Source organism: Coffea arabica, chromosome 4e (genome assembly GCF_036785885.1).
Source record: "Coffea arabica cultivar ET-39 chromosome 4e, Coffea Arabica ET-39 HiFi, whole genome shotgun sequence".
In the NCBI taxonomy this organism is placed as follows: Eukaryota; Viridiplantae; Streptophyta; class Magnoliopsida; order Gentianales; family Rubiaceae; genus Coffea; species Coffea arabica.
The window spans coordinates 44,760,258-44,832,194 of NC_092317.1; the positions used below are offsets into that span (position 1 = coordinate 44,760,258).

A 71,937-nucleotide genomic window follows, 5' to 3' on the forward strand; every position below is an offset into this window, starting at 1 on the left:
CTATTGAAACAATAAGAAGAGAAGGCCAGTAGAAGAATGTAAAATGTATTACAAGAGGAATTGCATTTTCAAGATTGATATAATACACACAAAACAGAAGAAAACAAATTGGTTAATGTATAATATTTTGAATTAATCTTGTATACGTTGACAATGTATACACTTTTACCCTTAGATGTATGCCACTTAATTCCAATTTGAGTATGAATATCATCTTCTTTTATATGTGGCATGTATTTAAGAATGATAGTGTATACACCGTCAATGCATATAAGATAAACTCTGATATTTTTCATAAATTAGTAAAAATGTGGATTGCAAGTATAAAGGTTTTGCCTTCACTTACCACAATCATGTCAACATAACTGCTTTGTCGTAATAGGAGTCGCTCATGCAGGCCTTCCAAATAGAACAAAGGTAACAACATGCGTTGAAGATGCATAGCTATATATAGAAAACTAACATGTTCACATGCCAAATAAGTGGGAGGAAAGGGTAGAATTAAAGATGAAAAGAGACAAGCAGAAGAAACTATGCAGCCCTCATCTACCAAACTCTATTATAGCTATCATCATCTCCAGTTTAATGCTTAGCAACTTGGTCTATGCACCATAGCAGAGTTCTATCATAGTTACTACATAGCAAAACATGAACTAATAGAAAAATGAATAAGAATAAAGTGTCAGCAGGATAACATAATGAATTTTACAACATATCAATGTGCCTATCAATATAGATGTAAATCCATTTGCAGGAGTAATAGCTTCGGCATTTGAAACCAAATAAAATAAAATAAATAAATAGAATCGGTAATATTGATAATTACACGTCAGTAAAATCTGTAATCACTGATACCACAAGCTGCTTCAAACAATGAGTATTATTTTTACTTTTACACTCCAATTTTTTCCAGTGTCTTGAAACTCAGACTGGTTTGCGACTCAGTGGAGTTCATGGGTCAGGAATCAATAGGTCTGATCAGCAAGCTCGGGGTTCAAACCGGATGACATCATAAATGTGTCATAAATATATACTAATATTATAATATTAATACATCACATAAAAGTTCCACTTAAATTGGTTGTTTATAACTTTAGATACATATTTTTTGAGTTTAGATTTAGTCCAAAAGGATTCCATTTAAAAAAAATTTAAAAGTTATAGGTAGAAATGTAACATGTTATTTTGCACTTTGTTAAAACATGAAAGGGTCAAAATAAAATTATTAAAAAGTTGTAGGGCATTCCAAGCTAATACATGTCAAATCTAGATCCATTTGCCTGTTAGTTTCTTATGCAGCCATCACCTCTCTTATACAGAGCCCAAGTTCCTTCTCCAATTTTCCTTTTTTCTTCTTCTTTCTCCATTCCAAGATTCTTTTCTTTCTTTTATCACACACATGTATACACATATGAAAACTCTCTCTTTTTATTGTTATTTTCTTTTCTTTTTCCCTTCTCTCTCTTCTCTTCCCTTCTTTGTTCTTTTCTTTTTTCTTTTTTTCCCTCCGTCAGATTTGAAATCTTTCAAGAACAAGCGGTATGGAATTGGGCTCAGAGAATTAGATAATGGAATTGCTTTTCTAATCTAAATATGTAAATTTGTTTCAGGCTATTCTCTTCCCTTCTTTGCTCCTTTTTTTTCCTCTTTCCTCCTGCTTGATTTGAGATCTTCAAGAACTAGCTGTATGGAATTGGGCTTAGAGAATTTAAATAATGGACTTGTTCTGCTAATTTCGATCTACAAATTCGTTTCTTTCTTTGTGCAAGTCGGAGATCGATGGAAGGAAAAAAAATCATCAAGATAGAAATTTAAAAAATCGAGTTCTAATTGATTTTATTGATTTCCAATCTAATTAGGTTTTTGATTGAATTTGATGGAGTTTTTTGTCAAGTGATTTTATAGGATAACTCAAATTGGATGGTTGGCTGGTTCTCGGTCTGACCAGTTGGACCAGAAGGTCCGGTCCAAGTTTGGAAACAACAGTTTTTTCTTGTGAATCTAAGTATGGAAGCAATTGTTTAAAAAATGTTATGTTCAATCGATCATGCACATCTAAAAGTTATGACGAAGTAGGCAAAAGTTTTTCCATCATATTTAGGACCAAAAAAGAAAATTTAAAAATTGGTTGTAGCATAAAAGCATATGTATTTATACAGCATACATACTCTTTAAACATTTCCTCATTCAACGCATATATAGATGTATGAATTAAACAAAAGAAAAAAAATACTCCAAAAAAATTAAGAAACGGGCTTAGAAGGCTATACCCTTTTCCACCTCTACAATAAATGTGCCAAATTCAAAAACTACAAAAAGTCGTTTAATAATTATTGAACTATCACTTACTAGCTCTTCCCTACCACAACATTCATGTTCCCCTCAAATGGCTTCTCTGCTCCTTTTCCCCTCCAGTTGCTTCTTTAAAAATTTCTACCATTTTTAATGCAACTTTTACTAATTGCTCTATATTATGTTGATGCAATCTTAATTTTAGCAAGCTTAAGGTCTTCAAATGGTTGTCAACTTGTATCTTGTAGAGTTTGAGTTGATTCAAGCTTTGACAAACAAAGCAATCCAACCCAAATTAGAAAAAAATGAAGTAAGTATCACTAATGATATTCATGCAGAAAACTATACATCTATACCAATGCAAACAATGCACTGATGAAGAAAACGTAATGACATATGGGAAGTTCAAGTCCAAAATTTCCAAGCTTGATCAGTAGCCCTACCACTTTAGTCCCGAACATCTATTGGGCAAACCGAAAAACTTAATTATTTTAAGCTAATTAGCCATGTAAAAAGGAGGCAATGCCATGGATGCTCCAAAACTCAGAAAATTCTACTTTGATTTTTCCTCCACTTGATAGAGAGATTTAATAAAACTGTATTGTCAATAGAAATTCTAATACCGATACTGACAAGTTGTCGAAACCTGTACAATAATAAAAATAAATCTAATTGCCAGTTAAAGTAACCAAAACCCGATTCCAAGTACTAGAGGAGGGACCCTAAGTGTGCAATGGGTTACTTGATTCACCCTGTTTCCGAAGAGTTTGCTTGATCTGATATACCTGAATGAGATGGCTTTTTTTTTCACAAATAATTATGAATTTATAGATAGGACAAGTAGGGTCGTATCCTCAGGGATTGGGGGTATTTGTTTCTTTTGAAATTCAAAGTAACACAGGGAGTGTTTTCCTATAAAGGATGATAATTAAAGCAATTCAACTAAAAATAAAATGGCCCATTAAAAATTAAATAACAATTCACTAAAATCAGAGTAATAATAATTAAAAGTCTAGCCAAGAAATAACTTCGGCAATGTTCCTAATTGATCACCGATGCAGACGCAATTCCAATTATTTATTAATAAATAAGTTATAATTGCCAAACAAGCGATGGCAGTCAACCCCTCCTTACTGTGTCGGTGATTAAGGTATGCCCGTTAATCACTGCTCTAATTGAGAAATAATCCTAGGTACGCCCATAAAATTTAATTTTCCAATTGCCTTACGTATTAGAGGAGCCCTATTATAACCAAATAAGGCACTGCCAGTGTTATTTCATATTAGCCCGCATATCCCCTGACACAAATCTAATTATGCCAGTTGTCTCTAATTCAAGGCAATTAAACAATTACGGATTAAATGCCCTAATTGACCATAGATTATCAAATTAACTAATTATCCGGATCCAAGACAATCAATTAATGAAATAATCATAAGTACTGCAATCAAGGAATATGCGAATACCAATAAATAAAAGAAAAAGATAAAATTAAATCGATCTCACAATTTTTAGGCTAACCAAAGCCTCCGTTGTTCCTTGACTAAAATGAGGGAATTAGTTCATGTTTGATGCGAAAAACCCATGCAAAACTAAAACAATAGCCGCGGCCATTGTCTGGGTTTGGGAAATTTCAATCCGTTCCAATCACAAAGAAAAACGAGCTATAGAGAGTTGCCAGTTGGATTTTTGATTGTCCCTAACATGCGAGGGAGGAAAACCACAAAAGGACGGAAAACAAAAGTCAAAAGGAAAGACTACAGAGCATGATTCAAGTCTTCAAGTGCTCTTGACATATGTGAGCTAAATCTACCCAAAAGCTAACAACGAAAAAGTCAACAAAAGCAATCCAAAGGTAGTGCTCATCCTCTGCTAGATCTAATTTTCCATCTAATGCCTAATCTATTCTAGTGCTTGGCTTCTGTGCGGCGGCTCCCCTTGCGGGGAAGAAGACTTCAGCTGTCCTCTCCTCTTCAGCCATTATTAAAATGGGCAAAAGTTTTTTTTTGCCAACAATGTCCCTGGGATAAGCTCTGTGACTTGGACTCCTTTCCTGTCAAATTGGCACTTGTTATCATATTTTCGTTCTACTCCCTGAAATAAATGCAAAATACTAAAAGTGAGTAGAATCCAATAATTAATCAACATCGGGTCAGGTAATAGGGGAAATTAATAATAAAATAAATGATAAAATTGTAACCTATCAATTCCCCCCACACCTAAACCATGCTTGTCCTCAAGCATAAGAACAGTAAACAAACACCAATATTTGACAATGACTATTGTTCTATCTACCATATTACCAAGATATTAAGAAAAATCATATATCAAGCATCAGTGATCAAAATCCGAGAAACATTACCCCGATTAGTTTCTAAACCACAAACTCCTTCAATTCCAGATTAACTAATCTAAGAAAAAGGAATGGCGAACAACATTTATCAGCAAATGGTCCAAATATTAACCAAAATCTCAACATTAATTTCATAAATTGGCAAGCTGACTTCTATTACACACTAACACAACATTCACTTTTTTTTCATTATTTATTTTTTTCTTCTTTTTTTTTTTAAAAAAATAGCACAAAAGACTTAGTCTCTAGCCATTGGAGCTTTTTGACGCGAACTCCGACATTTTTCAGATGAAGGAGTCCGGTTACTCAGCTCCTATCGCTATACGACCACGTACTCATAGAAATTACTATTTTTTGACGAGAGAAACGACACTTTAGGTGAAAATCCCCGGTTATTCAGTAGTAACAAATAGTGGAGTACAGTCAACCTTATTTACAGCCAAATAACTCAATAACGCAGAATAACACTGCTAAAAATAAAAATAGAAGCAGTTAGCCTCATTATTGCCAAACATGGAGAATTAAAGTCAATATTGGACCAATTCACATTCAAATGCCAACAGTCATTCCCTATGCCTAGAAAAGTTAACAACGAAATCACAAGAGTCAAGCAATTACTGATATTCACCGAAGAAATGTTGTTGGATTCAACCACATTAACTGGATACACTTTTATTATTAAAACTTGGCAAAAGTAGAATTAGAGTCAACAATCTAACATCAAACTCCGGCATTCACATGAGAGCTAATCATAAAAAGTAAGAAAGAGACTAAACGAAAATAAACAAATAACAAACTAAAAATAAAGGAAAAACATCTAAAAACTAAAAATTAGAAAAACTAATACCCCAACTGATCCTTCCCACACCTAAACGATACATTGCCCTCAATGTAGCAAATAAACATCAAAAGTAGGAGAAAGGGCAACAACACTTCCTTGAAGTCGGGTCAAAGTGGTGGGTGATAACCAAATTGAGGCGTAAGACCCACATGATACATGAGAGCTGCCAAATTCTGCGTCATGCTATGCACGTTAGCATCGATGTTAGTCATCCGAGCCTCCAGATTTTGAACTTGAGTCCGAAATTGATTCCAGTCAGCAGCCCCTGGGGGTGGAGGTAGATGGGCCGGCCTCATTGCCAGTAGGGGACAAACGAGCAAACAAGGAGCGCGGGGGAGCGCGAGGCAGCCCCAGGGGAGTGAACAGGTACGAACCATCGACGTACTCAAGAACTCCCATCCTCTCCAAGCACTCTGCATTCAGGAATTCCATTTCACATGTCAAATGAAGGTCGTGATCCTATAAATTAAGAACCCCCAGCTATACTGTCAACTGTGTAATGTAGGACCCGACGATCAGGGGTTTGTTCTTTTTTGGCAAGACGATCTTGAACTGTGCCGCCAACCAACATCCCAGGTTGACCTTGATATTATTTTTCATACTCCAGATGAAAAAGAACTCGGGTTGAGAGAGTATACCGGAGCTGTTCTTGCGACCCGAGTAGCTGTAGGCTAGGTGGCGCTGGACATATCGGGCACTAGGGTCCGAAAGAAAAGAGCTCCTAGATCGAGAAGGGTCATAGCGATGCCTGTCGATAGACATGCCCCTCCACACCTCGTGGTATGAGGATAGAAATGGCTCCACATAATCACAAGCACTCTCAGCGTTCTCCCTAGTCTCGGCATACTCCGGAGTAATGAACCCAAATGCCAGATTAAACTGAGTAATAGAGAAATTGAACTCCTGACCCATTAGACGGAAATGAATGACATTTGAGGTCTCCACGATATACCTTGTAGGAAATTCAAACTCAAAAGTGGAGTAAAACTCCCTAGTCTACTCGACAAAAGTGGGGCGGAAGATAGCAGGATAAGGTCGCCACCCAATGGCGGTAAACATGCGCTCAACTTCCTCCTGGATCCCCAAAACATCCATAATCAACTCGTCAGAGCATTTACACGGGATGATACGCCGCTCACAAATCTTAGCGTATCTCTACTGATCGGCAGGTCTAGTGAATTCAAATGCCCCCCAAAGTAAATGGGGGCATTCACATGAGCACCCCTACCCCTACCCAAGCGGGTTTGAACACTAGAAGAGGAGGGTTGGTTGGTAGGTGTGTTTACTAGAATGGAGGGTTGGGGTAAGGGTTGAGATTGAGAGGCTCTAGACCTAGAAGCTGATTTCGGTCTCACCATAGTCACCAATTGTCACTCCAAGCAACCAGAGACAAGAAGAACCAGCAAATGCCAATGTAGTCAACCAGAAAATATACAATTGGGTCACCCACAATTTATACCAATTGTCCAACAATGCAACAATAGCACTCAATAAGCACAGGATGCCCAACTATTATCATCAACCAGAAACGAGCAAAAGGAATTTAATAAGCACAGGGACCACCCAATGCAGTCAGTCAACAAACAAATGGTGTCCACCCACAAACTCAACAAAGGCACTCTAAAAATCCAACAAATGCCCCCACCAGTCAAACCGTAACAATTTCCCCAATAATATGCTAAATCCAGCAATATCAGATCAGAAATTTAGCTATAGCAACGTAGTTACAAGCCCTTGGCAATCAATCAAATATCCAAGCAAATAGAGTTAACAAATTCAAGGGAAAACACTCCAACCAGTACCACTGGTGAAAAATTGAGTGTACAACTTCACCAACCGAAATCGTAGTAAAAGTCCCAAGAAGACAACAATTCAAGCAATAACAATTCAGAAATCTGACAGTAGCAAAGCAATCCCAAACTCCCAACTTCCAATCAATCAGCCAATAAGATAGAACGAATCAATTGTAGTCAAAATACCCACCGAGTTGCTGAAACAACTTAAACGGCAGACCCACACTAATGAGAACCCCAAACGACACCAAACACTATTGAGGAATTGGGAAACAAGTTTCAAATACCTCCACTGTTCGATAGTTGAAGAAGGTGGGACTGGTGGTGGCTAACAAAGGGGAACAGAGGCGCAGCAAGAGAGAGAGAGAGGAATGACCGCGGCCTGTGGTGGCAGCGGCTGACTGTGGACGGTGGATGGCGTGGGTAGAGAGCGAGAGAGACGAGGCGCGCAGCTGCTGGGGTGGCGTTTGACAAAGCGGCGGCCGGCAGCGAGTGACGTGCGCGCGGGGTTGGAAGGCGGTGTGCGTGCGAGGTGAAAAAAAAGAAATGGGGGGCAAAGAGATCGTGGGAGGCGGCAACGAGAGAAAGCGACGAGGGGAGACGCGCGGCACCTAGGCTTCGAGAGCCGACGGCGGCGGCATGACGTAAGGAGGAGACGGCGGCGAGCAAGGGAAAAAGAGAGCTGCGAGGAGAGAGAGAGACAGAGAGCAGCGAACAGCGGAGGAGGTGAGGTGGGTGGCGGCCCGCGGTTCCTGTCCGCAGTGGTCTGGGCGACTGGTGGCGTGCGCGCGACAGTGGCGGACCAAAGGGTAGAGGAGAGAGCGCGCGCAAGGGAGAGAGAAGGCGGAGCTGGCGGCTTAAGCTGTGGGCGAAGTGAGCGGCGGCGGACAAGGGCTTCGATCGAACAAGAGAAGAAACAGGAGAGAAGAAAGAAAGAAAAAAAAGAAAAAGAAAGAAAGAAAAGAAAAAAGAGAAAAACTAAAATAAAATAGTTTTTTTTTCCATTTTTTCATTTTTAGATTTTTTTTTTGTACATTCTAATTTTGGAAACAACAGTTATAGCTAAACGGAAGACTTTTTTTTTTATAATTAATTAAATTTATTTATTTTTTTAACTTTTTTTAATTTAATTAATTTTAAATTATTATTATTATTATTATCATTTTTTTATATTATTATTATCACAAGACTTATTTTCAAAATTCAAAATTAGAGATTAACAGGAAATCGAAAACCGTTCTCGAGTTTTGAATACTTGCTTTTCTCGCGAACGTGACGTGGGCATGTCAAGAGGGTTGGAACCCTTCTGACCATGAGCTCTCCATACGACTTGACGCGGGCGCGTCAAAAAGGCAAGAATCCTTCTGACCATGAGCTCTTTATACGACTTGACACGGGCGCGTCAAAAAGGCAAGAATCCTTCTGACCATGAGCTCTCCATACGACTTGACGCGGGCGTGTCATATCAGAGAGACACCTACGAATCATCAAAAACGAAAATTGAAACCCGAAATCAGTCAAAATCAAGGAAAACATATTTAAACTATCAAACAGAACCGAACAAACAGCTAAAAGAAATTGGGTTACCTCCCAATGAGCGTTTTTCTTTAATGTCTTTGGTTAGACATGGCAAAGCGTCACTAATCGGGATACGGCGGTGCATCTAAACTTATCGTCTCCACTTCTCCACTTGGAAAGGCTTCGTAATAATGTTTGAGACAGTGTCCATTCACCACAAACTTATTGTCGGTCTTAGCACTCTGGATTTCAACTGCACCATAGGGAAAGACGTGAGTAACAATAAAAGGTCCAATCCAACGGGAGCGTAGCTTACCTGGGAAGAGCTTGAGCCTGGATTGGTACAGAAGAATCTTTTGACCAACTTCAAAGGTTTTCCTAGAGACTTGTTGGTCATGAAATGCTCGGCTCCTCTCTTTGTAAATTAGTGCATTCTCGTAGGTTTCATTCCGGATCTCCTCCAATTCTCGCAAATTCAACTTCCGCTGGGCACCGGTCTCTTCTAGGTTCATGTTACACTGTTTAATAGCCCAAAAAATCTTGTGCTCAAACTCCATCGGAAGGTGACACGGCTTTCCAAATACCAATCTGTACGGTGACATCCCTATGGGGATCTTGTACGCCGTCCGATAGACCCAAAGTGCATCTTCCAGCCTTTGACTTCAGTCCTTCCTATCGGGTGGCACCATTTTCTCCAAGATGAACTTAATTTCCCGATTCGATACCTCCGCTTGACCATTGGTTTGAGAATGGTACGACGTTGAGACCCTATGGAGTACACCGTATTTGCGAAACAGTGCAGCTATGGTTTTGTTGCAGAAGTGCGCCCCCCTGTTACTAACAATGGCTCTTGGCATCTCAAAACTCACAAAAATATTAGATCTGATAAAATCTGCAACCACTTTCGAATCATTAGTCCGGGTGGACTTAACCTCCACCCATTTAGACACATAATCGACTGTCAACAAAATATATATAAAACCAAATGAAGTAAGAAAAGGCCCCATAAAATCTATATCCCAAACATAAAAAATTTCTATAAAAATCAACGGGACTTGGGGCATATGATCTCTACGGGCTATATTACCTACCCTTTGACATCGATCACATGATTTACAAAACAAATATGCGTCTTTAAAAATCGAAGGCCAATAAAACCCACTTTCTAATACCTTATGAGCAGTTCTCTTGGGTCCAAAATGACTTCCACAGGCAAAAGTATGACAAAAACTTAAAATTGACTGAAATTCGGCTTCACTTACATATCGTCTTATCACTTGGTCAGCACATCTCTTTCACAAGTACGGGTCATCCCAAATGAAATACTTGGAATCGCTCTTCAATTTGTCTCTCTTCAATTTTGGCCAACCTGCAGGAAAATTAGCAGTTACCAAGTAGTTAACTAGATCTGCATACCAAGGCAATTGAGAATTCAAAGAAAATAAATGTTCTTCAGGGAATGCATCCTTCAATGGCTCGTTCTCCTCTCCGACTGGTATGCGACTCAAATGGTCGGCTACTAGATTCTCTGAGTCTCTTTTATCCTTTATCTCCAGGTCAAATTCCTGTAGGAGCAATATCCACCTTATGAGCCTCGATTTCGCCTCTTTCTTAGTCATTAGGTACCTTAACGCTGCATGATCAGAAAAAATAATAACTTTAACACCTAACAAATATGACCTAAACTTTTCTAAAGTAAAAATAACTGCAAGCAGCTCCTTCTCAGTGGTTGAGTAATTCAGTTGTGCCCCATTCAAGGCTCGGGATGCATAATAGATGATGTGAGCTCCCTTTCCTACTCTTTGCCCCAATACAGCCCCTACAGTATGATCACTGGTATCGCACATGATCTCAAATGGCAAACTCCAGTCAGGGGGTTGAATGATCGGTGGCGAGGTCAATAGCTCCTTCAACTTGTCGAAAGCTCTTTCACACTTGTCATCGAATTCAAAAGCCACATCTTTTTGTAAGAGGTGGAACAACGGGGCTCCAATTTTCGAGAAATCCTTGATGAACCTTCGATAAAAACCTGCATGGCCAAGAAAAGAGCGCACCTCCCGCACACTCGCGGGGTAAGATAAAACAGATATAATGTCTATTTTAGCCCTGTCAACCTCTATACCTTTAGTAGACACAACATGACCTAAGACTATCCCATATTCAACCATAAAATGACATTTTTTATCAATTAAACACAAGATTGATCTCTATACATCTCAATAGGATCAATTTCAGGTTATATAGACAAGTATCAAAACTATCACCATACATACTAAAATCGTCCATGAAAATTTCAATAATTTTCTCCACATATTCAGAAAAAATGCTTACCATACATCTCTGGAATGTTGCAGGCGCATTGCACAACCCAAATGGCATCCGTCTATATACAAAGATCCCGAAAGGGCACGTGAAGGTCGTCTTCTCTTGATCCTCTAGTGCTATTGTTATCTGGAAATACCTTAAAAATCCATCCAAAAAATAATAAAAAAACCCGACAAGCTAAATGTTCAACCATTTGGTCAATGAAAGGGAGAGAAAAATGGTCCTTTTTGGCGACAGCATTCAATCTGCGGTAGTCAATACACTACCTCCACTCGGTGGGTTTGCGCACTGGTACGAGTTCACCCGTTTGGTTGGCCTCCACTGTCATTCCTGCTTTCTTTGGAACTATCTAGACCGGGTTCACCCATGGGCTATCCGATATCGCAAAAATGATCCACATATCGAGCAACTTCAATATCTCTTTCTTCACTACTTCTATTATGAGGGAGTTGAGCCTCCTTTGAGCTTGCCGTACGGGTTTGGCATTCTCTTCCAACCTAATCCGGTGCATACAGATGGACGGGCTGATCCCCTTAATGTCGGTGATGGTCCACCCTATCAGCTCTTTATGCTCTCTAAGGATCCGGATTAGCTTCTTCTCCTGGGTTTTCGAGAGTGCAGCTTAGATAATCATCGGGAATGTTTCGTTGTCACCCAGATACGCATATTTCAAGTGCTTTGACAGATGTTTCAACTCTAACACAGGTGCCTGCACCACAGATGGTAATACCCTTTGGTGAGATTCGGAAATGAAAATAGGTGAAACTTCATACCTTTTCGTTGTGGTTGGCAACGAGTGTAATGCCCCTATTGTGCATTTCAAATCTTCACTCCACTCCACCTCAGAAGTTGTCTCCAACTCGAGGTGTTTGGTTAAAGCAACCTCCAACTCATCCCTGCCAACAGTTTCAAACACTTCCTGCATCGTAGGGTCAATGCACTCAAAGAAAAAATGAAACTAAAGTTAGAATTTGAGGGATATTTCATAGTATCAAATATATTAAAATGAACAATTTTTTCATCAAATTCCATGGACAACGTACCGTTATTAACATCAATTTTCATCTGTACTGTACTTAGAAAGGGTCTACCTAATAGCAAAGGTGAGGGATCGGGGGAATGATCATTATCCATGTCAAGCACATAAAAGTCAGTTGGGAGTACCAAATCATTAATTTTGATCAACACATCCTCAACCAACCCATCAGGGTATGCATTAGTTCGGTCAGTTAATTGAATGATTATCCCAGTTTCTTTTAATGGACCTAAGTTTAGAGAAGTATAGATGGATTTTGGCATTACATTTATCGATGTTCCTAGGTCCAGCATGACCTTCCTAATCAAGGTGTTACCTATTTTACAGGGGATAGTAAACATACCTTGGTTTCCGTACTTCGTGGGAGATTTCTTTGTAGAACTGCTGACACATTCTCCCCCACGATGACTTTTTCATCTCCCCTCAGCCTCCTTCGATTGATGCACAGGTCCCTCAAAAACTTTGCGTATTTCGGCACCTGTTTGGTTGTGTCTAACAGGGGGATATTGATCTCTACCTTGCAGAACACCTCCAGGATCTCCTTCTTCTTGTCCTGCTTCTTCGGTTTCTCCAGTTTGCTAGGAAAGGGAGGCGGGTTAGCCTTAACTGTAACGACTGGGTTCGGAAGTACCTTTGGATTTGTGCCATTGCTGTCTTGCTTCTCAGGCTCATTTTCGATCCTCTCCTCATCTTTGTCCTTTGGAACCATGATTTCAAACCCCTGAATTTCCTTCCCGCTCCTTAGGGTCATCGCACTTACGTTCTTCCGGTTTACTTCAGATTGAGATGGCAATTTACCTTGGACTTGGGATTCTAGACGGTTTATTGCTATCGCCATCTGACTCATTTGGCTCTGCATTGCTTGCATCTGTCTTAGTTGATTCCTCATATTTTGCAGGTCAGAATCCGTCTTTGTTGATTAGTAATCAATTGCTTCATCATCTCCTCCATGGACGAACTTGAGTTTGAAGGGGGTGGTGGCGAGCGCGGCTGATACTGCCGTTGATGCCCATGCTGTCTATTTGATGGTGAAATTGGGTTACCTATGTCCTCCATAGCTGAAGTTGGGGTAATCTCTCCAACCGGGATTATACGTATTCAAGTACGGGTCATAGGGGTTTCTTGGCGCGAGCGCGTGATCAGCCATGTTCACTTATTCCGCACTTCCCTCTTGAATCAATGGGCACATCTTCGTAGAATGACTCATACCAGTGCAAATCCCACACACCTTGGCTTGTGATGTATTCCCTACAGCCAGTTGCCTAATAAACGATGTTAACTCAGTCAACTGCTGCTGGATAGAAGATGTCTGTACCTCATTCACTTTGAGTATCGGGACATCCTCTCTCGTACCAAACTGTTGCGAATTCTCAGCCATTCCCTCAATTAGCTCCCATGCTTCCCGAGGAGTTTTGCTCACCAATGTCCCTCCACTTGCAGTATCAATTATGCTTCTGTCCCTAAAAAGTAGCCTCTCGTAAAAATATTGGATAAGCAGTTGCTCACTTATTTGGTGTTGGAGGCACTTGATGCACAACTTCTTGAATCGCTCCCAATAATCATAAAGTGACCCCCTGGGTACTGTTTGATACCACAAATCTCCTTTTTTAGACTTGCAGCTCGAGACGGGGAAAATACTTGCCTAAGAATTTTTTCTTCAATTGGTCCCATGTGGTGATACTATCCGGTGGTAGATAGTATTTTGCAGAGTCTTTCAAGGAGAAGGGGAATGCCCTCATTTTTATTTGCTATTCTGTGATTCCCGCGGGTTTCATACTGTTGCACACGACATCAAACTCTTGCAGGTGCTTGTAAGGCTCCTCATCTGGTAAATCATGGAATAATGGCAAAAGATGAATTAGCCCAGATTTTAATTCAAATGGAGTGTTATCACTCAAACTCGGGAAAGTAATGCATAAAGGCTGCTGATTTAAATCAGAAGCAGTCAACTCCTTTAGTGTTCGTGCATTCGCCATGGTGGCTTTCTCTTGGTCTGAGTCACTCGAAGTGTCACCAAACGAATCTGTTGGTTCAACTCTTGACTTAGGTTTATGAGATGCAGCACTGGAGTGCTCTTTTCTGAGTTGTCTGGTTTCTTTTCTTGTTCTACGCGCAGTTTTCTCTACCTCGGGGTCGAAAATTAATTCACCTGTACGAGAAGAACGAGGCATACACTCGAAAAGCAAAAGAAAATTAGAACAAAAATGAACTTAAAAAGAAACAAATAACTGACACCAGTCCCCGGCAACGGCGCCAAAATTGACAGGTTGTCAAAACCTGTACAATAATAAAAATAAACATAATTGCCAGTTAAAATAACCAAAACCCGATTCCAAGTACTGGAACAGGGACCCTAGATGTGCAATGGGTTACTTGATTCAACCTATTCCCGAAGAGTTTGCTTGATCCGATATACCTGAATGGGATGGTTTTTTTCACAAATAATTATGAATTTGTAGACAGGGCAAGTAGGGTCATATTCTCAGGGATTGGGAGTATTTGTCTCTTTTGAAATTCAAAGTAGCACGGGGGGTGTTTTCGTATAAAGGATGATAATTAAAGCAATTCAACTAAAAATAAAATGGCTAATTAAAAATTAAATGACAATTCACTAAAATCAGAGTAATAATAATTAAAGGTCTAACCAAGAAATAACTTCAACAATGGTTCACCTAAGTGATCACTGATGCACACGCAATTCCAATTATTTATTAATAAATAAGTTATAACTGCCAAACAAGCGATGACAGTCAACCCCTCTTTACGGTGTTTGTGATTAAGGTACGCCCGTTAATCACTGCTCTAATTGAGAAATAATTCTAGGTACGCCCATATGATTTAATTCCCCAATTGCCTTACGTATTAGAGGAGCCCTATTCTAACCAAATAACGTACTACCAGGGTTATTTCAGATTAGCCCGCGTATCCCCCTGACACAAATCTAATCATGCCAGTTGTCTCTAATTCAAAGCAATTAAACAATTACGGATTAAATGCCCTAATTGACAATAGATTATCAAGTTAACTAATTATCCGGATCCAAGACAATCAATTAATTAAATAATCATAAGTACTGCAATCAAGGAATATGTGAATACCAATAAATAAAAGAAAAAGATAAAATTAAATCGATCTCACAATTTTTAGGCTAACCAAAGCCTCCGTTGTTCCTTGACTAAAGTGAGGGAATTAGTTCATGTTTGATGCGAAAAACCCATGCAAAACTAAAGCAATAGCCGCGGCCATTGTCTGGGTTTGGGAAATTTCAATGCGTTCCAATCACAAAGAAAAGCGAGCTATAGAGAGTTGCCAGTTGGGTTTTTGATTGTCCCTAACATGCGAGGAAGGAAAACCACAAAAGGACGGAAAACAAAAGTCAAAAGGAAAGACTACAGAGCATGATTCAAGTCTTCAAGTGCTCTTGACATGCGTGAGCTAAATCTACCCAAAAGCTAACAACGGAAAAGTCAACAAAAGCAATCCAAAGGTAGTGCTCATCCTCTGCTATATCTAATTTTCTATCTAATGCCTAATCTATTCTAATGCTTGGCTCCTGTGCGGCGGCCCCCCTTGCGGAGAAGAAGACTTCAGCTGTCCTCTCCTCTTCAGCAATTACTAAAATGGGCAAAAGTTTTTCTTTGCCAACAATGCCCCTGGGATAAGTTTTGTGACTTGGACTCCTTTCTTGTCAAATTGTCACTTGTTATCATATTTTCGTTCTACTCCCTGAAATAAATGCAAAATACTAAAAGTGAGTAGAATCCAATAATTAATCCACATTGGGTCAGGTAATAGGGGAAATTAATAATAAAATAAATGATAAAATTGCAACCTATCAAATACCTAATATCATAATCTTTTTGCTTTTACATCCTTTTTTTCTTGTGATTGTATGTAGGGAAACCATTAAAAATGTCTTTTTTTCAATAAGTCATTCATATCTGAGGGCTAATAACAAAGTGGTAACTTTTTTATGTTATGGGGTAGACAAAAGTTTTTCCATCATATTCAGGACCAAGAAAAAAATAAATAATATAATTTGTAGTTTATACATACGATCAATTAGTTGTTCTTAGAAAAATATACTATATTGTCTATTCAAAATGATGTATTAATTTTCAGGGCTATAAAAGAACATAAAATGAAATTGTGATCACATGAGGGATGCTTTTGTTTTGTCTTGTGATTAAATATTTTTAATTAAAATTTTGAGTTGTCAAAGAGGAGAACGTGGAAATATAATTACGGACAATGCTACAGTGTCTATAATTATGGTAACAATATTAGGCAAACCTACTATTATAGGTTTCTATTACCTTTAGTGACAGATCAAATTTTTTAGTGACTTTTTAAATATTATATTACAATAATTAATATTAACTTTAGTAAGTTTTTTTATTAAAACTAGTAAGTATATGCCTAAGTTTTAGTCAGAAATAGAAATTTACACTTTGAGTAATTTAATTTACTTATTATTTGACAAAATTTACTTTTGTTTAAATTAAACTTACTAATACTAAAAGTAAAAAATTTACATATTTAAGTAAAAAAATCACCGGTTTCTGAAAACGGTTTTGGGTTATCATGTCTATCTAAAGTTGCTTGCCATCTTTTTATTTTCTTCTCACCTTATGATATGATGGAATAGAAATTTTTTTCTGGCAAAATTTTCCTGTTTAGTCCACACTTTCCCTCTCTCCCAGGTGATCGATCGATTTTGGATGCTAGCATATGCAGACCCAACAAATTGGTTGAGATTTTATTAGGGCTACAGTGGTGATATTCGGCAAGAGAGCAGATGAAAAATAGCAGCCAAGAGGTTAGACCATCATGTTTCTTGAAAATCGCCTGATTATATTGCTTTAATTTATTTATCTTTCATTTGATTTGATTGTCAATATTTTGTTGAAAAATATGTGGGAAAGGACTTAGACCTTGTATGTGAAACATAGTAGTATGTCGGCGTTTATGTGAAAAGTGGTTAATTTGGGAATGCATATAAGGTGTTTGGTGAAATGTCAAAAAGAAATTTGTATGATATGATTAATGCCTGTATGGGGTTAGAAAACACCAAACAACTTAATTAAAACCACAGTTGATGAATTTCAGTTACGCCGGCCAACTTGATCATCTTTGTTTTTTTTTTTTTTTTTGCAGGGAGGAGGGAAGGGGAGGTGTGGTGTGTAAAATATTAGTATACAATAAATTAGAGCTTGAACTATATTTGTGAACTTTGGAATTTCCCTGGTTTGAAAAACCAGCTAAACAATGTATTTCAATTGATCATAATTCCAAATCCATTCAACTGAATGATTTATTGAATTCAAATCCACCGACACAAATAGAGTAATTTATTTGTCAAATGCAACAAGCATTTTAACTTTGAACTATGTAGTGTTTTCATTAGGCATACAAAAGTTTAATTTTATGCATAATTTAAGAGGACAAGTTGACTGCACTAATTTGTTCGGTAATTTCTATTTCTTCAAGACTAAAAGAAAAAATCAGATGATAAAACTATTAAATAAATTATTGAAACCTGTGGATGCATCCTTCAATTATGAACCGAAAGAATAATAACATATTTCAAAGATGATATCCTTCAGATGATATTATGAAAACATAGTAATAAGTGACATCTCTAAATTCCATCACTAATACCACATATTTCAAAGAAAGAATAATAACATATTTTGGTAGATTGTATTACAAGTTTTTAGAATAATAAGTAATTTCATAATTCATATCTTTACATTACCTTGGCATTGTCATCTCTATTGTTTGCGATGTAGTCAACTTTAGTTTTTCGATGACGCTCTTTGTACATTGATTTCTTTGTAGGGGATAGTGAGTTCCACTTAACTCGTAGAACTTTAGCCTATATAAAAAATAATAATAATTATCAACATAGTTCCATATTAATCAATAGACACTACAAGAAATAAGATTTTCGGTGATACTATTGAGGCACTTATACATTATTCCATGTAAGAATATTATTGAGACACTTATACTATTCAGGCACTTTAGAAAAGAATCTTACCCCTGTTGATAAATAAGTGTGAATGTCGTGAATGGAATGAATATCCAAGTTACTAATATCTACACTTATGCATGCATATTGCAAAAAACGATTTATATGAATGATAACAAGTCACACTCATCGTGATTGATGAGTGATTTATAGTTAAACTATCCATCAACAATAATCAGAGGTTTGCCAAAATACATCACAAGAACACGCAGTCCAATAAATGGGATATGACAATTATTCATTTACAGATTACCATTGTCAAAAGATTCCATACTACAAATGAATAGTCACTCAAGGAAAAGTAATCACAATAATATTATCAGCAAATTAAGGAAACATGCGGATATGACAACAATTATTAAACTCTTTATGGGGTGCGTTACCATATTAAATTCTAAGCCAATCAATATTAAACTCTAGTTGCATAGCGTGTGCATTACCATGAATGACATCAATTATGCTACAAGTCTAACCTCGGTGTTCCATTAGAAAAAAAAATATTCTATCTTTAAAGGAGTTTGTTTGCTTCACCTTGCTTCCAAAAGAAATAGAACGAAAATAATTTTTAGCAAATCTAACAATAAATATTCACTAAATATGGTGAATATAAAAAAAATACCTATAATAGAGCATACCTATGAGAGGGAATAAAATATAAAAAGATCTTACAAGCATAAAATCCCACACCATAATTTACTTACATCATTCATTTGTCGCTCATCCATAATTCACAAATTGTCAACCTAAATAAGTAGTTATTAGTAAAATATAGCTTTACCAGGCGAAGAGATGTTTTCCGGGTATCAACTAGTGAGTTTCATGGATATTGAAAATCACATCAAAGATTAAACAAAAAGACTGAAGTTCATGTTTTGTTGTTGAGTAATAAGAGAAACGTAAGAAAACGTGAGAAAAAATGACGTGCCCTAGTTCATCGACCTTTTCCACTCAAACTAAAACTAATGACTAATAAAAGTCAACTTGTCACTTATCTCTGGAATTCTCAACCGTTTCAAATTTTAACAAAGAATTCTATCACAACCACAACACTTTTGAATTCAAAACTACAAAAAAGCCTATCCTTTTTTTTTAAAAAATTTTGGATTAAAATTAGCAAAAGTCCTACTTATTTGCACCTTTCCTGTAACATTATTTTTTGTTGTAATTTCCTATTTTAGTTATCTATTCGACACTAGTACGGGCATAGATACGGATTAAGCAACTAGTTTGAGGAATAATATTTTTTATTATAAAATTAATTTGAATTGAATTAACAATTTGATATTTTCATAAAAAAGTGTAATTTTTTTGTCATTTTTCAAAAAAATTAAAAAAAACTATATTTTAGCAATTGTTGTCATTGACACTTAATTGCCTAGACCAACTTTTATCAACATAAAATTAATGTCATTAAGAATAATTGAAGTTTTGATATCAATACTCTATTCAAATGTAAATATTCAACCTAAGTAACAAAATAAATGATAGCTAAACAAATGAAATATGAGCTCAATTGATCGTGTTCAAACTACATATTCTGTTAATAGTTAGTATATATGAAATTGTATTTTCCATTTGTAGAAAAATAATATGCATTTTATATCTACTAATGAATAAATTACCAATGTTTTGAACAAATCAAATCTAAACTCATGGTGTGATATGTATATAGTTGCTCACATTTATACTTATGCCATCGTCCTTTCTTCCCATTTGCTTTTTAATAGTGCAAATTTCTTTTGATTATATTGGTAAAAAAATAACATATTTTACAAATTATTCCAATTTATTTAGAAAATGTTACTAATTTCATTAGAAATTATGAAATGTAATCATGGTTTATTAATTTTTACTAAACATAAATACTGCATACAAAAGGAAAAGATATTTGATTAGAAAAATTTGTGGTAGTAATAACGAAATAGTGACAGAGGTGCAAATTTTAAATCAACAACCAATGTACTCTTAATTACGGTAATTTTTTAGTTGATCAGACTAATATATGCCATAAAGTAGTAAGATTTGATCATTTATAAATTGACAATTTTAGCAGTTTATATACCATTCACCTATAAAACTTATGATTATTATAAAATGACATTTTATAATAATTTACATACTATTTGCCAATTAAAAGTAAGTTTGATAAAAAATGTGCATATAAATCCATATTGGAAATGATACAAAATATATTTGAAACTCACGAAACTTAATATATGGGTAGATTTACTATAATTTTCAAAGATTATTAGCACAACTTTAACTTTTATACTTGTGACCTAGAAAATAAATTTATTAAAACACATAACATTATAAAATGATACATACATTTATTAAAATGCTTAAAACACATAACATTTATGAATGATACATACAATCATATATTATACATTTACGTTACCAACAATTACTAACTATAATATTAAGTTTCAATCATTAATAAAAAAATCTTAGCATTATTTTATATAAACTTCCTAATACTTGTTTCATATAAGTTTTTTTAAGTAAAATAGTAAATTTATGCCACAAACTAGTAAGTTTTGATGATTAACCAAATTTACTATTCTATCAGCAAGATTTACTATTAATCTATAAAAACTTACTATTTTTTAACTAAACTTACTCTCCAAAAAGTAAGTTTCGAATATAGAGTAGTAATTTATTTTTTTAAAAAAAGTAACTTTCATTTTTATTTCAATTTATTTTTTGAAACATAAAAGTTACTAATTTATGGGGATAACTTACTATTTTTAATGCGAAACTTACTACCCAAATTTTTAGGCATTATCTTGTTTAGATGACCGGTCCAATAGGTAATCAAATAGTTACTAAAAGTGTTTTTACCTGTTATATTAGGTAAAAATAGTTTTATTACCATAACTATCATTACTTCATACTTTTCCTATAATTACATTTCTCTTTAATCAAAATTTAGACTCTGTCTTGGCCTCTTGGGTAACAAACTAGGTGACTCTAAACCTAAGTGATTGGACAATGAGCTATTGAACATCAAAAGCTGGCCCATGTACAAAGAACTGGGCCTGGACCGGAAAAAAAAAGAAAAAGTCCACTATGAGAACACGTTCAAATCCGAAAACGTAATGCTGAGTCAGACTCGTTGAAATCTGAGTCTACTTTTTTCCGAAATCCCCAAATTCCCCATCCGTTCTTTTTTACTATTTTATTTCAATTTTTTTTTTTAGGTTTCTTAACTTCGTTTGTTTTTCAATCTGTTATACCCCTTTCTCTCTCTGATTTCGCTTGCAGAATTGGAGACCTAGTGGATTGCACCCGACTTTCTCTGGTAAACTGAATTCGATGTTACTGAATTTTTAATTATTCCATCAGTTGTTGGTTTAATTATTTGATTTAGTCCTTATTTTTGTCTGGAAATGGCGATTATTTTATGAAATGATGAATTTTCTTGATTAATCTGCTCTATGGTAATTAATGCCCATTTTATGAAGAGTAAGGGTAAAGTAATTAGTGTGTCAAATTTAGTGAATCTGTTCGTTAACTTTTACTTTTCCCTAGTGGAATGGGATCATGTGATTAACTTAGCTGATTGATTCAGTTTATCCAAATGCGTGATTGAATTGTTTTCGCATATATCACTAGCATGCATTGTAGAAATGGCTATATTCTATTTTAGTTCTTTTTTTGTTTGTTGAATAATTCTAGAATTCTTGTAAGTAGCAATATATAGTTTACAAATTTAGCAAGCTTGTGTGAAGATATATTCAGCTGAAAATTAATTATGTGATTCTTTCGCACTGTTATTCCATTTATGATCAGAAGAGTTAAAGAAAATTGAATTTTATTCGTTGTTGTACTGTTAAGCCTTTGTTTGAAGAAATTTGGTATGTGGGTTTTTGTGTAAAACGTCAATATTTTATGTACTTTGATTAATTATCCTGGTTTGGAGAAGGTCAAGGTTGAATTTTTTTTTTTTTTTTTTATTTCTGTGCAGACAGATGGATGGTCGAGGTGGTAATATGGCTGATGCGCTAGTAAGGAACTATAGGCTTGGGAAAACCCTTGGCCATGGTTCATTTGGGAAGGTCAAAATTGCTGAACATGTGCTTACTGGGTATAAAGTGGCTGTGAAAATTCTTAACCGTCGTAAAATGAAGACTCCCGACATGGAGGAAAAGGGTATTAAATACATGCTTGGATCAATCTTAGTGTTGCATGTTGTTGGTTTTGATTTTGGACTTTAGTTCGCGCATTTGTGTATTTCTGGGATATCTACAGTTTCTGCTGTGTTCTTGTGGCTATTTGAAATGTGGTTTGCGTGTTTTAAATGCATCTAATGTGCTGCAGTGAGAAGGGAAATTAAAATATGCAGACTATTTGTGCATCCACATATCATAAGACTTTATGAGGTGATAGAGACACCAGCGGATATTTATGTGGTGATGGAGTATGTGAAGTCCGGAGAGCTTTTTGACTATATTGTAGAGAAGGGCAGGTTACAGGAGGATGAAGCTCGTCATTTCTTTCAGCAGGTAGATTGCTTTTTCCCATCGCATGTAGTATTTTGGTTTTGCTGATTATTTGCCTGCTGGTTAACATCACTTTCGCTCTGGTTATTTCCTCCAAAATAGATTATTTCTGGTGTAGAGTATTGCCACAAAAACATGGTGGTCCACCGGGACCTTAAGCCTGAAAATCTACTGTTGGATTCTAGAGGAAATGTGAAAATAGCTGATTTTGGATTGAGCAATATAATGCGAGATGGACATTTTCTCAAGACAAGTTGCGGTAGCCCAAACTATGCTGCTCCAGAGGTTTACAATGATCATAATTCTTGAGCTAAGATTTAATATTTTTTTTTAAGGTTAGTTTCCTATCAGTGTCAGAGGTTGGAAACTCAATGCTGTCTGTTTATATACTTAACTGTAGGTTGTCTCTGGCAAACTTTATGCTGGTCCCGAGGTAGATGTTTGGAGTTGTGGTGTCATCTTGTATGCTCTTCTTTGTGGTACACTTCCTTTTGATGATGAAAATATTCCAAATCTTTTCAAGAAAATCAAGGTAAATACATTTAATTAGTTATGATCTTCATATTACATTTGATAATGTAAGTGGATAATTGACAATGCTGTCTTTTAGGGTGGGATATATACTCTTCCCAGTCATCTATCACCTGGAGCTAGGGATTTGATCCCAAGGATGCTGGTGGTTGACCCTATGAAGCGAATAACAATTCCTGAGATTCGTCAACACCACTGGTTCAAAGTTCATCTTCCTCGTTACTTAGCCGTTCCTTCACCTGATGCAAGGCAACATTTAAAAAAGGCATGCATGCTGCTCTATTTGTTAATTTAACTAGAGATGATATGAAGTAATTTTGCCCTGTTTGTGGAATGATAAAATTTTACCTTTATTTATGGTGTAAAGCTATTTGGAGTTTTCAGTCCTAAGATTTCTTTGAAGGAACGCCACCATCTTTATTGGTTTGTTAGAAAAGTTGAAGATTAACTTTTCATTGGTAAAGCAACAATATTGATGGGCTAGATAAATCTTTACTTATTTTTTAATAGTTTTGAACACATAGCATGCAATTGGATATGTTCAAGCTTTACCCTGTGAATAAGAAGTAGATATTACCAAGGGTTAGTTGTATCTGCCTTATTTTTACATCAGCTGGAGTTATATTGTTTCATCCATGGTATTATTTTTGACAAGATAAGATGATATGTACTATTAGCGATCACATATCTGGATTACATTCCCATGCAAATAGAAAGAAGGGGTGAATGTTCATAGGGTACTATGCCCAAGCTACAGTTTGTCGTGTATTGTAGCAGCGTGCAAATTTGATATGCCTACAACTTTTGCTTATATCCTTTTATTAGTTAGGTGTAAGATCCTAGTATCATTTACTTTCCTTTTGGATTTAATTTTTTTGGATAAAAAGGCTTTCTCCTTTAACTATATTTATATTAGGATTTAGACTGTTTAAACTCATAGCTTGAGCTTTCTATTATTTTTCTTATTAAATGATTATTGGCTGCCTCTGCTTTGATATCTTCTTATAGAATTTGTGCTCTCAAAACCTACATTTCAATAGTGATTTAGGTTTTGGCTAGACATTTCTGCATTTCTGCTGACATGAATTGGTAATAGGGCTGAAGAAGTGTGAACATGGTGGCTTTACAGGCAGTGGAACTGAATAGAGATTGAGCTTCGACTAACGTCAGGAGTTTGTGAACTTGGTGAATTTTGAATCAGCAATTCGATTATTAGAGATACAAGGAATCAACCTAAGGAGCAATATTATATTAGATGGTAGTCTTGAAGAAAGACACTTCTGATACAATTCTTGGTTGATTGATGGGAAAACACTGTGCTTGTGTGGGAGTCTCTTTTATTAACGTTTATCCAGGTGCAGATGTTTTTGTTGATGGGGTATCTTTAAAAGTTCATGGGAAAAGTAGTGCTCTCAAATTATTATGCAAAAGAGCAACATAATTGTTGAAATATGAATACTAAAGGCTAATGCTTTTTGTTGACCTTTTAATAAAACTTTCATCATGCTTAATGCAAGCCTACTTTTGATGCTTGACAATCGTCAGAGATTAATGTACCTAGAAATAGCAAAAAGCATTAGTTTTGGGTGGAAGAACTGATGCTTGCGGTTTTTGGGAGGAAGAAACTTAAGGATAACAGATTCCTGCTGTATATTATGAAGAAACAGATATTTATTTTGTTTGGCAAGTTAAGAGATATTCATAGTTTTGGAGATTATTCTGAAGCATCAGTTCTGTGTGTTTACTATTGGAAATAGCAAAAACAGATATGCATTGGAAGGCTTGTTAGGCTGAAGAACGAGTTCTCCTGCAACCAAGAGAGGACTTGGAACATCATGACCTCATAGGCTACTTTTAATGAGTTATTGTTCATCATCTAGCAATGGAAGTTGTGAGTTATTTTAGAATTCTTGTTTCCTTTTCTTAGCTGGGTATGCTCCTTGCTTTATTTGCTATCCTATTTGGTTTAATTTCTTGGACGAGAAGAGTGCTATCTCAGTTTACAAACCTATAGGTTTAGAATCTGTAATTTATGCCTTCGGCTTTCAAGTTCTTCATTTTGAATTACCAAATTGATATTGTTATTATTTTCACTTCCTTTTTTTTAATGAGCTCTTTGTGTCAAACTTCAGATATTTTGCTAATTTAGCCCCTGATCTAGGTTTTTTGTTGTTTCTGCATGAACCTAGATTTCAATGTTAGATCAAATCCAGTTCCACTATTTTTTTGTTCTCCCATCTCTGTCAGAACTCAAAACTGGATTTGATTTTTCAAGTTCCTACTAACTCATCTTTTGACAATATGGCTATATTTGTTACTTGCTCTCACTTTTTTCTTTGTTTAGTCTTATGTTTTAATCATTTACAGCTTGATGAGGATATCATCCAGCAAGTTCTGAGGATGGGATTTGACAGGAGCCAGCTGCTTGAATCTCTTCAGAAAAGAATACAGAATGATGTAAACCTAATTTTACATTCACCTGCTATGATTTAATTTGTACATTTTGCTTGGGTGTGTAACTTGCAGTGGTTTCTTTTAGGCTACTGTTGCTTACTACCTGCTTTTTGACAACCGTTCTCCTGCTTCAAGTGGCTATCTGGGAGCTGAATTTCAGGAGTCAATGGTATGCTAATCTTGTCAAGTCATATCAGCCTGTTTATTTCTATTAATACATTTATAGTAAGTTGGATTACATCTCAACAGTAGTTAATTGTCTACGATGGGTTTTCCCCAGGAACATAATTTTTTTCTCCTGAAAATTGATTTTGGATATATTTAGGCTTTTCCTTCCTAGCCTATATAGAGATGTAAAGATGTGCATTACTTGCAGAGGAGGTAGTAACATTATTTTTAAGGAAATACATATGATATTCGTTTATGTTCTTGACCTTAGAAGTATATATTCATTTCTTTTGTCAATTTAATTAGTGAGAATGATATTTCCTGGTATTTTATCAATGTTGTTGATCTGGTGTATCTGCTTTATGTTTGAATTTGCATCTTTTGCTTTTAAATTTAAAGCTCTCCCCATCATTGATTTCTTCTTGTACAAAACTCCAGGAGGCTTGTTCGCCAGGAATTTTTCCTGAGCTTGACTTGCATTTGTCCATTGGGCATGGCTTTCCTCATATGGGTAGAGAGAAAAATTGGCTTGTTGGGCTTCAGGTAAAGGCTCTGGTACTCTTGCTTAAGTGAGAAGTTAAATTAATAAATATTCTGTCCAGATTACTTATTCGTTGTTTTGCTTCATCATATTCTTTTTCCAGCAAAGTTTTGATTTCTGCCTGTCTAATGCTAACCATTTAAATAATAATGATGTTATCACTTTCATCTATGGCTGTCTGGATATTTGCATGTACAATTTATTAGTTTTGCTGATATCTGTACAGACTGCAGCACAACCAAGGGCTTTAATGACTCAGGTTCTTGGAGCTCTTCAAGAACTGAAGGTTAGATGGAAAAAAATTGGGCACTATAACATGAAGTGTCTCTGGAATCATGCTTTTTGGGACAATGAAAGTCTGGCTACCAATCACATCAATGACCACGTTTACCATGCTAATGAAGCCAATGCAAATACTTTACAGCCCCAAGCTATTCTGAAGTTTGAGATGCAGGCATTAGATCTCTCCCTATTAATTTCTTTCTGTTATTTATTTACTTGCCTGAAGAGCTCTCCTTATGCGTTACAAGTAACCAAGATGGAAGTTCTGTGTCCTTGATACTACATTCATTTAGTGATGGAAGATGAAGTGAACTTTGTGAATTACATATTCCACATGTTATCATGGTCAAATGATGCTCAAACTGCTTTTCTCTTCCAACTTGTGTTTCCTTTGCGGTGGGAAACCCCAGTAGAGGAAGAAGAATTTTCCAACATGTTATTTAGTTCCTATCATGCAATGAAATATCATACTCCTTCCTTAAGCCTCACCCCCCTAAAAAACTTCAAAAGTTTGAGGGTTAACCTCCATGGCCTACTGCTAATTTCAAAAGCCTGTACTCTTCCCTCTTGTTTTTATCTGAAAAAGTACTATGACCTTCCTTGCTATTTACATTTTTCTAAGTATGATTTGAGCTATCATTGAGAATTGAAATATTGAACTGTTGCTATTAATCATGAAATTAGAAAATGCCAAAAGAGTGAAAATTTTTCACCAAGAGATACCCCACAACAGCCAACTACTTTGCCAAAGAGTAAGGAATCAGTTTGTCCCCATCTCCTTTTATATGTGGCTTGTGGATTTATAACAGGAATTGGGTGGAACGTTTATGGAGGTAATATAATAGAAAGGTGTGGATTTGCAAGAATGAGATCTTGTTAGTGGGCTGTTATAAGGGAAGTTGTGTCAGCTGGTTGTTTTAGTGGAAAAAGTTGGTGGATAATGGGTACTGAAGAGGATTCTTGGTAGATGGGACAATGGGTTATGGCAAAGAAGCTTAGATGGGGTGATTAGTTGAAAGGATGGCAGGTGGTGCAAGAGGTTGATTGGAGGTTGTAGGCAATCGGTGGGGTAACAATGTTGGGTCTTTGTCATTTTTTGTGGTTACTTTTCTGGAAATGGTCTTGGGTTAAATTTCTGAAGGTTGACTGGAAACAAGTTTAATGAGCGTTAGGAAGGTATAGGGGAATCTATAGAGCTTCTGAAATCCAGGGAGGAGGTATTAGGCTGCTACAAACTGTGGAAGAGATCATGTATATTTGCCCAAAATGAATGAATAAAGTTCTCTTACAGATAGAGTTTGTGTAGGGCTAAACCTGTATCCTTTTTAAGCCTCTCACTCATCAAAAGAATGAATACTCTGGCACTTTCCTAAAAGCTCGCTTTATTAGAATGCCTATTTACCAAGTTTCATCTACTATTATGCTTTTTTGACTCTTTTATTTAGAACTATTTAAGATTTGTGATACAGTTTCAAATTTTCAAGAATAGTGGGCTGTTTTCTTTTGTTTCAATTTAACTATTCTACATTCACATAGACAGATTAAAGGGGGCAGTGTTAGTTTTCTGCTTTTCCTTTCTTCTTGGCCTGCAACTTTTGCTTTACAATTTTCGAATTTATTGTCACAACTGCAGTCCATATTTTGAGTAATTCTTTTTCATTCTTAATCATAATGCAAGCTTCAGTTTGAAATGCATGTTTTAAATATACCCGTTTGGGGCTCTTCATTTTGAAATAGAGTACCCGTGCCCATGGGACTCCTGTACCCGAGTCTAAGTAACATAGATATGGTCAAAATTATCTCTTGCAACATCTTGTTGGCATGACAATGTTTTCATCATGCTGATCAAGCATACAAGCTATGCTGAGCAGCCTCCTCAATATCCCACCTTTCACCTGCGCATTGAAAGTTGCTGGAGGACTTTTTATGGTTTTAGTTGTTTGCAGACGGTTCTTATTCCCATTCCCTGCCAATCCAAGGATTAATGCTTTCAATGCAACCTAGTTGCATCAAATTTTGCACTAATCTTGATTATTCCTAATATGTAGTGTAACGTAGAATATTTGGTTTTTTGTGGAAGACCATTATATTAGAAACAATTGGTGCTAGTTGTATTGCATTGAATTGGGTAAACTTTTGCATGTGACATCTGGTCCCCATTCTAAGTTGGAATGCTTTTGAGTTAAATTATAATGTCCAGCTAACTTCCCCTAGAATTAAAAGTACAAGATAGAAAGCTTTGCATAATATTTTCGTATCTTCAGTCTGCTGATCTGGACCTTCATGGAAATTTTGACAGCTTTATAAAGTTCGTGATGAGAAGTATCTACTTGATCTTCAGAGAGTGAGCGGGCCGCCGATACTCTTCTTGGAGTTTTGTGCCATTTTTGTTATGCTGCTCGAGGCCTCGTAGTATGTTTGAAGAAGAGACAGCGGCCTAAACTTTTTGCAGTATTTATGCCTTGGCTGTGTCTTCTAAATGTTCTGTACATTTGTAGTGTTCTCTTTTCATGCACATTGCTCATCTTTTGTTTATAGTTGGGCTTCTTTGGAGCTGCTTATGACCTTACTTGGACAAGAGAATTCACTGTAGTGGCTCCAAGTTGTAATTTAAGATAAGTTTCAGTTTTTTGTTGCATGTTTGTACTGGAAATGAACAATTTCTTTGTTCTTGGCTTTTATCATAACCACCTTGACTTTCTTTAAGAGCTATGATCTATGAGAAATGAAAGCATACGCTGACTTTCTGTGAGATGTGCCACTTTAGAAACTTCTCCTAGTAATTAAAATTGAGGGAGTTCACTGTAGTTGAATATAACAGTGTCAATAGGAGAAGGCCTGTGTATGGATCTTCTTCTTACAAGTGCAAAAAAATCGGGAGATAAAGTAATGCTTAATGAAAATATTGAGCTGTTAGCCTAACATAGCAGGTAGTTCTGGATGTATTCTTGATTTAATGATCTTGAAAAGGTTTGATAATAGGAAAATTATTTGTCATCTGATACACAGACTACAAATACGTCAAGCCAAAGCAAACAACAAACAAGGTTAGCCTTAGCCTGCGCGAAGTAAGCAACATAAATACATGAATATGCAAAAACTTTTTCTGTAAGAACTTGATCAAGCGAAAGAAGATTAGGTCTGCTGAAATAATACTCTGCAATCAACAGTCTACGTGACCAAGAAAATTGGCAAAACCATCAGTAAACAGCCTTTAGAAGAACTCAGAAAGCAGTACAAATAAAATGATGGCAGCGATCTCGCTTGCGATGGCCATCCCACCTCAATCGGTAAACTGTCAGATTCTTCAATTAGCTCCTTTTTACCTTGCTTGAAAATTTTCAACAAACATGGGAGAAGCAACCACTACTCCAGAATCTTCAGTCATGTCAATCAGCATGACCCCTTCATCGCTTGGCCCTTCCAAGCTAGTTGGTTCTGGATTTTTCTTTTCGGGATGATCAGGAATTGAAGATGCCTCCTGAAGTTGTAAAGCATACTCCAAGTTCCACAAGACATCCCCCATTGAAGGCCTGTCAACCCCATATTCTGACAAACATTTCTCTGCAGCTTCAACATATTTTCTTAGTGAGTCAAGACTTATTGTGCTGGCAATAGAAGGATCAATGATCTTCTCGAGCGAGCCCTTCCTATGCTGTTGCATTGCCCACTCGGCCAAATTGACCTGCTCCCTTGGCAATGCAGGATCAAGAGCAGGTCTTGCACATATTACCTCGAAGAGGACCACACCAAAGGAGTAGACATCCGATTTTTCAGTAAGCTGTTGCCTTCTGAAGTACTCAGGATCAAGATAGCCAAAACTGCCTTTGACTGCTGTGCTAACATGCGTTTGTTCCAATGAAGGTCCAGCTTTGGACAGGCCAAAATCAGAAACTTTCGCGACAAAATTTTCATCCAGTAGAATGTTTGTGGTTTTAACATCACGGTGAATTATCCCTTGTGTTGCACCTGTGTGAAGATAATGCAATCCGCGAGCTGCACCAATGCAGATCTCAACGCGTTGCCTCCATGATAATGGTGGCAAATTTGAGCCATAAATGTGGTCGCGAAGTGGACCATTGGCCATGTACTCATAAACCAGGATCATCTCTGATTGTTCATCACAGTATCCAATCAAGGACACAAGATGGCGATGTCTGAGCTTGGAAAGCATTTGAATTTCAGTTTGAAATTCATTTATGCCTTGAGACGAGGATGGATTGCCTCTTTTTATGGCGAGTTTGGTTCCATCTGCCAACACCCCAAGGTAGACTTTCCCAAAACCTCCAACTCCAATTACTGCTTTTTCATCAAAATTCTTTGTTGCTTCCCTTATCTCATTAAAATTAAAGCACCTTCCCAGACCGAGTCCTGGTGAGACAATACTTTTAGTCTTACTTGACAAGAAACTACAGTAACTTACATTGAGAGGGAGCCATGATGCGAAGGTATTTTGCTTTCTCCAACCCTTGGGTCTTCTTTGTAGCCTAATGATACTCATTACAAGCAACGCTAGAGCTATTATCCCCATTGCCAAACCAATCGCAGCAGCAATTTTCATTTTATTGCGTCCTGAACTTGGATTACCAGCTGAAGTAAACAACCCATCTAAGCTTCCAGCTATGTTGCTAAGCTTCATGATCTCCAAGCCATTGAGGATAGCATTAGGGGAGCTTGATTGAACATTTAAAGCAGGACCAACCTGAACGACTATGGTACCATTTGAAATTGCTGATGCATTGATTACAAAATCTTTGTAATATGGGACGGCAAGGTCTGAATTAATTGTTGAAAGATCAAGACTTGATACACCTATCATTCCATTCACATACACATTGAAGTAGAGCTCATTTAGAGCCTTGCTCACAATGTCACAAAAGTGCATTCTGATCAGGTAAGAAAAACTTGGATCAACATTCATCTCCCATGTCAGGTTGAAGTTTGAGTCAGGTACACCCGAATCTGCCATCTGATCAGCCGTTGCATAGACCCAATTTGGAGCAATCAAAGGGGTGGCACCACCGTCTGGATACTTTATCGTGTCAGGACTTACAGAAACACTTTTAGCACCTTGGGGGAATTCCATCAATAAGCTATCAGGCTGCCATGTCCTCCACAATGTGTCATTTTTGGGAGTCACAATTGGCCCCCCAACGTTCAGCCTATAAGACACTTCAAGTGCATACTGAGACAACCCGTTGAAATCGCCAACAGGAGAAATTGAGGAGGCTGAATCAGAAATGAGGTTGTCTGGTACTGAAACAAGCTCAATAGCATTGATGAATGCAACAGAATTCTTCATTGGTGAGAATCTGAGCGTGAATGCATCAGAGGAAACATTGATGAGATACTCTTTGAATACCAATTTATTACTGTCCTTAACGGAGAAGTCATGCAGGAGAACAGTACTGTCAGTGCTAACAGTAAATGTAGCACTACTTAGATTATAAGAAGGGTGTGGTTGAGGGTAAAAGTACAGACGTACCCAATGGCGGCCTGGACGAAAGATGATAAATCTGTACATCGATTCATGGTGGAAAATCCTTGCAGTAAGATACAAAGGAAGCGATGAAGAAGGTGAAAAGGAAGCAGCATTGTTGGGAAAAGACTTAACGGAAGCTAGAATATTTTCATCAGTGGATAAATACGAGGCAGACTGAGGATCAGACTTGAAAGTTCTGCCATCATCAAGTAAAGTGCTTGAAGGTGATCCACAATTGATGAGATAATTATCAGCAGGAGTAAATGTGGAAGAAGAGGAGATAGTGTCTGTCATTGCCAAATAGAAACTTCTGTTCAAGGCAAAAAGAAGACAAATGAAATTGGTAGCCGCCAAGGAGAGAGGGCCATAAGCTCTTGATTTTCCATAACTTGCTGCAAGTAGTCCTCCCATTGCTTTTGCCGCCGGAGGCAATGAGTGTGCCAAGCAGATGGTGGTGATTAAGGTGATAGTTTTTGGTGGATTAGGCTACGTATGGTGATGGAACAAAGATGCTTTTCAAATTTCCAGGAGAAAAAAGAAATGAGAAGAATTAAGTGTTTGTGAAAATGAGACTAAAGTAATTATCTTTTTGTGGGGTAGGACATGGAGAAGGCATTGGTACATAGGAGAATTGACCAAAAAGAAACATTAACAAGAAGTTGCTGGCTGGATACATGTAAGGGGAAGGACGTGCATTCATGTACATATTTTTTTAAGAGTGAGTTCATGACAAACAGATATGATGAAGACTGTTTCTCTGGGGAGAAATGAGACTATTTGTGTTGATGATTGAGGGCATCAAAGCAATCACTGAGCTGTGTTTTAGGCGTCAGTTTACACTTTCAATATTTTATTTCCCCTTTTAACAAATTTAGTGTAGTAACTAACTAATAGTCTAAACCGCGTATCCAGCTGGGAACTTGGATGGATGATTGATTTTGTGGTTGACTTTCACAGAGGATTTGCTTCATCCTAGAATTAGTTTGTGCAATTAGTGAGGCATTAAAAGTGATTGTTAAACAGCCAAGTTCCTAATGGCTAATTAGACAGAAGAATGGCCTTTATCAACCCCTAATGAAAATTTTGAATGCCAATTTAATATAATTCACTAAACTGACCATTTAATCATGCCAGACAGGGTTATCAGCTTATTAACTGCAACAAAGATTCTTATTTCTTGGAGTCTATTATTTTAATTAGGTCAGAAAGCAAAGAAAACAATTTGGAATGTTGCCGTGAACTGGTTAGGTTGTTGAAATTTGATATGCACACACAACAGCTTAATGCTGGCCGTAAAAGAAGACCAAAGATTCTACCGCACGAATTTGGTAACACAGCACAAAGAACGGCTGCTGGTGAACCCCAACAAAAAAATTTGACAAGAAAATGGAAAAGCTGTCTAGAAGAAAAATGGCAAAAACTAATATGCATACAAAGTCAGCTAAAATGCTAGTAGTGCTGTTAAGATAACTACCAAAAACAAATCACAAAAACATAGCTTACATTTCACTATAAGAATTAGAAAGCCTAACTACAATTCTCCTCTTTTCCTTTTCCATTTCTTAAATCCCATCCCTCATCTGCCGAATTAAAAATAAAAAAAAAACTAGGCAAAAGTACAATACAACTTATTAGAGCATCCACAATGGTTTACACTCTTTAGAGTGTAATTCACATGCCACGTCAGCATTCCACTTTCTCCTCTTTTATTACACTTCCACTCACAATGGATTATACTCTATAAGGTGTAAGAGCATCCACAATGCTATTACACTTTGTGGAGTGTAATCCACATGCCACGTCAGCATTCCACTTTCTCCTCTTTTATTACACTTTCACTCACAATGGATTACACTCCACAAGGTGTAATAGCATGGGTCCACAATTAATCAAATATTTATTTTAATAATGCATAACTCATATCCCATAAATAAATAAAGTAATTTTTAAAACTAATTTTGTTATTTTTAAAAAATAAAGTACTAACTTTCGTTAAATTTTGTACATTTTGAATTTTTTTATTTTCTAAAAATGATATTATTAATTTTTAAGTTTGAATAATATATCTTTTTCTATGTTTCAAAAATAATATATTGTTATTTTTTTAAAAATAATTATGTAGGAAATTAAACAAATATTTGATACTTCAAATGCGAAGATATCATAATAATCCATACTTAATTAATAATTCGGAATGTAATTAGTTGAATTCCATAACATAATATTACATAAGTTAAATCAAATAAAATACAAATAATAACAAAATGAATACTAGTTTTCATTGTCATTGCCTTCGAATCGTTCCCAAATATGCTCGACCAAGTCTGATCGAAGTTGATCGAAGTCTGATCCCAAATATGCTTTGTGCTGGAATTTTACCGTTGCCATAGGGCCCACATTCAATGGATTACACGCATCATACATGTGATGCGTGTAATCTCCATGACACGGCTCCAATGGGGAGCCGTGTCATGGAGCGGTGTAATGGCTCCCCATTACACCTCCATTGGAGATGCCTTAATAGCATGGGTCCATAATTAAATCAAACATTTATTTTAATAATGCATAATTCATATCCCATAAATAAATAAAGTAATTTTGTTATTTTTAAAAAATAAAGTATTAACTTTCATTAAATTTTTTACCTTTTGAATTTTTTATTTTCTAAAAATAATAATATTAATTTCTAGGTTTGAACAATATATCTTTTTCTATCTTTCAAAAATAATATATTGTTATTTTTTGAAAAATAATTATGCAGAACATTAAACAAATATGTGATACCTCAAATGCGAAGATATCATAATAATCCATACTTAATTAATAATTCTTTATCTAATTAGTTGAACTCCATAACATAATATTACATAATTTAAATCAAATAAAATACAAATAATAAAATTGAAACCTTCAAATAAAATACAAATAATAATATTGCAAAAAATGAACGTTGAAACCTTCAAGATTGCTAGGCAAAATTTTGTCAGGCTGCTAAATTTTGACCCTGGCTGGCCCACCCATTACACGCATCATCAGAATGATGCGTGTAATGGACTCATATTTTGTCAAGCATTGCACTCCTTATTATACTCCGTTGGAGATGCTCTTAGTTCGAGTTACATTTGATGACGCAGATACAATGACACTGCAATAATTTTGTGTGAGCCATGAAAATCTCCATCAAATAGCATTTGTCCCAGAAATAACTATGTATTAACAACTTGGCCGAACCCCGAAAACAAATGTGTTAGTAAGCTTCTCTCCCATGAACTGCACCGGAACGCTTGAAGCTCAGCTTGCAATATCTCTCCTCCCTCCACAAACATTGCTCAGCATCCCAATACCAATCACACGTTAGCTTGCAATCAGCTTGCTCCTTTTTTAATTTTTTTTGGGAAAAATACACTTTTCATCCCCAATATTTAAGGTGTTAACCAATTTCGTTCCTGAAGTTTCATTCCAAACATATTTCATCCTCATAATTTTATAATTTTGACCAATGTTGTCCCTAAAGTTTATGTAGAACACATTTCATCCCCATAGTTTCATAATTTCTACCAATTGAGGACAATTAAATGATTGTTAACTAATTTGGACATAATATCATCACATGTCCTATTAGTAATTGTATTATTAATACTAAATTTAGTTATTGATTAAATTACAGAAATAACAAGTGTTTTTGGATATGAGACTATCTCTTTGTTTTTTAAAATTATGATATGATGTATTTGAGATAAAATAAATAGATTGAAAGATAAATAGATGATTGAAAAACGTGTACATGATGCAACTGTTGGTGCAAAATACACAGCAACAAAACAAAATTTTGCAAATAAATGACAATCCAAACCATTCTTTCTTTCATATTAATATTTTTCTCCAATTAGTTGTAATGGAGTTGTTCGACATTTTTTTTCCAATTGGTTATAGTGGGGTTGTTTGTCTTCCACGACTTCATTTTGTTTGTTTGTTTGTTTGTTCGATTGTGATTAAGAAGAGAGTAATGGTGGTTAAAAATTTCTTAGGTTTTTTTTGTACTAAAATGAGAAAGTGAATTAAAAAAAGATTTTTAACCTTTTTGTTGATTCAATATATTTTTTTTAACTAATGGGCATCCTATGGTCAAGTGACAATATTCTATTCAAAATCATTGACAATCCATCAATTGTCCTCAATTAGCCAAATCTATTAAACTTTGAGGATGAAATGTGTTCGTGTGAAACTTTAAGGATAAAATTAGTTAAAATTATAAAATTACAAGGATGAAATATATTTTGCATGAAACTTTAGGGACGAAATTGGTTAACACCTTAAACATTAGGGATGAAAAGTGCATTTTACCTTTTTTTTTTTTAATGAATATAGCAAGTAGCAATTTTATACTCCAAGTCTTGATAATGGTCCTCTCTACTTTGAGAGCTTCTCTCTCTACGTTGAGAGCTTCCCTCCTAGAATAGGAGCTTTCAAAATTTCAAAAGGTTTCGGCAACCTCTAACAGAAGGAAAGATCTCTGAGTTTGGCTTTGTGACGCAGTGACCTTCCACATTCTGTTGTACTACAAACCCCCATTCTAGAAACCTTAACCTCTTTTGCGATTCAACGTCTGTGTTCTGGTGCGTTCGAGGTCATGATCCGAGGAACGCGAGATGGGGTCTGCCTGTCTAGATCGTGGTAGTGTGTACATAGTTAGAGGGTGATTTGGTTAGGTTTCTGTGTCTTTCAGCTTGTTTTAGGCGTCTTTTTTCTGCTCTCTGTTTCTCTACTCTGTTTTGCAGGTTTGAACAACGGGTTTTCTAAGGAAGGAAATAGTGCACAGTGGTGTCAAGCAACTGGTTTGTAGAGGATGGAAGAGGAGCTAACTCGTGCATTCAGCAAGTTTGAGCTCTCTTCAACGGAACTGGGGGGGGTGGATCTTTGCTCGGAGGATGTCAGCGAGGGAGTCAAAGATTGCAGAAGGAGCCTGGTAGGCAGGTTGATAGGAACAAAAGTGGCAAATTACACGGGGGTCAAAAATTTCACCAATCATGCGTGGGGTTATCCCAGGAATTTAGTGGTAACTGAACTTGGCCCTAACATTTTTCAATTCCAGTTTGATGTTGATGAGGAACGGGAAAAAGTGTTGATGGGAGGCCCGTGGGTTTTGGATAATCAGGTATTGGTGATTAAAAATTGGGAAATGGGTTGTGAAAGAAAGCCCCAGTTTTTTAGATATACATACTTATGGGTACAGGTATGGAATCTTCCTGTCCACTGGCTGTGTAGGACAGTGGGGATAAAGGTTGGTAAACTTTTTAAGTCAGTGAGGGAGGTTATAGTTCCGCCAGGGGGAGGAAAAGAGGGTAGACATATGAAGATTCTGGTAGAGGTGGATGTGCAAAAACCCCTCCTCAGGGGCACCTTGGTGAAACTTGAGGGAGTGAATACATGGGTGGATTTTAAATATGAGCGATGTCCGGATTTCTGTTATAACTGTGGGATAGTTGGTCACGGTGACAAATCTTGTAATGAAGGAGGGAAGGAAGGACAGTCAGGTAGGGAAAGTCAATATGGAGCGTGGATGAGGGCAGGGAATATCATGACCTCCCCTTTGAGAGCTTTCAGAGGGGTCGAGACTGAGGTGAAACAAAGAGGCATGGTAGTAGCTACGAGTAACGAAGACCCAGGGATCCATGTAGATTCTTTGAGGGAGATGGGGGTTAGGGGTATAACTGGGACGAGCATTAACCAATTTGAGAAGGAGATTAATATTAGAGAACAGAAAAAGGAAGCTATGGAGAAGAAGTGGAAGGAGTTTTTGAGTGATAATAAGGAGTTGGACAAGAGTGTGGAGCAAGTAGAGGGGAAAGGGGAAAATCCGGGAAAAAAAACAGAGCTGGTGGAGAAGGAAAAGATAGAAATCAGTAAGGTGGTTGTGGATTTGGGGAATAGGAAGTGCAGTACACCTGGTCTTGCTCCAGTGGATTTGATGATGGAGTTGGGGCCAGGGCAGGAGGTTTTGGACAGTTTGGAATATGGGGGCACATTTTGTCAAACAAATGAGAGTGGAAGTAAAGGTAGCAGACTACCAGTTAACCAGAGCATCCAAGGGAAGGGTAAATGGCGAAGAAGCTCACGGAATAAGAGAGCTCCATTACGGGACATCACTGGCAGAGAGCAAACTCGCTCGTCTGGAGAGAAAAGGAAAGGGATGCTGGATAATCAAGGTCTGGATATCATGGAAGAAGATGTGGAAGAAGGTTCGCGTTTGAAGCTGGCAAAAAGGGATGATAGCACTGATCAACAGGGAGGGGAAATGGAGGCTAGCCCCGCAATGCCTCCACCAGTGCAATGAAGATGGCGGTGTGGAATTGTCGAGGTGCAGGAGGCCCCTTGACAATTCCCCAACTGAAGGAGGTAATTCACCTCCACTCTCCTAGTATTTTATTCCTGTGTGAAACAAAAAACCAGGAGGTTTTCATGAAACAAATGCAAAAAAAAGTAAATTTTGATCATAGCTTTATAGTGAATTCTAAGGGCAGAGCTGGTGGTTTAGCTCTTTTCTGGAAGGAGGGAGTGGTGTTACTGGAAGTGCAGGGTTCGGATTGGTATATTGCTGCGAAAGTAGTGGATAATGAAACAAATGACAGCTGGTGGTTTGTAGGGGTGTATGCTAGTACGGAAGGTAGAGTTAGGAAACATCAGTGGGATTTCATTGAGGAGAAAAAAAGAGAATGGGGTGAGAAATGGGCTGTGATGGGAGATTTCAATGACATTTGTTCGAATGGAGAGAAATGGGGTGGGAATGAAAGATCTGAGGGAAGTCTTAGGGACTTTAAAGGTTTCATCTCTGAGAACGAGCTAGTAGATATTGGTTTTGTGGGGGTTCCATGGACTTGGTGCAATACATGGGAAGGGGAAGGGGAGGTTAAGGAGAGGTTGGATAGATGTTTAGGGAGTGTGGGTTGGGTGCAAGTCTATGAAAAGGTAACCTGTGAGCATATTGGAATGGAGGCTTCAGACCACTGCCTACTAATGGTGGACACAAAACCGCAACAAAGGATTGGGAGGAGACGTTTCTTTTTTGACCAAAGGTGGGCAAAGGACAAAGCAACTGTGCCTGTGATTCGCACAGCGTGGGGAAAGGAACAAGAGGGATCCAGGATGTATAAAGTTACAAGAAAAATTAGGGAGTGTAGAGTAGCCTTGATCGAGTGGAACAGAACAACAAAAGGTAACGCAAAGCTGAAAATCCAGGAAATTAAGGAACAATTGAAGGTTGCAAGAGAAGCAGGTGAGCTGTGTAACAAAGGAGTCATTGCAACTTTAAAACTTCAACTAAGTAAAGCTTACAAGGAAGAGGAGCTATATTGGAGTCAGAAGTCCAGAAACAGATGGCTCAAGGAGGGAGACAAAAATACGGCTTTTTTCCATCAAAGTGTTTTAGCTAAAAGGAAACGTAACAGAATCAGTGTGCTCCAAAAATCTGATGGGAATTGGTGTAGGAGCGACAAGGAAATTGAGGAGGAAATGTGTAACCACTACAATGAACTTTTCATGTCCACTAATCCCACAGAATTTGAGGAGGTTTTACAAGGCATACCGTGCACTATTTCCGATCTCATGAATGCTCAGTTGATCAAACCTGTGGACGAGGGGGAGATTAAAAAGGCCATTTTCTCTATGTTCCCCAACAAAGCTCCAGGTGTTGATGGTATGTCCCCGTGTTTTTTTCAATCTTACTGGAACATTATAAATGCTGACATTGTCCATGCCATTTCCACTTTCTTTCATACGGGTAATTTGCTTAAAACCATTAATGAGACCATCATTTCCTTAATTCCAAAGGTTGATAATCCTGTGATGCTTGCTAATTTCAGGCCTATTAGTCTTTGTAATGTCTTATATAAAATCATTTCCAAGATTTTGGCCGATAGACTGAAAAGGGTCCTTAAGCATTGTATCAGTCCTTCACAGTCTGCTTTCATTCCTGGCCGGCAAATCTTAGACAATGTTATTATTGCGCATGAACTTTTGCATTTCCTTAAAAGTAAGAGAGCTGGTAGGGTAGGTTTCATGACCCTTAAACTTGATATGTCTAAAGCCTATGATAGAGTGGAGTGGAAGTTTCTTGGTAGAATCATGATGCAAATGGGTTTCTGTCCCACTTTTGTTCGTTGGATCATGACCTGCATTTCCACGGTTGCTTACTCTTTTAATTTAAATGGGCAGAAAGTGGGTAGTGTGAAACCGTCTAGAGGGATTAGACAAGGAGATCCCTTATCTCCTTACTTATTTATCATTTGTACGGAAGGGCTTTCAAACCTGATCAAGAAAGCTGTGGATAACAAGCATCTAACTGGAATCAAAATTTGCAGGGATAGTCCTATGGTATCTCATTTGTTTTTTGCAGATGACTCCCTTTTGTGCTGCAAAGCAAGTAAAAAAGAAGCCCAAAAGCTTAAGGAGGTTCTCAGGATATATGGACAAGCATCCGGGCAGGTTGTTAATTTTGATAAATCTGCTATGTTCTTCAGTAGAAATTCTCCCAAGAGGATTAGAGGGGAAGTCAGTAAAGTGCTGGATAATATGAAGGAGGCGAATAGTGGTAAATATCTAGGCCTTCCGATGACAATTGGGAGAAATAAAAACCAGGTTTTTGGCTTCCTGATGAACAACATTACCAGTAAGCTCCAGAGTTGGAAACAGAAATTGCTCAGTCAAGGGGGTAAGGAAGTTTTGATCAAAGCAGTTATCATGGCTATGCCAACGTACATTATGTCCTGCTTCAAATTACCCAAGGGTCTGTGTAAGGCTGTTAGTGCTAAGATTGCGAGATTCTGGTGGGGTGGTGGGGAACAGGAAAATAAGGTGCATTGGGTTAGATGGAGTAAGTTGTCTGAGGTGAAAGGGAAAGGGGGTATGGGGTTTAGAGACCTGGAAGCTTCTAATTTGGCTATGCTTGCAAAACAAATTTGGAGAATTGTGATTAATCCAAATTTGTTAGTAAGCAAAGTCCTGAAGGCCAGGTACATGAAGGAGGAGGAGTGGTTAGGACAGCAACCCCCTAATAATGCTTCATGGTGCTGGGAAAGTATGCTTAAGGGGGGGGGGGAATTGCTTCAAAAGGGGTTATGGAAAAGGGTGGGGGATGGGAGGTCAGTGAGGATTTGGCAGGATAAGTGGATACCTGGGTTGGTGGATGGAAGAGTTCCCACGGCTAGACCAGTAGGTTGTCATCTAGAGTTTGTTAATGAGCTTATAGAGGGAGGGAAGTGGAACATTGGTCGTTTGCAGCTTTGGTTTAATGATGATGTAGTAAACCAGATTTCTAATATCCCTCTTAGTTTGTATAACAGGAAGGATAGATTATTCTGGAAACACAGCAAGTCTGGAATCTACACGGTGAAGACTGGATATGTGATTGCCAAGGAGGAAATGGAGGTAACAAATCAAAGGCCAGCACCTGATCCGGAAACCAGTTGGGAAATAAGAAAGCATACAGTTTGGAAAACCTTGTGGAGCCTAAACATTAAGCTGAAATTGAAACATTTCCTATGGAGATGTCTACAAAATGGCTTGGCCACTAAAGATGCTCTCTATAAAAGGTTTGGCATAGGGAACAAAGTTTGTCAATGTTGTGGGGAGGACATGGAAACTATCGAGCATATCTTCTTTACCTGCCCAACAGCGCAAGTAATATGGAAGATTGCACCTGTTCAGTGGGAAGGGCTAGCTAATCTTCAAGGCAACCTGTGGAGATGGTGGGAGGCGGTGTTGCAAGCAGCAAAAAAGTCTGAAGGTGTGGGCAGAATCCAACTTACAGCAAACATATTATGGCAAATCTGGAAAGCAAGAAACAAGATTACTTTCCAGCAGGAGATAACTGATGCAAAAAATATTGTTGAAAAGGCACAACAGGAATGGATCGAGTATGAGGCAGCAATGGAGTCAGACAGGGGTTCAAATCCTGATTTAGAAAAGGCAACACCAATCCAGCAGGTTTGGGAACCTCCAAAGGAAGGAACTATAAGGATCAATACGGACGCTGCCATCTCGGCTAAAATGGTCAGATCAGGTCTTGGAATCATTGCAAGGAACTGGCGCGGAGAAGTAGTGAGAGCAAAAGGAATTACTGCGAGGAGGAAAGGAATTGCAGCCACTGAAGAAGCTCTAGCAATCAGGGGGGCGCTTGAAATGGCTCAGATTGCAGGATGGACAACTATAGAAGTCCAATCTGACTGCAAGCATGTAGTGAGCCTCATTAACATGGACAATGGACAGGATTGTAGTCTCCAAACAATCCTGGATGACATTGACGTTCAGAAAGGAAACTTTGAAAGCTGCACGTTCACTTTTGTACCTAGAATGGTGAATCAATGTAGCCATGCATTAGCACAATTTGCAGCTAAGGCAACTAGAGATTTTGAATGGGAAGGTTCTTTCCCAGTTTGGCTCTCAAGTCTAGTTAGAAAAGATATGGGGGTAGTTACCCCTTTTTGTAATTAACTCTTGAATTTTCAAGGGGTGATAGATATATATATATATATATATGAAGTTATCGTTTGTCAAAAAAAAAAAAGAATATAGCAAGTAGCCCCCTCCTTACTTCAACTGTTGTCTTGAAGGCAGGAGATTTAACAGTTGAATAACAGAGTTCTGCGTATCAATTTAATGTCTATCCCTTCTCATTTTTCTTCTCTCATTTTATCTAGAGATGGAAAAATCAAATTCAAGAACCTTCTGTTTTAATTCTTTTTTTTTTTTTGGGGTTTGGTTAGGGAAGCGATTAGTATGTTGCCATCATTCTAAAAAAAGAAGAAACAAAAGGCAAGAAAAGGGAAAGTTAAAGAATTTTTTTAAAAAAAGGGGGGGGGGGGGGGGGTTTATTACAATGAACTATAAGTGGAGTTGACCTTTTTGAGGAGAAAAACTATAGGTCAACCAAAGAATAGACTATAGATTCCCGTTTTCCCTAATTCAGGGAGATCCATAATTTCTATACAAGGATCAAAGTCTTCCAAGCTGCCTCAAAACATATATAATCATGGCACTGTTATTACGCTCATTGAAGTCGACATCTCTCATCCTCTGACCTCATATAGATGAGTCCTCTTCGCAATCTCTGCAGCAAAATCAGGAAGATGATTAAATCAGCAAGTACCTTTGGAGCAGGTTGGTCTTTTGTCACAGGTCAATACTCGATTAAGTATGATAGTAGAGTCCAGCCCTACATATAAAATTACCCGTGGCTTCTTTAAGAGCAAGTGCCATTTAGCCATCCAAATATTTTGCTTAGTTTATTTACCGTAGAGGTAAAAAAACTACATCAATTTTGGTCTAACATTTGAAACTCGTTAGAATTTCCATACCCGACATCAAATCTTTGAGTAACAACCAAATCCTGTGCTAGCTCATTCCACACATAAAATGTCAATTTGAAGCACAAACCACTAAAATGCCATAAGGGTAATTTACTCACTGTACAACCAAAACTTCATTAACCAAGTGCAACTGTGAATGATAAACCACAAAAAAACAACCGTAATATCTTACTTGATGTTTTGCTCGTTCACATCAATCTTAGAATAAGTTGCCTTGCTAAACAATTAGATCATAGGGTAGATAATGTCTCATCTCTTGAAAAAACATCTTTACTCCCTATTTATTTCATACATTGGCTTTTGAAATGATATGAGAAAGTCTTGTTTAACCAATACTGCGAGAAGAATTATAAATAAACATAAAGTCAACAAACTCTAAGCCATCCAAACTGTTAGTATTCAACCATTCACAGATGCAGCAAAGGAATGAACAGAAACTATTTTTAGGGGGGATTATGGGATAGACCAATGTGCCAAATGAGAGCAACTAAGAAATGCAACAAAAGGGAACTTCTAATGGTTAATTAAGTAAAAGACAGATACCTCTTTTGTATCTCTCGTGCGCAGAAGCTCTAACCTTTCTAGTGGCCTCCGATTATTTAGTGTAGCAAGCTGCAGCGAAACCCAGAAATCAATTAACATAAAAGTGCATACAGTCTTTACCAACTAGATTCTGAGCTAATGGGCATACCCAAAAGCTGAAACGCTCTGGATCTCGTGTTGAGGGCATCATCCCTTCTGCTTTAAAAAGTTCTGCAAGCCGTATTCTATCTGCGTATGTACAATTATTGTCAGGATCAGCAAAAATAAAAGAATGAGCAGACTATTGAGCAACTAGGAGTACAAAAATATCCTTCAGTCCTCTCACTAGAAAGCAGAAAGGCTGAGCTGAATACTTTTGACAATTTTGAGAATCCTTTTCAAGGTTATGCAAATATGGTGAACAATCTTCATTTACATTTGCGGAAATGTTGCTTAAATATGACATGCAAATTTGTACTGTTTAGACATATAGCTGTATTCAACATCACTTCCAGAAGTCTGGCAATTGTAATCTAAACATCTTATAGCAATTCCACATCCAGGAACATGTTGATCCATTGATTAACCAATACGATGGAGAAAGTAAGGAGGCCAATTATGCAAAATCTCTTCATTGGCAACTTACCTCCTTGCGCAGCTTCTTGTGCTCTTCTTATCCATTGTCTAGCATGTGCTGCTGCTTTGTTTATCATTTCCTGTAACTGTAGCCTTGGAGAAATTAATCCTGATGTACCACAAATATTAAATACTAAGACATCCATTAAAAGCATACGCGTCATATAGAAAAATAGGTAGGCCATGTACATATATCCAGCGTTATTCTAATTATTTTGATACTTTTACATGCACATGGATGTGAGACCGACAGGGCAAACAAACATGAAGCATTATTGACATAGCAATACCCAATAAAAAGGAGGGCCAGTAGACAGCAGGATAGAGAGGGAGGACAGGATAGTTTCATCTTGGAACAATCCCATGGAAATAGTCAAAGCATTTAGTAAAGCAGTGCCAAAGGTTAAAGCATATTTATTCTTCAACAGCTTGAAAAAGATTCAGATATGGTGTAAAGGCAGACCCAGATGGCTCAATTTCACAGATAAGTGTTAATAGCATATGACACCTCTAATGTGTACCTGGTAACTATCTAAATCTTAGGCATCTAACTAATCGGTTCAGTTACTATGCCAATTAAAATCAATCTTCACAAGTAGTAATGGCATAATTAATTCACTTCACTTCAAGAAAAAGAACGAAAGTGGCACTCAATATGCCAGACCAATGTTACAAGGCAACAGTAGGCTTACATCATCCCTCTCAACTGTTCCTTCTGGTGGATATAGATCTTGAACCCATTCAACTTCTGCAACACGATACCTTCACAAATGAACAACAGAGTAAGGACAAAGCTAGTTAATAGACAAAATGAAGCAACAGAAAGCCAGAAATCTCAATTAACCATCATTCAGAATTGTTTCTTTTACTAAAACTAACCCATCCTGATCCCAGTTTTGAATGATGCGACATCTTCGGCGACTTTCAACCTACGTTAAGTTTCTACAGATTAGATGATTGGAGTACAAGTCTATAAAGAGAAAGTGCATTTGGAAAACAAAGTGGAAGATGAAGACAGATGTAAGCCTCACACGAAGATATACTATAGCAAACTACTAAAGTTAGGGAGCACTCAAGCAGTTTTTTTCTCGCTTTTCTATTAGGAGACCAGCTCAGCATTGTAATCACAATCATGTCTACAATTTACAGAGAAAAAAATTTAATGGATCATCATCAAATTTTTTCAAAATAACTAATTTCAAGGAAAAGATAAGAGCATATTATAGTTCAGAAAGAACATCTTTCTTAATAAATCTTAATCCTGGCTTTCCTAGAGCATTAGGAAGACAGCCATGATTGGAGACAATTCCAGTTTCAATTGGATAGGCATCAATTTTCTGAGGCATTTGTCCAGTCACCAGATAGAAGTAAAATTTAGAAACTTCTTCATTTTTCTCCACTTTCCTAGATCTTAAGCAACCTATTTCTGTGTGTTGAAGTTTTTCAGATTCTAGGAAGTACTCAGAATACCTACTTCAGGGCATCGACAGCACATGTTAAGATCCTAGCTCAAGGGCCTTGTCAAATAAACAGCCTAATCATTTTCAAGGAAAAACCACCTCTTATCAAGTGTAAATCAATTCCAAGTATCTCTAGTATCAGGATGTAAGCGTAGAAAACTGAGCATTTCAGGTTTAGCCTAGCAAAAAGGTATGAACAACTAAATAAGCATGGACAAAGAACTCAGATATGTTACAGAAACTTAAAACGGAAACTTAAAAGTGCTTCACCTCCAGGAAAAATCTTCCATCTGGAAGTGGCTCACAACTGCATCCACAAAAGCAGAGAGTTGGTAACTAAAACTAAAAATCTTAATAAATGTACAAAAGAAAATGTGATATATAAACATGAATAAATAACCTACTCTGTAATCTCCACTTCACAACCATAATCAGCTATGGAACCTGTTGTAGAATCAATGATCACCTACAATATTGATAAAGAAGCCAAAACAATACTTATGTGGGAGCTAGGACCCAACAAAAACAAAAGAAGTCAAAAAAGGGAGCGGTAACAAATCCTACCATTCCCATTCGGCGATTTCCTTCCATAATTCTCCTCACCTGTTTAAGACACAAGTAAAAGGGCATTTGAATATGTTCCATTAATATAGAGTTAGTTTTGACAAATAAATCCCACAAAATCCAGCTCACCATTAGTCTGTAACGAGGTTCAAATATATTCAGTTGAAACTTCTGACAAGGCAAAATAACATCCATGACAAAAAGAGGTAACAAATCTACACCAGGGTTTGTTAAACTCTCATGCTCAGACCTCCTTTCAGCATATTCTTCTGGAAAGTTCTTTTGAATAATATTGTTCAATGTCACACTGCAAACAAAAGTACATACACATTTGTTACCACTTTTCCTACAAATAGATCATATGCATCTGGAACTACTATAAAAGCAAGGGAGAAAGGAAAGCATTTTAATGAATTTATTAAACATAAAAGAAGAAGAAGAAGATTTTTTCTTTTTGGGTCAAAATGGGCAAACAGAAAACTAGCACAAAAATACAAGAACATCGAAGAAAGCTTGAGATCCATCCCTGCTCTCAACCAATAATTGAATTGGCGGTCCCCTCAAACCCATTACTCAATAGTAGTCAATTTAGCTCTGTTACAAGCAATGGGACACCCAGAAAGCCATGTTTCAGAACTTCCACGAAGCAAACAAGAATTTGAATCCGCAACATTATGATGTAACCCATTTTTTCTATGTTAACTGTCTATCCTTTTATCTTTACAGGATTCTCTCTGAGGGAAAAAAGAAAAATAATTGCACAGGACAATCTACATAAAAAATTTACTAAGGGGACAAATTATCTTTCCAACCAACTGCAGCAGAATGAAGAAAGATTTTGCCCGTAAATGCAAAGAAAGGTATACAAATCAGATTTCATCCTCACCTAGTAGCACAGGTTCTGGGACTAATGAACAGGACTGTTCTGCAGAGCGGACATCTGTTACCTAAAATTTCCATCAGCAATTAAAGAAACAAGTTGAAGGAAAATACTTGAGAAATGAGTAAATAAGCAGTAAATCAGACAGAATAGGGGAGATACAGGTTTGTGTTTATGACATGAAAACCTACTCCGGTCCATCGATTGGAACAGGCATGAGTGGCAAAAAGAATGTCCGCAAGGAGTTGTGACAGGTTCATATAACAACTTCAAACAAAGAGTGCAATCAAAGTCATCAGTTCGCAATGGTTTTCCAAGGTCTCTCCTCCCAGTTGTACTAGCTGTTGATCTCTCCAGGTTTAGAAGAGGATTGCTGCAATTTACAGGAATGAAATTTACAGTAGTTTAGTAAAATATTTAAACCCTAAAAAGGTGGATGGTTAACAAAGCTACCAAAAAAAAAAAAAAAACAAATCTATTTACTTGATTATTAGTTCACATTACCTTAAAGGATCTAGCTGAAGACCTGAATAGACAACATCCCGGGCAAGGTCATACTTTTCCAACTGCCAATTCATGTAAAGTACGAATTAGTTTTTCAACTTTCCTAACCACCAAAATAGACTGACAAACCAAATAAACAACACAAGGGCACATTGCAGGAGTTGATGCCACCACCTGCAAGTTCATCTCACAGGTGAAAATGAAAATTAGTTCTCAGTCATGCTAAAACATATCCAACTCAAATGCATACCAAAATGAGTGCGTTTGCCTTCAAAATGTATGATGTAACTGAATTAGCTCGCAGGCTCATCAACTTCTCAGCATCCTTCAGTGCAAGCTGCAGATCATGGTGAAACAAGAAAAAGAAGAATTAGCCATCAAAAGAGGGTGATTCCAACTAAACAGAGTGAACAACCTATACCCCAGCATGAGTTGTAGGATCCAACCCACTTAATGGTCTATATTCTGAAACTGATGGAGGTCTGTTTTTCAGGAATTCACTGAATCTGGTAAGAAAATTCAACAAAGAATTAGTGCAATGTAAGAGAGTAATAGTTGGGTCCACTACCAGGATAATAGTGACCAATTAAGAAGCCAACTCAAAGCAATTATTGGCAACAAAAAATTCAGAATATGCAAAACTTGCACAATGTTTTACTTGATGTAGGCAGCACATCTGTTGCTAAGAACAATAGGATCACCAGGTTTTATGTTGTTAGCCCTTGAATAATGATTGATTGCCTGTAAAAGGAAACTTATTCATCAAAAAAGATGACAACATAAACACAACACTAAGCTCTTTGTACAAATTATGTGTTTCAATTCGACAGAACTCAAGTAAGCTACTTCATGGTCAAACACTGCGGCCCAGCACTGGAAGAATTACACCTGTATAATGGATCTACTTTCTCATGCAAGAAGTGACAAAGAGAATTGGCAGCAGCAAATTTAATAATAAGAGGAAATATATGCATTGCATCCACATTTGTACAAGTATTTTGACATAAAGGCAACATAAATTTAGGCCTGCACGCAACCTAAATTTATGTTAAAGCAATTTTGCTAGAATTGAATGACTTTATTCAAACCTACTCTAGTCTATGGTGTTGGGTAAGTTGCCATTTTACAACAAAGCAGTATAAACATTCGGAACTCTACATTCACCAGATGTACAAATGATAGCTCATAGATGTATTATATTATAAGCAGCACTAATTCAGTAAATTTGGTCCTGAATGACCACAGTACAGATACCATGCATTGCTTGCAACTCCTAACCTCCAAAAGCCATAACATGCTGCTTGAACAAAAATGTCATCTTCAAATTAGTTAAGAAAAGGAAAAATCTGGATTTCCTGAAACTAGTCCAGACAGCACCAAAATTCTAAGTCACATCCCAGTACAAAGAATCACCATACCACCAAAATTTTATTCCAGTCGCAAGAAAACATACTGAAGTGGCCTTTTAAACACATCAACTTGTGGCCTGCTATTCACTATCATCATAAGACCTCTGTATTAACAGACATCATGACCAATACTATTGTTCCAAAGAATCTTTTCTCCTCTGAATGGATGGATACACAGCATAAGATTCTCACAGGTACAAAGTCAAAAAAGTAGGAACTCTAAGAAGAAGGGACATATCTTAAGTAGCTCCCACCATATATCCTTTAGTAAAGATGATACTCCTCCTTCCCGCAATATTGGTCTCTTTCAGGGACTAATACATTTTTTTCAAAGTGCACCTGAATGTATGAAGTTTACTTGGTTGACCAAGTTTACCTTGTTTCATAGTGGTTAACAGTACTATCTTCGTGGAAATTAGTAATGACAAGCAAACAAGGGCAGACATGCTTTGCTATGTTTCCAAAGGCCAACAAGAACACACGCATACCAACCATAAATGTTTTTGGAACTAATAAACAGTTGAAGAAGAATTATGCGGACAGCAAAGATGAAGTAAACTCACAATTGAATGCAAGATCAAAAGGAGGAATAGAAGGGGAAGATGTCTTTCCAAATTTACTATGTCACATATTTTCGGACAACTGGGACAGAAAATTACAAATAAGGCTCTCAACATAGAATATTTTCTAAGGATTTAAAAAATCATATTAGGGGACAAATGGACCAAACATCTTCTTGAGAAACAATGAGAAGAGAATGACAGACAATATGTCTGCAGATGATCCTAGCAATAGTCATGCAAATCTTGCCAATATCCCAAAAGACCTACTCATAGACAAGCTATCACCATCTATGATCCCAAAATTCCTAAAAGGACAGCCATTGACACATACCAGTATGCTGACAACAAAACTACTGCTGAGAAAGCAAAGGTAAGCAAATAGAGGCTACGAATCATCAAAAGCATTGCGTAATCTAGTTCATTAAACTACCTGAAAACAAATCCTTATACTTTTGAAAACATCCAAAGCCTAAATCTTCTCTACTACCAACTAATTCAGACCACTTACATAAACCACCTCCGTTTACAACAGTTCAAGGCTAATTTTGTCACATAAAAAGTCACTGATCTCAAGAGTCTAAATTCAATAAATTAAGCTCTTTCTGTTACCCTGCACCTTGCCTATGTTATCCTCCGCACAAATACATCCACCAAATAGACATCCATATATGCAAATTAGTATCACACGCAAAAGTATTACATTCAATTGCACAAACTGCTCACCAATAAAGAAAAAAGAGAACCAAGAAGCAGTATCACTCAAATTAAAAAGACGCACACTTGAATTGAAGATTTCTAATTCAGATTTCCCAAACGAATGTTTAAAGGGATGAAAATCCCGCAAAAAATTAAAAAATAAAACAAAATAATTCACCTCATCGAGTCGATTCTCTCGGAAGGCTTTGTTCCCCATCTGCACTAAATCATAGAGATGGCTATGCCTTCCCGACGACATCAACCTTTCTCCTTCATTATCCTACCAAAATACACGCATTCCACAAAATTCACTAAAAACTTTCACATTTTATCCAAAAACATTCACCTACATATCAAATTTCCACAGAAATAACTCCGAAATTCATCCGCATTATTCATAAACTCGATAACCAAAAAAAAAATCCTCACCCAGGGATAGTCTTCGACGTCATCGAGGCCTTCCAAACTCAATCCACAAGTTGAGGGAGCAGCATCCGCGGGAGATTCGCTCAACATTTCTAGTGAGAGAAGATTATAGAGAGAGAAGCTCTCTTTCTTATTTTGGGAAGGTTTTATCAACTTCTTCGGAGCTCTTCTTCTTCTGCTACTGCTCTATTGAAGTAGAGTTGATCGATAGGGAATGATGCTGGGAACGGCGTCGTATAGAATACAAAAACGGTGAATTGAATCGTGTTCTTCCCTGTGTCCTTCATTACATTCATGGACCGTATTCGTTTACGTGGTCTCCTCTTTTATCACGACTTTCTCTCTCTGCACCAACGGTTGTCTACGCTTTTTCCCTCTCTCTCTCAATAGAGAATGTATTTAGCGTTTTCTGATTGGCGCTTTCGGTATTTTCAGAGCTTTCGTTCTCAAAAGACTCCAGCATTTCTGCGAGTTTCGGGCTTTTATGGACCAGGAGTGATGTTCAGGTGAGGTAAAGTGTAGTTTTGGTATTGTGGAGTGTGCTATTGTGATGAGAACACGTGGGAGAGTCCCCCTTCTTAACCTTTTCTAACACATAGAAATTCGGCTTTTATAAACCTAGATCCCAGAAGAAACCTCAAAAGCCAGCAACTTTTGAGATCCTCCCAGGGACTTATAAATCCAAACCCAAACCCCCCCAGAACCGATGTGGGATGGCAACCCCACAAGGACAAGCCAGTAAGGCCGCTGTTGCTAAGAAGTAAAGACCCCTCACGACACTTAGTATGCTACCCCTGCAGGAATTTGCCTCTTAACCTTTTCTAACAGAAGTTAGAAATTCGACTTTTATAAATCTAGATCCCAGAAGAAACCTCAAAAGTCGGTAACTTTTGAGATCCTCCCAAGGACCGTGGGAGAGTCCCAAGGGATGGGTAAATCAATGCCCTTTACTTAGAGTTTTGTGAGTGGCTGTGTGATGCAACAGAAATCTACAGTTGTGACTAGTGACAATGGAGCAATGACAATATATGCAAGAAATCTACAGTTAATCATTTGATCATTTGATGATTTGACTGACTCCTTTGTAAAAAATAAATTTTCTTTTGTTTTACTTTTGTATCTCATTGCCTAAAAGAACAGGCTAAATTAATAATACTACATACGCATAGCCAAAACAAAAATGTATGTAAGCTTAATCTCATGAGATTTTGCAAGAGTTAGCTCATTTAGATTTGCCTAATCACAAGTATAAGAGTCAAAAGTAGTAACCTTTTAACATGATAAGGCTCACCCCACTTTAACGTGCAAGTTAGTCAACCATGGATAGCATCAAAAGATTAACGAAAGGGCTTGAACTTGTAACTAGTTGTACACGAGTTTACCCACAAAAAATGGTTAAAATCACAAGATTTCTAAGATAGACATAAGAGTTAGTATTATATACATGAACAATGTATACACTATCACGGTTTGATGCACCACACATATGCAAAATTTGAGTTTCAAATTCAAATTCGAATTATGTGTCATGCATCCGATAATAAAAGTGTATACACTATCAATGTATAAAAAATTAATTTTAGACATAAATATCAAATTTTTAAAATTAAAAAAGTAGGTCATCTTTTAATTTATTTCTGTCACTAAATCGTATCGTAGCTTAGTATAAAATTTTTTCTATATTTATCAAGTCAATAATGATTATGGTTAGCATCAAAGTCTCAATGAGTTATTAAGTCAACAATCTAAGCAAGTAACTAGAAAGGAAAGTTTTTAGACAAAACTTGTAGGGAAAAATATCAGGACAATCCTTTGAGGCTTCTATTAAAAGCTTGTGCAATATATTGGTTTAATGAACATGTCGGTATTTTTGTTACTATGAGCTCCAATACAGTTACATTTTGTGTAAAGGAAAACGCGTGTTCCGAACCTTTTACCAAGTAAACAGTTGTGTATTAATGCTGATGGACAATTCCTTTGTCAATGAAACTATCCTTGGGGTTCATACTTCATATTCTAACTTTTTATTCAAGACCAAGTCTAAAAATAATTTATTTAGAGTTTCCCTATAACCCTAATTATATGGTTTTGGATATATAAAATTTGTTTCCTCAAACATTCTTCAGTGTAGAGTTTTGAATTGAGTAACACGTTATGATTTTCTGTATATTTCAAAGGAAAACAAAGAAAAGGAGAAATAGAACTTGTAAATGCATCTTGTCAAATGACATGAAAAGATGAATGTGGTGAACTTGGTGATTTTCGAGTGTTAGAACTTAGAATTTAACATATATTATGGGAGGGATTATGTTATCATCGCATGAAGATTTTCGTTTCTAGGACACCCACATGCTTAATTAGAAAAGCCGGGAAGCTCTTGTCTGAATCCTACTTTCCTAATTTGGCCTTTTGTTAACATATGTCCTTGGTTTTTGCACCTTAAACCTCTGACAGCAGAGTTTCCAGAAACGTTTATTGCTAAAAATACAAATATATGAAAGAATTTTAAGAAGGTTTTGGTTTGGATTGTATTCCTGAATTATTCTTGTTTTTCCATTCTAAAAATTTCGTATTAAAATTGCCGACTTGGTTTGATCAAAATGGGAATCATCAAAATCAACCATGACATTAGATGATGAACACAACAAAACAACCTCCCAGAAAAATGCAATATGACTACTGTTTTCTTTACATTTGGCAATAACGTAAACACCAAAAGTTAATTAACGGACTTTGAGACCGGAAAGAGTAAATTACAAATGAATAGGGGCAGATAGGAATGGTTACGGCTAAAGGTCAATGGTCAGTCACAATTGGGCAACCAAAAAAATATATAAGACTTGCGTTACATTACCTACATCGTTTTCAACGTCATGTGTAAGACTCACAAAATTTTATTCTAACTTTTTGTTGTATTACCAAAGATTTATATTCTGAACAAATAGACTTATATTCTGTTGAATTGACTGTAATGAATTTACATTTCCTCCATGAATTTTGGCTGTAAAATTGCATATTGTTGTTTAACACACTTTATAACACATTAATCTTGACAGTATGTAGGATTTGAATGAAAAATAAAGAGTTTTATTGAAGAAAATTCATTTTTTATACTGTTTTCCTGCTGGAATTTTTCCAGCTTTGAGCCGAAGGGAAAGCTTGAATCTTCCAACTTTATCTTCCAATTCTTGGCTGAAAAAAATTGACATATCTTTGCTCCATATGCCTCTTAACACTTAATCCTTAGCATGCATGTGGTAATTACTCGATTAAACAAGGAATTTGGGTGAGTTACAAGAGAATGAGAAAATGAAATTTCTGGAAATTTATTTGCACAATTTTGGCCATGCATGTTGTATTTCTAGCATTTTATACCCTCGTAGAATATTGACCATAGAATTGCATGAGAGTTTTCAATTGATTTAAGCAAGAAATTTAATGTTTTGTGCAAGGGAAATGAAAGAGGCGAACCTGGAAAATTATTCCAACTTTAAAACGAAACCTTAACCCTAATTATTTCTTGGTTTTAACTCGAATTGTTGGGTTGATTTTAATACAATATTGCTGTACTTGAGCTTAACTATAATTATATTAGAATGAACGTTATATATATTTTGAGTGTCTTTTAACGATTATACCTAGTATAATCGACTTAGAATCGGATTTGAGGATGAAAGACATTGCACTTAGTATTTATTCCTAGAATTATACTTCTCAAAAGTAAATAACCATGGTACATGTAATATGTCTCAGGAGTCAATAGTGAGCGCGAAAGCAATCCCGAGACTAAGGTGTAACCCATTTGACTTGAGTGAGTGTTCTATATTTGTTTGTAATAATTGAATACTTGATGAACGATAAATGTTATGTGCCTAGTTGACTGACACTTGTTGGATTATTGACATTTGAATTGTTTAGAGTGAAAATTGGCAATTGCTACTATTTTACTAAAAAGGTGATCGAATACTTTATTGCACTCGACCTAAATGAATTTTGAAAATGATAAATGCCTAATTGTTATTGAAATTGTGCATGAATGTAAACCAAATGTGTATTTTATGACATCGGCTGAACTACGCCCAAATCCCATTGATGATCGGCCTATTCGAGCTAGCAACGGACTTGATTGAGTAGGTCGATAGTTTGGGCACTATTTATTGGTATACTCGAGTGTTACCCCCTTAATGAGGCGCCTATTGGAGTGATGAAATAATTAATGATTGAAAGGGAATTGTTTACTGCTTTGGAGGATATAAGGAGGAGTTTGGTGGAGTGTGAAGTGATTGTAAGGAGTTGTGTAATGAATTACTGAACGAAACTAAGTGCTACGTTTGGAAACGGACGAAAGCCACCTCTAGAGTCTGTATCAATACCGTATCCATTGATATTGATTGTGCTATTTGTTAATTATTGTTTCATGAATTATCCTATTATTAATTGGTTTGGTGTTCCTGTTATATATATTACTAAAAGTGTGAAATACAGTGTTTAAGGTTATCTATTTTCTTAGAACTTCACTGGGCAAAAATTCACCCCTTTAGTTGTTTTCTTTTAACAGGGGTTGGAAACGTGGAACCAGGGAATAGTGAGTTCAAGAGTTGAAGTCTTTGTTTTAAGTAAATTGCCATCCATTTTGTACTTAGTTAATTAATTAAACAACTTGTATTTTGATCCATTTAGTTGTACATAGATGGTTTGTAATGTTTAATTGTGGTGTTTTAATGCTTGCTTTAGAGTTAATGCTATTGACTGGAAGATTTTGAGTGAGTTCTGGCGAAAATTGGATAAACTGTCTGCTAAACCTTAGAGTACGCCCTAGAAGGAGGTGGAGGCGTCACAGGTGAATTGGCAATCCTCCCTTCCCCTTTCCTAGTATAAATAGTGCCATAACCCACTATAATCTCCATAAGTAAGGCGGGGGACTGGGAAGATTTTAAATCTCCTTGATTAAAGGTCTCAGTTTTAAGTTGCCAGTTATTATAAACAAGACACTATGAGTTGATAAGGTTGTAAAAATTAAGGGGGCGCTTGGTTCAAGCTTAGGAATTGGAATTGTAATTGGAATCATACAAAAAAATTTAGTATGGGTTTTGGACAAAGGTATGATTACAAATGGGGGTGCTTGGTAAATATTCGTAAGGAATGGGTATTAAATTTAATAATCAATTTTTTACCTTTAATTTCTTTTTTCTTTTCATATATCTCTTCTTCCTCATTCAAATGCTTATCCCATACCCATCTACCATATATATATATTCATATATAAATATTAATTTTCTGTTTAAAATATATTTATAATATTTATAAATATAAATATATAAATATATTTATTTATATAAATTTATCAATATATTTATTTCAATTTTGTTTTATAATATGTATATTAATATATATTAATATGTATATTTCAATTATGTATATTATATATATTATATCAATTGAAATAAATAATATATATTTATATATAAATATTTTTGAATAAAATATATTTATATATATTTATAAATTTATTTATATTTATATTTATATAAATATATTTGTTTATATATATATATTTATATATATATATATATATATTCCAATTTGTATATTTCAATTAATATTTATATTTTATTATATATAAATTATATTAATATTAATATGTATATTTCAATTATGTATATTAATATTAATATGTATGTTAGATATATTATATCAATTGAAATAAATATATATATATTTATATTTATTTATAAATGTATTTATATAAATATATATTTCAATTTTTGTATAATATTTATATTAATATATATTAATATATGTATATTAAATATATATTAATATACATATAAATATATATAATAATATAAATATAAATATATTTATTTATATAAATTTATAAATATATTTATTTCAATTTTGTTTTATAATATGTATATTAATATATATTAATATGTATATTTCAATTATGTATATTATATATATTATATCAATTGAAATAAATAATATATATTTATATATAAATATTTTTGTTTAAAATATATTTATATATATTTATAAATTTATTTATATTTATATTTATATAAATATATTTGTTTATATATATATATATATTTCAATTTGTATATTTCAATTAATATTTATATTTTATTATATATAAATTATATTAATATTAATATGCATATTTCAATTATGTATATTAATATTAATATGTATATTAGATATATTATATCAATTGAAATAAATATATATATTTATATATAAATATATATATTTATATATAAATATAAATATTTATAAATATATATATAAATATATATTTATAAATGTATTTATATTAATATATAAATATATATTTCAATTTTTTATAATATTTATATTAATATATATTAATATATGTATATTAAATATATATTAATATACATATAAATATATATTAATATACATATTATAAAATAAATTGAAATAAAAAATATTATATATATAAATAAATAAATATTAATATATAGAAACAGAGCCAGTATATATTTAAAAAAAATCCCAAAAATAATTTTTTTTTTAAGATTTTGGAATCAAATGTGGGATTCATCAAAACCCTCCAATCTACTTGGGTATTGAGAGTGGCTGATTTTTCATGAATCATTCCAAGATTTCAAAACCTATACCGATTAGCCAAGCAACAATTTTGGGGTTCAATCCAATTCTTGATTCCTATACCCTCTAACCAAGCACCCCCTAATGCTTAAATCTCACCAAAAAAAAAAAAACAGTGCAATATCTTCTTATATTGTTTTGGGGTTCAAACGTTAAGTAATGTTTAATGTCACGTTTTCTTTTGCAAATCTTCAAGATTAAATTCTTTTACCTGATTCAGGTAAAAGAAGGGCTTTTCAAGTTTAGCATCTAATTACACAAGTGTAACTTTTTTTTTAAAATCAAAGTCCTAAGTTAGACTTGAGTTGAAATGATCATAAAGCATGCATAAGAAATAGTCCATGGCTGAAATCGATCTCTTAAAATTTATTCATCCTCAATGCTTTTTTGTTTTTTCCAATACTTATGGCATGCAGTAAGGGCTTCACTAGACTTTTAAGAACTACTAGAATTAATCTCACGGAGGAAGGACTTAATTGTCCCATTAAACAGAGAAAACTGGAAGACATTCCTAATTTTGCCAAGATCTCAATGCGATTTATTTCATTTGTAAACAAAGAAAAATTGTCCAATCTAAAATCTGACAAATCCTGACACTTTTATATATGTTTAAGCCAACTAATAGCCATTTAGGCTGTTGGCTGCAAACTAACAAGTCTTGGAGCGGTGAAAGGTTAAAAATTTAAACTTTGCCTCCTATACCTTTCTCATTATATGTGATTTTTTCAAATTCATATGAGTGGGTAGTCCATACGTCTGATCTGATGGTAGTTTAGTCCCGGTTGATTTTTCAATTAGTCTAATTAGATCTTCCTCTATATTAGGCTAGAATAGGAGTAGGAATAAGCAAATAGGAATGGAGTAGATGATGATAATTGACAATATATATATATATATATATATATATATTTAAACCTCTAAGATTAATATCAATAAACATCTTTAATTGAGACGGGACAAAGAAAGAGGAAAATGCACACAATCTGCTAGAGGGAGCAATGGCCCGTTTGGTTCGAAGCAAGTGGCCTCATATGTTGTACTGTCTCCACCATCCAGCATTAGCACATGACATCCACATTTCAGTCATTGTTATTGTCTGTTGTTGCTGCCATATGAGCGTTAAAAATTGTCAAATGCGCCTCTAAATTCTGGTGTCCAATTAAAGCAATTGGTATAATTGTCAAATGCATAATTCCAAATTAGTCTCTTGTTTTACATCACAAGGGAATTTGGCTCATTTGTGGTGCTAGCATGAGCCACTCAAACCCTTTCAATTTTGTTATCACGAGGGCATTGGCTGGTGTGGAAGAGAATAATGGGCGTTGCCTACATTTTTATATGACAATTAAAAGTACCAACTATGCCAAGAAATAGACTTATTGAATAAGGATAAAACCAGTCAAATTTGATTTGACCACTAGACATTAGGTATTAAAATTAATTTGAAGAGTAAAATTCGAACAAATATAGCCAAACCAAAAAGTTAAAAACAAATAAACCCTTGCTCTAGCTTTTTGATTCACAATTACAGCTTTATAAGATTAGATTAATTTCCTGCTAGTCATAATTGTTAACAGTGAAAATATTGATGTATTGCATACAAACATGTGTTTTGAACCTTTTACCAAGCAAGCAATTATACGGTTTTGAGTGTACAAATTTTTTATCCTCAAACTTTCTTTAGTGTAGAGTTTTGAATTGTGTAATACGTTATAATTTTCTACATATCTCAAAGGAAAATAAAGAAAAGGAGAAATGGAACTCACAAATGCATCTTATCAAAAGACATGAATGGATGAATGAACTGAACTTGGTGACTTTCGACCGTTAGAGCTTAGAATTTGGCATGCACTAAGAGAGTGATTATGCACAAAGATTTTCCTTTCATATTATACCCACATGCTTAATTAGGAAAGCTAGGAAGCTCTTGTCTAAGCCCTACTTTCTTAATTTGGCATTTTATTAACATATTTCCTTGGATTTGTACCTTAAACCTCTGACAACAGAGTTTCCAGAAACTTTTATCGCTAATAAACAAAAGACACGAAAGAATGTTAAGAAGGTTTTGGATTGTATTCCTGAATTATTCTTGTCTTTCCATACAAAAAAAAAATTCATATTAATATTGCCGACTTGATTTGATCAAAATGGCAGTACTCAAAATCGACCATGACATTAGACGACGAACACAACAAAACAAATCTTAGAAGTGTACAAATGCATCGTTAGTGTATATACTTACGGGTCTACATGCATGTCATACATACTAAGTTTGTTTTTTAAATTTACATTAAAATAATATGACATGCATTTAGACACGTCAGTATATACATTAACAATGTAGAAAAGATAAATCCATAACTTAAATGTTAAAGGTTAATTAACAAACTTTGAGAAAGGGTCAATACGGTAAAAGGCAAATTTTAGATAGTCGTGGCTCACCATTCTCACCAGTCGCTGTAAGTAGGGTACGGACTGGGAAGATTAAATGCTCATTCACCTTGAGCAAGCAACATTGCCAGTTTTTATAAACAAGACAGTATAAGCTGAGGAGCCTGTAAAAATTAATTCTTTAGTTTCATACATCAAAAGAAAAAAAAAAAAAAAGAGGAAGAATGATATCTTCTTATATTGTGTTGGGGTAAGTCATGTAATTTTTTCTTTTGAAAATCTCACGGGCCAAGTTCTTTTGCCAGATTGAGGTACAAGAAGGATTTTTCAAGATTGGCATCTAATCATGCAAGTTCAAATTTTCTTTTGATCAAAGTCCTAACTTAGACTTGAGTTGAAATGGATCATAATGCATGCATAAGAGAGTCTATGGCAGAATCAATCTTTTGAAATTTATTCATCCTCAATGCTTTTAAGAACTTAAACTATTCTTACGAAGGTGTCAATTGCCCTTTGCTTCATCTATTCATTTGATTAGGATCCTAAGGACTTTGTCAAACAGTTCAATACAAAACCGGAAGACAAATTGCTAACTTTCCGAAGATCTCAATGTGATTTATTTGATAATTAAATAGAGAAACCTTCTCCAAACTAAAATCTTACAAAAATCTACCCTTATATATGTATGTTTAAACCTCTAAGGTTAATATATATCACTAAACATCTTCCATTTAGGCGGGACAAAGAAAAAGGAAAATGCAAAGAAAAGTCACATTCGGCTAGAAGGAGCCAGGGCCCTTTAGGACTTTGGTTCGCAGCAAGTGGACTATATATGTTGTGCTCTCTCCACCATCCAAGAGTTAATTACATGACATTTACATTTCAGTCATTGTCATTGTTTGTTGTTGCTTCCATATAAGCTTTGCCAATTATCAAAGCTCCCTTTCCAATTAAAGCGATGGTGTATATATTTCTCAAATGCATGATTCGAAATTCGTCTCCTGTTTTACGTCACAACGGGATTTGGCTCATTTACGACCATTATGTCCCTCTCTAGCTTCAAGGAATGTGTAAAATGTCGTAGCACTGCTGTATAAGTCCTGCATTGGAAGTAAAATATTAGTTTGCGGGCTAAAATTGGTTAAAATAAAGTATAAAGGATGAAATTGATTTTATTGTAAAAGTTTAGGATCAAAAAGGCCAAAAAAATGCCCACATTTTTATGTGATATTTAAAAGTAGCAATGCGAAGATATATCCATTTGGATTGGCCTATTTTTTCAAAAACAAAATTTCAAATACAATATTATAGTAACACACAAATAAAAACAATTCAAAAAACATTTCATCTATACAATATATCAAATGTTTCAAAAAATATCTATAGTAAAAGTTTTTCATATACACTACTACGGTGAAATATTTCAAAAATATCCTAAAAAATAACTAATCCAAACGGAGCTATCTTTAATGAGGATATTAAAATCAATCAAGTTTGAGCTGACTACTAGACATTAGGTATTAACATTTTACGAGTTAATCTTGAATAAATATATTCAAATTTGACCCCACTCTAGCTTCTTGTTTTACAGTTACAGCTTTCTTAGGTTAAATTAATTTCTCGGTAGTCAGAATTGTTAACAGTGAAAATATTGATACACAGCATACAAAAATAGCAAGATGGATTGTAGTTGAAACAAGATGATTCAATTTCATTGATTTGTATGGTCCTAGTTTTGCTAACAATGTCATTAATGGGCTTAAATGAGACAAATTTAAGGGATTTATGGTACAAAGTGTTCAAAATTAGTTTAGTGCAAAGTGAGAATAAGATCTAAGTTTGGGGATGCAAACTAGAGTTAGTCCAATAATTTTATAATATTAACTGTGCAGCACATGGCTTTTGTCCAAGTCATGGGAACGTACCTTTTTTTTCCCCATTTTCATTTTGGTTTCTATAACTTTTTTGGTAAGGTTTTTGTTTCTTTTAAGCGGTCGCTTTGAGTAGAGAAATAGTTTCAAGAATGTAGCATTTTTTTCCTGTTAATCTTATTCTTATAATTTCCGTAAAACATTTTCAATTAAAGTCATAGACCAATTAAATATCTCATTTTTTTTTATAAAAATATCGATATATATTTCAAACTTGAAATGTCTTCGTAAAAATTTCATTCATGGATTAATTCCAGTCATTGTCAAAATATCAATATTTCATTATCATAGATGATAACTTTTCTGGGACAACTATAAAAGAAATTGTGGCTAATTAACATGAGATCGATCTACTAAAATTCTAGGTATCAAGAGCAAGTAGATTACTAATGAGCACTTAAACTGAAAATCCCTGACTTGAATCAAATTGGAACTACTAACTGAGGTACCCCTCTACTCCGCTGGATTCCTCCGCGCACATATCGCGTTTGGATTGGGCTGGAGCGCCTGGCCGGACTGCAGGGGATTAGTCGGGTCCCGTAAGAATTGACCCGGACACCCCTGTGTAGACAAAAAAAAAAAACTGAGGTACCCAATTTAAGTTCATCTAAAGCCTTTTTCTTTTTTTTTTCTTTGCCCAAGATGGTAATATCTGTGGCGGAGCCATGTGCAAGCAAGAATTGACCCCACTTAATTTTAGAAAATTAGTTTTTAGGCTTAGGTAATTTAAAAAATTTTAAAGTTTCATCTTATTTGACACCACTAAATTTTACTAAATTCTCTTTTTTTATATACATAGACCCTGAACAATTGAAATTTCATAATTCTTACCATCACAATAATTTTGAATTTATTTCAAGTTATTTATAGAAGTTAGTTCAAGAATAAATTTATCCAAAGTTTCCAAAAACAAGAGGTGAACTTTCTTGAGTAGAGTGAGAAAATTAATTCTTCAAATTTCAAAGTTTCCAAAAACAAGAATTTCTCAAGTGGACAATAAATTTTTTATTTATAATACAAAATTAAATTATTACGATTTTTATTTATAACACAGTAAAGATAAATTTCTTAAAAGAAACTCGTAGAAAATCAAGTTGATGGTGATTCACAAATTATTTTTAAAAAAATCAAGAGGTTCATTTAGTTACATTGAAAAAGATGTATTTAATAAAACTAATAATGAATTAATTTTGCAACATTTTAAAAAAATAAGTACACGTATGGTTTAATTTTAACTTGTATGTAAAGTTAGTAGTTTTTATTTTTTTTAAAAAATAAGTGTTATTGTACTAAAATTTGACCCCAACTTAATATGGGGTCTTAGCTCCCCCTCTGGGTAATATCCTTGCCGTCTATGTCATCAATCACCAGCAGTGACTTCTTGTTGTATTCCAAACTTAATTACACAACCTTCTTGCAAAAAGAAGTAAAAGGGTGAATTTGTAAAAGCGTAGAGAATAATAAACTTAAAGTCCAACGGGATTTTAGAATCGAATCCTACAGCAGCAACCCTTCTGATCTTCCACATTGTTTTTCGAAAGAATCTGAGTTTGCTGTACTTCATGTAATAAAGGGTTTATGAATTTGTGATGTAGTACAAAATTAAGAAAATTATATTTGCATAGGTGTCATGACCTAAACTCGAACAGTTTCTATCAGCTATATAAGGTCAGCTTTGCCAAATGGAAAGTTAGAGACACTTAAATAATTAGTGGATTGTGGTAAGAAAAAATAATAATTAGTGGAAATTTAGTTTTGTTGGTTTTGTCATCATTATGCTACTGAAATCATTTACATATTTGTTGGCTCTAAATAAACATATTACAGCCAATTGCGTGTGGAGGAACATGCATCAGCAGCATCTTTCAAACTGCCGAACCTTAAAGCTTTTGGAATCTTTTAATTCAATCAATTAGGTGACAGGTTTGATTGCACAGAAAACAAAACAGGATTAGGCATGCAACCCAAAAATTCCAAAGTGTTTTGTTATCACATTTACACATTTGTACTTACTTTTCTGAGTACTATTTCTAAATACACGTACACATTTGGATGGTTGTGTTTGCAATTTCCGTGCCCTTAAAATTTTGAGATGGATATTTGCATTCTATGTACATGATACCAACAGTTTATATACTACGAAAAAGATGTTTCTACCAAGTGTTCCACAAGCCTTTAGTTCTATCTTGGGTAGCTAAGTTCACAAATTTTTTAGGGAGAGAAAACAATAATCTTAGTTGACACCATTTTATATTAGTGAAATTTCTACTACATTTAGTTTGAGAATACAGAGATAATTCTTGATGAGGCTAATTCCTAGAACGTTGATGTTTGAGAATACAGATATTAGTATTCTCAATCTCATATGGTGTGTGTTTTATGAGTTTCTTACAATTGATTTGTCAATGATTGCCAATAAGCCTTTTTTCTAAGTAATGGAAAACTTCAAAAAATGGCTCATGTATGTTAAATGTTGACGTTGAGATGTATTAGAACAATATTGATATTATCCACTTTAATCAATTAACCCTTCTAATTTTGTGTTTCAATAGATGCCTCAGAGAGTGATCTTCTACTTCACAAGTTTTGCAGTTGCATTGCTTGGTTCTATTCTCTTAATTATACAAGGAAAAAGTAATTTCCTCATCTTTGACATTTTTAAAAAGGGCATTCAAAACAATGGTGACATGACTAAATATTCATACAAGAGAAACTAAAAACACCAGAAAGGATGTACCTTTACAATATACCCCAGCTTCAGAAAATGACAAGCAATTCTAGGTTCTTTATCGATGGGAACCAAAAGAAACACTAACAATTGATTCTTTCTTTGCTTCTCTGGAACCAAAAGAAACTCTACACTAACAATCGATGGGAAGTTTGAACTACATTTGAATCCCATAAATCCAGATGGTCCTACTTTTATTGTAGATAGAATAATTTGGTCTCATCTTGTTAGGATGAAACACTTCCGAGACAGTCTTTCAAAGAATTTAATATATAAGTAGGACTCCAATTTTGACCCTAAAACTTAAGTTATTAGGTCTCGGACCCTTACTTACATATTAACTGCTCTTTTTTCTTTTGAGTCAATGTGGATATAATTCTTTACTCATGAACTTAACATGTCTAACCAAAGAAACTATTTAAATTGGTTAGTTAATCACCTCAAACAGTGGCATAAATAATAATCAAATTTCATAATTGGTCTTGCTTTAGTTTTATTGACTAAACAGTACACCAGTTGTCCTATAATAGTTATGTGCATGAAGTTTCACCAAATTGTATGTCCAACAATTACTAAGGCAAAAGCGCGAGGCTGCATTTGTATTTCCAGTGTAAAGAAATAAAGGACAAGTAACAAATATTGATCCAAGGGAATTCGGAACTGATCAAGTTACTTTTTCCAAAATAAAGAGTTTTCGAAAATATTTAGCACTACTAAAACTTATGTTGTTCTTTATCTGTAAGTTATCTCTTTCGAAAACATAAGGATACTTAGTCACCACTCACCAATTCCTTGGGACAATAACATGTATTAATAGTTGGTACATTTTACCAGTTTTATATTATGAGACATAATGTACATCGAAAGTTCTCTAGCACCTGGTCTTGTAATTACTTGGAATAAATTTCATGTTTGATATGAGCACTTGTCATCTTCTCCCAAAATAAATAGAAGACAACTGGCTCTGAAAATTTTTCATAGATGAGTTGAAAGTTTTACTTCACATGCTAAATTCAAGTAGTTGAGTTATTAAATATGCTAAAAAGTATATCTTTCATATATTTCATTGATCTATTTATACAAGTAAATAGATTAAATGGTCAGCCATGTACAGCTGTATATAGCTGTATTCTTCTTAGACTAATTACATAGCTGTATTCTTAGACTAATTACAGCTAACTCCTACCAACTCTCCCCCTCAAGTTGGGGCATAAATATCACAAATGCCCAACTTGGATAGAGATGCATTGAATAAGCTACTAGCAACAGCAGGAGTCATAATATCAGCCAACTGATCTGAACTTCTAGTATAGGGAATTTCAATTGTCCCGAAATCAAGATTATCTTTGATGTAGTTCCTATCAATTTCAACATGCTTTGTCCGATCATGTTGAACAGGATTATTTGCAATCTTAATGGCTACCATATTATCACAAAATAATACCATAGGACCTTTTGGACCAAACCCAATCTCTTTAAGAGAATTTTCCGCCAAGAGAGTTCTGTGATAGCATGATGCATAGCTCGATATTCAGCCTCTGCACTAGATAATGAAACCACGTTCTGTTTTTTACTTTTTCAAGACACCAATGTAAGAGCCCGGTGCAACCCAATGAGTACAAACAAATTCACAATGATGCACAAAGATATATCAAATTTAAGCACAATAAAGAAAACTTAATTAAAGAGAAAAGATAAGAAATGCAAACCAAATATCAAACAAATAGCCTTTTCAATTGATGGCGATGCTAACCAAGATGTACAAGTGAAGGCTCACTCCTTCCTCACCCCAAATACTCTTTGGTTGAGCCAAGGAGTTTTACAACTATTCTAGTTAACCCTCAACAACCTACACTTGAAAGATCACTCACCCAATTAAGAACTATTTTATACAAATGAGGCAACCTTCACCAAGGTTTTACCACTCCAAGTGATTGGTTCACCTTCACCAAGGTTTTACTACTCCAAGAGAGTAACCTTCACTTGAGCAACCTCACAACCCAACTTCCCCAACCCCTTATACAACCAACAAAGAATCTTTCTACTCAAAAATCTCACATGTAAGCTTGTATTTTGTGTTGGCAAAAGTCTCTAGTCTTCTTGTGCTTTGGGGTTTTTATAGAAGGTGAGAAATGGCTCCAAAAGACTCTCCAACGGTCAAATATTAATTGCTGTCAAAACTAGCCGTTGGCCTGTCGGACGTCCGACAGGTGCCTGTCAGACGTCCGAACCACCTGTCGGACGTCCGAACCCTGCGTCCGAACGTAGGCAGAGAGTCATCAAATCTTTGCGAAATTTCTCGGACGTCCGATGCGATCGATGTGCGTCCGAGGCGTGCGTCCGATCCTTCCGGACGTCCGATGCTTCCTCACGAGCGTCCGACAGAGTTTCCTTCTTGATGTTCTTCATCCTTTCGGACGTCCGATAGTTTCCTTTTGGCCGTCCGACATGAGTGACCTGATTTTGCTTCTTCATTTGGTTGGTTTTCTTTCCTTGACACCATTGAACCTGATTCTAACAAATTTCTCACATAAAAACATTAGACCAAATCTACATTTTGGTTTGTTAATCATCAAAACCAAGGATTGATCGACCAAGGTCAACAACCAAGTTGCCTCCAACAAAAGCCAAATATCCAGAAGTTGATTTTCTATCCAACTTGCTACCAGCAAAATCAGAGTCTGTATATCCAACAACATCAAAATGTTCGTGTTTGGAGAATAAGACACCTTTTCTTGGAGCTGATTTCAAGTAAGCCAAGATTCGATTAACAGCATTCATATGTTGATCACTTGGATTGTGCATAAACTGGCTAACAACACTGACTGCATATGCTAAATCTGGCCTGGTATGAGTTAAATAGATTAGTCTACCCACGATCCTTTGATATCTTTCCTTGTTTGTTGGAATTTGATCAAAAAAGAAGGCTAGGCCATGATTCACTTCAATCGGAGTATCTATCGGCTCACAAGCAGACATACCAGTTTCAGCTAGGAGTTCCAATGTATACTTCCTTTGGGAAAGGAAGAGTCCTTGCTTAAACCGTGATACTTCAATGCCAAGAAAATATTTAAGAGTCCCCAAATTTTTAATCTCAAATTCTTTGGCCAAGTAGCTTCGAAGGTTCTCAATTTCTTCTTTGTTATTACCTGTTACAATCATATCATCAACATAGACAAGAAACACGGTAATATCATTGTAGTCACGTTTATAGAACAACGTATGATCTGCTGAAGCTTGCTTGAATCCATACTCCTCCATGGCATGACTCAATCTTCCAAACCATGCCCTTGGTGATTGTTTTAATCGATACAATGCCTTTTTCAGTCTGCACACCTTTCCTTCTTCTAGTGTAAACCCCTGAGGAGGATCCATGAAAGCTTCCTCAGTCAACTCACCATAAAGAAAGGCATTCTTCACATCAAATTGTCGTAGAGGCTAGTCTAAATTAACTTCAAGTGTCAATATGACACGAACAGTGTTCATCTTGGCAACCGGTGCAAATGTCTCTTGATAGTCAATACCATAGGTTTGAGTGTAGCCTTTTGCAACCAGTCTAGCTTTGTATCTTTCAACTGTCCCATTAGACTTGTATTTGACATTGAATACCCATTTACACCATACGGTCTTCTTTCCCATTGGTAACTCAACCATTTCCCAAGTAGAGTTCTTTTGGAGAGCGATCATTTCTTCTACCATTGCATCTTTCTACTTAGGATCATCAAGAGCTTCCTAAAAATGACTAGGAACATATATAGAAGACAACTGAAGAGCAAATGTCAAGTTAGCCTTAGACAAACGGTGATAGGATATAAAATCAGAAATTGGATAAGAAATAGTGGAAGCTTTTGAAAAACCAAGTCTATCAGGTTCTTTTCGTTCATGAAGAGGATATCTTCTATTCTGATCAATATTAGGATATGAGTCAAGACTTTCAGAAGAAGTACATACCTTAGTGTCAATCTTGGAAGATTCATTCGATAGCATGGTAGTATCATCGAGGGAGGTACAAGAATCAGGAGGCATAACAGTGATATCTTTTGTTCTCCTAGAATATCCTTTCTCAAAGAGATGAGCTGGTCTCTCACTTTTAGTTTCAATTTTATTTTCCTGACCATCATCTAAAACTAAGGATTCCCCAAATTCCTTTGCATTCTCTATACCTGAGATCCATATCCTTTTTTCTCCTGGCCATTGTTCTTCCTCTTCTCTACTTTTAATCTCCCCTGAAGAGGAACCGCAGACATATGTCCAGAAAAATAAGACTCATTTTCACAAAATTGAACATCCATAGACACATAGTAGGTTCTTGTAGGAGGATGAAAACATTTATATCCTTTTGTGAATTAGAATAGCCAAGGAAAACACATTTGATAGCACGAGGATCAAGTTTATCTCTATGATGAGAATGAACATGAACATAACATACACAACCAAAAAACCTTTGGACAAATATTAAGATCAGAAGGAATAGAATGAAATTTAAGATAACATTCTCAAAGGGGTTTGGAAATCAATAACCTTAGTAGGCATTCGATTAATGAGGAAAACAGCAGCCATAGTAGCTTCAGCCCAAAAATGTTTTGGAACATGCATAGTAAAACATAAGGCTCGTGCTACTTCAAGAAAGTGACGATTTTTCCGTTCTGATGTGCCATTTTGTTGGGTGTGTAAACACAAGTGGTTTGATGAAGAATGCCATGTTGTATCATAAAATCAGCAAGAGATTGATTCACAAATTCACGACCATTATCAGAATGAAAAACCTTAATTCTAGTGTTGAATTGAGTAAGAATCATGTTATAAAACTAAGGAATAATATGACAAACATCACTCTTAGATTTCATCAAATATACCCAACTGACTCTAGTACAGTCATCAATAAAAGATACAAAATATTTATGTCCTGAAGTAGAAGTAGTTGAGAAAGGACCCCACACATCAGTATAAACACATGAAAAAGGAGTGACACTTTTATTAAAACTAACTGTGAAAGGAACATGATGGTTTTTTGCATAAACACATTGTTCACATCTTAAGCTAGTAGTTGAAATATTGGAAAATAACTTAAGAAACATATGCTCTAAATAAGATGGATGTCCTAATCGACGATGCCAAAGGATTATTCTTTCTATGTCTAATGTCCCACTTTTTGTTTGAAAACCTCGAGTAGATATTGTCATGCCTCGATTGTCTTCCCAGTAATATAAACCATCCCTTTCCTTACCAATGCCAATCGTCATCTTCGTAAGATTCCTGAAAAACACAATGAGTAGAGTAAAAAATGACAAAATAGTTAAGATGCTTTGTTATTTTACTAATGGAGAGAAGATTATTTGAGAGTTTAGGTGCAAGTAAAACAGAGGACATAGAAAACTTTGGTGAACGAGACACATTTCCAGCAAAGTTGATTGGTGTAAAATTCCCATTAGCAACCTGTACAGACTTCACAGGTGGAGATGTAAGAGAGTCAATGATAGAAGAGTTACTAGTCATGTGATCAGTAGCCCCTAATCCAAGTGCTAGGATGAGCAGAAATAACAGACAAACCAAAATTACCTTTTTGAGAAGATGCCCGAGACACATGAGAAGCAAAAGATGGAGTAGTGTCTATGGCAGCAACATTTTGAGCAACAGTATTATGAGCAAATTTTTTATTTTTTCTCTCAGCTTGCTTAAGTTTATACCATTCTGGATAGCCATGCTTCTTCCAAAAAACATCAATTGTATGTGTATTCTTATTGCAGTAGGTGCAAAATTGAGACTGAGAGGCTGTAGAATTTCCATTAATGGCAGTGGGAGTGCTCTTTTGAACAGTTAGAGCTGAAGCCCCAAAGAGTGATTCTGCTCCCATTGCAACTTGTCTTTGTAGTTCTCGACGAACCATTGAGTAGATTTCTTCTAATCTTGGTAAAGGAGAAGTACCTAGAACACGGTTGCGAACTTGATCTAACTTATTATCATGCCCAGCAAGAAAAATATAAACTCAATCTTCGGCAATACGATTTCTGTATTTTTCAATATCAGCAGCACATGTCATGTCATTGGGCCGTCAATAATCGAGCTCCATAAAGGTTGAGTTTAATTCGTTGTAATATTCTGCTAGAGGCTGACCATCTTGTTGTAAATAAAAAGTTTTCTTCATTAGTTCATAAACTTCAGAGGAATCTGATACATCAAGATAACTTCTTTTTACAGCATCCCAAACTTCCTTTGTTGTGCCGCATTGTACAAAGTGAGATATCAGATTATCACTCATTGAGTTAATGAGCCAAGATTTTACAAGAAAATCTTCAGCTTCCCATTCATCATAACCTGAATCATCTACTGCTGGTGCAACTTTTTTTCCATTAATATAGCCCATTTTTTCCTTCCAGCAATATGCATCACCAAAATCTTGAACCAAACTCGAAAATTAGTGCCATCCAATTTAATGTGGATGGAAGAAGAAGCATCTTGTATGGTTAGAGTGGAGAGATTCTTGCTGTTAGGAGATTCAACATCAAGTTTGGTTGACATATTATGATGATTAGTGTTTTAGAGAAGAAATTTCAGCAGTGTGGGCTATTGAAAGTGTGACGCCCCCACTTTTCCCAAGGGCGAATCCAAAGATATCGGCAGGACGCCTGCCCAACTTTCACCGAGACTCGGTACAATCTATCATTCAAAATTAGGAATACTTCAAATAACTTCAATATATAATTAAAGTACTCCAAAATATCTCACACTTACAAAAGTTAACTTTCAAGTTTAAATACAACCCAGCGGAATATGTACTATAGCCATACGCTATAATACAACTTAAAATTTCCAAAAGAAAATAATCTAGTACTATTCACGAGCACTTTTGATCTCGATCCCTGTTAAGAAAAATAAAATCGTGGAATGAGCTACACAACCCAGTGAGGTTTCAAGACACTCTAGCAGTTCTAATAAATCAAACAAGTTAGGCATGATACATATTTGGTTCACGATTGCACATTGGCAGATTTATATGAGATGGTTATCATGTTACGAGTAATTTGAGCATATCACAGGTATGGCTCATGGTTGCACGTTGGCACATTAGCATGAAA

At 35.7% G+C, this 71,937-nt stretch overlaps 5 protein-coding genes and 1 long non-coding RNA gene across 7 annotated transcripts; 2 read left to right on the top strand and 4 right to left on the bottom strand.

Annotated features, from left to right (window-relative positions):
- Positions 1–8,919: 8,919 nt before the first annotated feature.
- Positions 8,920–9,309, bottom strand: LOC113739240 (uncharacterized). Its single transcript, XM_027266471.1, has 2 exons — positions 9,114–9,309; positions 8,920–9,050 (listed from the first exon to the last, which is right to left on the bottom strand). Exons 1-2 carry the CDS (start codon positions 9,307–9,309, stop codon positions 8,920–8,922), a joined length of 327 nt encoding a protein of 108 aa, XP_027122272.1.
- Positions 9,310–9,459: 150 nt separating this feature from the next.
- On the bottom strand, positions 9,460–12,996 carry LOC140005636 (uncharacterized). The gene is made up of 6 exons (XM_072046655.1): positions 12,502–12,996; positions 11,964–12,041; positions 11,487–11,723; positions 11,129–11,248; positions 10,167–11,004; positions 9,460–9,755 (listed from the first exon to the last, which is right to left on the bottom strand). Exons 1-6 carry the CDS (start codon positions 12,994–12,996, stop codon positions 9,460–9,462), a joined length of 2,064 nt encoding a protein of 687 aa, XP_071902756.1.
- Positions 12,997–16,741: 3,745 nt separating this feature from the next.
- On the top strand, positions 16,742–17,480 carry LOC140005797 (uncharacterized). The gene is made up of 2 exons (XR_011813367.1): positions 16,742–16,977; positions 17,316–17,480. It is a non-coding gene; the product is annotated as an uncharacterized lncRNA (long non-coding RNA).
- Positions 17,481–21,305: 3,825 nt separating this feature from the next.
- On the top strand, positions 21,306–29,379 carry LOC113740239 (SNF1-related protein kinase catalytic subunit alpha KIN10). The gene is made up of 11 exons (XM_027267784.2): positions 21,306–21,496; positions 22,163–22,347; positions 22,516–22,700; positions 22,800–22,982; positions 23,098–23,229; positions 23,308–23,493; positions 25,596–25,685; positions 25,768–25,851; positions 26,289–26,393; positions 26,618–26,845; positions 28,973–29,379. Exons 2-11 carry the CDS (start codon positions 22,167–22,169, stop codon positions 29,084–29,086), a joined length of 1,488 nt encoding a protein of 495 aa, XP_027123585.1. The 5' UTR covers positions 21,306–21,496; positions 22,163–22,166; the 3' UTR covers positions 29,087–29,379.
- Positions 29,380–29,815: 436 nt separating this feature from the next.
- On the bottom strand, positions 29,816–32,674 carry LOC113740240 (probable receptor-like protein kinase At5g61350). The gene has a single exon (XM_027267785.2). The coding sequence runs from the start codon at positions 32,564–32,566 to the stop codon at positions 29,996–29,998; it is 2,571 nt and encodes an 856-aa protein (XP_027123586.1). The 5' UTR covers positions 32,567–32,674; the 3' UTR covers positions 29,816–29,995.
- Positions 32,675–42,967: 10,293 nt separating this feature from the next.
- LOC113740241 (uncharacterized) lies at positions 42,968–51,409 on the bottom strand. Of its 2 annotated transcripts, XM_027267786.2 has the most exons (18): positions 51,182–51,407; positions 50,931–51,032; positions 48,743–48,825; positions 48,506–48,590; positions 48,335–48,421; positions 48,085–48,146; positions 47,772–47,953; positions 47,587–47,647; positions 46,830–47,007; positions 46,701–46,739; positions 46,541–46,602; positions 46,407–46,443; positions 45,556–45,605; positions 45,369–45,438; positions 44,687–44,762; positions 44,210–44,289; positions 44,062–44,130; positions 42,968–43,259 (listed from the first exon to the last, which is right to left on the bottom strand). In XM_027267786.2, the coding sequence occupies exons 1-18, from the start codon at positions 51,266–51,268 to the stop codon at positions 43,200–43,202; spliced, it is 1,470 nt and encodes a 489-aa protein (XP_027123587.1). In that variant the 5' UTR covers positions 51,269–51,407; the 3' UTR covers positions 42,968–43,199. The 2 variants fall into 2 exon arrangements, 1 of the variants encoding a protein (XP_027123587.1); XR_003460414.2 differs by lacking the exons at positions 42,968–43,259; positions 44,062–44,130 and having other exon boundaries at positions 44,255–44,289; positions 44,687–44,785; positions 51,182–51,409.
- Between the last annotated feature and the right edge of the window lie 20,528 nt (positions 51,410–71,937).

What these genes read in the sequence shown, in the direction of transcription:
- LOC113739240 (XM_027266471.1), bottom strand. Translation starts at nt 9,309, where the DNA reads ATGAACCTAGAAGAGACCGGTGCCCAGCGGAAGTTGAATTTGCGAGAA. An exon ending in CAGGCTCAAGCTCTTCCCAG is followed by an intron (nt 9,051 to 9,113) that starts GTAAGCTACGCT and finishes CCTATGGTGCAG; the next exon opens with TTGAAATCCAGAGTGCTAAG.
- LOC140005636 (XM_072046655.1), bottom strand. Translation starts at nt 12,996, where the DNA reads ATGGCGATAGCAATAAACCGTCTAGAATCCCAAGTCCAAGGTAAATTG. An exon ending in CACGAAGTACGGAAACCAAG is followed by an intron (nt 12,042 to 12,501) that starts GTATGTTTACTA and finishes CCTACGATGCAG; the next exon opens with GAAGTGTTTGAAACTGTTGG. An exon ending in CGATATCGGATAGCCCATGG is followed by an intron (nt 11,249 to 11,486) that starts GTGAACCCGGTC and finishes AGGTATTTCCAG; the next exon opens with ATAACAATAGCACTAGAGGA.
- LOC113740239 (XM_027267784.2), top strand. Translation starts at nt 22,167, where the DNA reads ATGGATGGTCGAGGTGGTAATATGGCTGATGCGCTAGTAAGGAACTAT. An exon ending in CTCGTCATTTCTTTCAGCAG is followed by an intron (nt 22,701 to 22,799) that starts GTAGATTGCTTT and finishes CCTCCAAAATAG; the next exon opens with ATTATTTCTGGTGTAGAGTA. An exon ending in CAAACTATGCTGCTCCAGAG is followed by an intron (nt 22,983 to 23,097) that starts GTTTACAATGAT and finishes ACTTAACTGTAG; the next exon opens with GTTGTCTCTGGCAAACTTTA.
- LOC113740240 (XM_027267785.2), bottom strand. Translation starts at nt 32,566, where the DNA reads ATGGGAGGACTACTTGCAGCAAGTTATGGAAAATCAAGAGCTTATGGC.
- LOC113740241 (XM_027267786.2), bottom strand. Translation starts at nt 51,268, where the DNA reads ATGTTGAGCGAATCTCCCGCGGATGCTGCTCCCTCAACTTGTGGATTG. An exon ending in ATCCTACAACTCATGCTGGG is followed by an intron (nt 48,422 to 48,505) that starts GTATAGGTTGTT and finishes CATGATCTGCAG; the next exon opens with CTTGCACTGAAGGATGCTGA. An exon ending in CTTCAGCTAGATCCTTTAAG is followed by an intron (nt 47,954 to 48,084) that starts GTAATGTGAACT and finishes TGTAAATTGCAG; the next exon opens with CAATCCTCTTCTAAACCTGG.